The 72,089-nt window shown below is 38.3% G+C and overlaps 4 protein-coding genes across 6 annotated transcripts; 3 read left to right on the top strand and 1 right to left on the bottom strand.

Moving 5' to 3' along the window:
* Positions 1-8,476: 8,476 nt before the first annotated feature.
* LOC104227304 (probable carboxylesterase 16) lies at positions 8,477-12,650 on the top strand. Its single transcript, XM_009779529.2, has 2 exons — positions 8,477-9,678; positions 11,767-12,650. The coding sequence occupies exons 1-2, from the start codon at positions 8,834-8,836 to the stop codon at positions 12,305-12,307; spliced, it is 1,386 nt and encodes a 461-aa protein (XP_009777831.1). The 5' UTR covers positions 8,477-8,833; the 3' UTR covers positions 12,308-12,650.
* A 1,019-nt stretch (positions 12,651-13,669) lies between these two features.
* LOC104215166 (uncharacterized) lies at positions 13,670-36,687 on the top strand. Of its 3 annotated transcripts, none has more exons than XM_070167614.1 (20): positions 13,670-13,928; positions 14,042-14,109; positions 14,530-14,860; positions 15,937-16,182; positions 26,800-26,990; positions 27,075-27,246; positions 27,926-28,063; positions 28,142-28,319; positions 28,468-28,613; positions 28,857-29,033; positions 29,131-29,241; positions 31,084-31,203; positions 31,301-31,457; positions 31,976-32,139; positions 32,253-32,339; positions 33,396-33,724; positions 34,159-34,240; positions 34,433-34,572; positions 35,783-36,053; positions 36,219-36,687. In XM_070167614.1, the coding sequence occupies exons 3-20, from the start codon at positions 14,537-14,539 to the stop codon at positions 36,549-36,551; spliced, it is 3,366 nt and encodes a 1,121-aa protein (XP_070023715.1). In that variant the 5' UTR covers positions 13,670-13,928; positions 14,042-14,109; positions 14,530-14,536; the 3' UTR covers positions 36,552-36,687. The 3 variants fall into 3 exon arrangements, with proteins under 3 accessions (XP_070023715.1, XP_070023716.1, XP_070023717.1); XM_070167615.1 differs by having other exon boundaries at positions 13,670-13,919; XM_070167616.1 differs by having other exon boundaries at positions 13,670-14,109; positions 35,807-36,053.
* Positions 36,688-38,132: 1,445 nt separating this feature from the next.
* On the top strand, positions 38,133-40,410 carry LOC104215165 (putative E3 ubiquitin-protein ligase RING1a). The gene is made up of 6 exons (XM_009764913.2): positions 38,133-38,476; positions 38,972-39,057; positions 39,131-39,372; positions 39,488-39,537; positions 39,621-39,695; positions 39,812-40,410. The coding sequence occupies exons 1-6, from the start codon at positions 38,217-38,219 to the stop codon at positions 40,308-40,310; spliced, it is 1,212 nt and encodes a 403-aa protein (XP_009763215.1). The 5' UTR covers positions 38,133-38,216; the 3' UTR covers positions 40,311-40,410.
* Positions 40,411-41,259: 849 nt separating this feature from the next.
* LOC104215164 (glycosyltransferase family 92 protein RCOM_0530710) lies at positions 41,260-43,777 on the bottom strand. The gene is made up of 2 exons (XM_009764912.2): positions 43,461-43,777; positions 41,260-43,026 (listed from the first exon to the last, which is right to left on the bottom strand). Exons 1-2 carry the CDS (start codon positions 43,588-43,590, stop codon positions 41,510-41,512), a joined length of 1,647 nt encoding a protein of 548 aa, XP_009763214.1. The 5' UTR covers positions 43,591-43,777; the 3' UTR covers positions 41,260-41,509.
* Positions 43,778-72,089: the final 28,312 nt, after the last annotated feature.

Genomic DNA, 72,089 nt, shown 5'->3' on the forward strand with positions numbered 1-72,089 from the left:
TCAGCAGTCGACAGGTCGTGGTAGGGGTAGAGGTGCAGTGCCGAGTTCGAGTGGTGCTCAAAATCGAACCTATGCTCTAGTAGGTCGACAGGATCTCGAGTCGTCTCCAGATGTTGTTACAGGTATTATATCTGTGTTTTCTTATGATGTATATGCGTTGATTGATCCGGGATCTACATTATCATATGTTACACCCTTTGTGGCTAATAAGTTTGGCATTGAACCTGAATTGATAAGTAAACCCCTTGCGGTATCTAATTCGATAGGAGATTCTGTGATTGCTAGAAGGGTATATAGAGGTTTCACTGTGATGATTTGTAGTCGTCAAACCTCGGCAAATTTATTTGAGTTAGAAATGGTTGATTTTGATGTGATAATGGGAATGGACTGATTGGCCTCATGCTATGCAAATGTTGATTGTCGTACGAAGATGGTTAGGTTCCAATTTCCAGGTGAACCCGTCATTGAATGGAAAGGGAACATTGCTACACCGAAAGGTAGGTTTATTTCCTATCTTAAGGCAAGGAAAATGATCTCAAAAGGTTACATTTATCATCTCGTTCGCGTTAGGGATGCGGAGGCGAAACCGCCTACTTTACAATCAATCCCTGTGGTCAACGAATTCCCAGATGTTTTCCCAGATGAACTCCCAGGCCTTCCTCCTGAAAGGGAGATTGAGTTTAGCATTGATGTGTTGCCTGACACTCAACCGATCTCTATTCCTCCATACAGAATGGCCCCGGCAGAGTTGCGAGAGTTGAAGGTGCAGTTGAAGGACTTGCTGGATAAGGGCTTCATTAGGCCTAGCACTTCACCTTGGGGTGTGCCAGTCCTATTCGTGCGGAAGAAAGACAGGTCGTTATGGATGTGTATCGACTATCGACAGTTGAATAAGTTTACTATAAAGAACAAGTATCCACTTCCAAGAATTGATGACCTGTTTGACCAACTCCAGGGTGCCAAGTATTTCTCCAAGATTGATTTACGTTCAGGGTATCATCAGGTGAGGGTTAAGGAGAAGGATATTCCAAAGACGGCCTTCCGGACAAGATACGGGCACTTTGAGTTCTTGGTGATGTCGTTCGGGCTAACAAATGCCCCAGCAGCTTTTATGGATCTCATGAATACTATATTCAGGCCCTATCTTGATGTGTTCGTGATTGTATTCATTGATGACATTCTAGTATATTCTCGTTCGGAGGCGGAACATGCGGGCCACTTGCGGATAGTATTACAGACGCTTCAGGATCGTAAGTTATATGCTAAGCTCTCCAAATGTGAATTTTGGCTGAACTCAGTAGCGTTCCTTGGCCATGTGATATCTGACGAGGGTATTAGTGTCGACACTCAGAAGATCGATGCAGTAAAGAATTGGCCGAGACCTACAACACCATCAGAAGTCCGCAGCTTCCTAGGGCTAGCAGGATATTATAGGCGGTTTGTGGAAGGGTTTTCCTCTATATCATCACCATTGACTAAGTTAACACAGAAAGCTACCAAGTTCCAGTGGTCTGACACTTGTGAACGTAGTTTTCAGGAGCTGAAGAATCGATTGACATCCGCACCAGTGCTCACTCTTCCTGAAGGAACAGAAGGTTATGTGGTATATTGTGATGCCTCAGGTATAGGTTTGGGGTGCGTATTGATGCAGCGTGGGAAGGTGATTGCTTATGCATCAAGACAATTGAAGAAGCATGAAAAGAATTATCCAACCCATGATTTGGAATTGGCTGCAGTAATATATGCTTTGAAGATATGGCGGCACTACTTATACGGCGTCCATGTTGACATCTACACAGATCACAAGAGTTTACAATACATCTTCAAGCAGAAAGAGTTGAATTTGAGGCAGCGTAGGTGGCTTGAATTATTGAAAGACTACGACGTCGAGATATTGTATCATCCCGGTAAAGCCAATGTTGTGGCAGACGCTCTCAGCCGTAAATCAATGGGAAGCTTAGTACATATTGAGGCAGGTAGATGGGGGTTGATTAAAGAGCTTCATCAGCTAGCCAATATGAGAATCAGATTGTTAGACTCTGATGACGGAGGTGTTACTGTACAGAATACATCAGAATCATCTTTGGTAGCCGAGGTAAAAGCACGACAATATGAAGATCCTATCTTAGTACGATTAAGAGAAAGCATTCAACAGTGTAAAAGTATGGCTTTTGGGATCGGAAAAGATGGGGCACTGAGATACCAGAGCCGATTGTGTGTGCCTAATGTGGCAGGGTTGCGAGAGAAGATTATGAATGAGATTCATCAATCCCGATATTCCATCCATCCCGGCTCGACAAAGATGTATCATGATGTCAAGGAGCAGTATTGGTGGGATAATATGAAGAAGTCTATTGCAGAATTTGTAGCCCAGTGTCCCAATTGTCAACAAGTAAAGATAGAACATCAGAAACCCGGTGGATTGCTTCAAAATATAGAGATTCCGACCTGGAAGTGGGAGGTGATTAATATGGACTTCATTATTGGATTACCTCGCTCTTATCATAAGTTTGACTCCATCTGGGTGATAATTGATCGACTTACAAAATGTGCCCATTTTCTGCCAGTGAAGACAACTTACACGGCTGAAGATTATGCGAAGTTGTATATCAAGGAGATTGTTAGGCTTCATGGTGTGCCCATATCTATTATATCAGACCGAGGAGCTCAATTTACGGCTAACTTTTGGAGGTCTTTCCAGAAGGGTTTAGGCACACAAGTAAATCTCAGCACTGCATTTCATCCGCAGACTGACGGACAGGCTGAACGTACCATTCAGACACTGGAAGATATGCTACGAGCATGTGTTCTAGATTTTAAGGGGAATTGGGATGATCATCTTCCACTCATAGAATTCGCCTATAACAATAGCTACCATTCCAGTATTAAAATGGCCCCATACGAGGCACTATACGGGAGGAGATGTAGATCACCAGTTGGATGGTTCGAAGTCGGTGAAACAGAATTATATGGGCCAGATTTGATTCACCAAGCTATTGAGAAGGTGAAAGTGATACAGGAGCGATTGAGGACGGCACAAAGCAGGCAAAAATCTTATTCTGATGTCCGACGTCGTGATCTAGAGTTTGAGGTTGGTGATTGGGTTTTCCTGAGGATCTCACCAATGAAGGGTATTATGCATTTTGGGAAGAAAGGTAAGCTGAGTCCAAGGTATATCGGGCCGTATAAAATTCTTCGACGAATTGGACAAGCAGAAGAGGAGATGAAGTCTAAATACCCTTACTTATTCCAGAATGAAGATAACAAGGATGCTGGTGGAAGACAGGATACATTGGAAGGTGAAACGGCTCTATGAGGTAAGCAATAATTTGAGAATACTCCTCCTTAATACAAAATGGTGATATGTAGATAATGTAAATACGCATAATGCTTTGTGTAGCCTTGTGAAGCCATATGTTGGGCTTAATTACTTGCAAGTTTTGCTAGTGACCATTTTATAGGGGAAAATTGATCGGAAATTTCCATTGGAATCCACGATGATTTAAACTCCCCATAAACCCTTACATTCGAGGACGAATGTTCCTAAGGGGGGGAGGGTGTTACAACCCATATCCACATGTGTTAGTTCATGCCATATATTAGTTAACATAAATCCAAGAAGGAATTATCTTTGAGATGATAAGAAGTCAATCCTATTGGTCTTAAGTGATACAAGAGTGTATAAGGGTGATTAACCAGTATTAGAAGTTAAACGAATCAAGGATGTTGTAACTCGTATTTTCAGGTAATCTAGCGGTGCTTAATACACTCAAGAGGTCATTTATTAAGTTATTTTAATCATATAATATCCGTATCATAAGTCTTGAAGTCAAACGAGTTATGAAACAAAAGTCGACAAAAGTTGTCGCAACTTAGGTTCATAATTTTACTTAAACATTAGGTCAAATGTTTCTAATCTTTTCTCCTAATTTACAAGGAATTACGGGGTGATATACCAACCAAATTAGAGATCTATGAGTCTAGTTTCCAACTCATTAAACCGTTCATCGATACGATCTCGGAGTAGAGAGATATTCGCGTTTTCGCGAGACTGCGCCAAGCACCTCTCTATGGGGCCCACTAAGGCGGTTTAAGATATTTGGACCTATATAGGATGCCTCCAACCCGTTTTAAGTCATTTATTCTCACTATTTTCAGACCTTAGAACCCTAGGAACATCCTCTCAAGGTTCTCTCAAGATTCAAGACCCAAAAAAGGGCAAACAACACAAATCAAGTGTCGGGAATTCCGTGGCGCTAGTAAGTCTCTTGTTCTTCTTGTTGTTGCTCATTTTTGTGTCGTTCCAGCTCGTGTGGGAGGTTGTTTTAAAGGGTTTATGTTCTGTAAATACTCCCTCATGTTCTTAATATCAATCCTAGGTGATTTCAAGCCTTCTAAAGTGATTCTAGTGCCGAAAAACACTAATTGATCGCTAGTTTCGCTTTTTTGTTGTTGTGGCAGCATTGGAGGGATATTTCATGGAAATTTAAGGTCAAATTGGAGTTGTTCTTTCTGTATAAAGGTAAGGAACCTCTTACTCTATATGTATTTAAGATTATCCAAGTTGCGGCTAAGCCATTGAAGCTAGAACTTGTGAAATATATATCGAAAGGCTTGGTAGTAATGTTATTGTTTTGTGGATTGTTTTGCGTTGCTGTTGGGATGCGTATTTTACTACTGTTTTGTGGAGTTTTGGAGGAGTAAGGGTGTGGAGAAACACCCTATATATGTAGGGTTGTGGTATGATAGTTATTCGTAACATTTCCGGGTCGTTTGACACGACTACGGTGGTCGTCGTATGTATGGAGTGATTAGGCTGTGCGTGGACTATTTTGGGAGGCTCAATATGTTTATTATTGATGTTGTTTGGGCTGTTTGGTGATTGTTTTGAATGGTGTGAAGTCATATATATAGGGGAGGTGCTGTCCGTTTCATCGTAAAATAGGTTGTGGTCGATACATAATAGCGATAGTATTGTTTCTCTTATTGTAGACTAAGGAGTTTTGACAATTGCATAGCTTGAGATTGGGGCAGTATTTACAAGGTATGTAAGGCTATCCCTTTCCTTCTTTTGCACAACTCCGATTGTACATAATGTAATGAACGAGCTTCCAAGATACTCTACTCTTAGAAGCTAGCAGTACTTACATTGTTTTCCCTCTTATGGAGCGATTGATGTTAATTTTGCTTCTCTTATTCTTATGTTATCAATGTTGTTGGTACTTCCTGATTCTTATAAGGTTCATAGTGAAAGTTAGTCCTAATAACGTGTACAGAGGATACCGACCTTACGTCACTCCGAAAGGTTTAGAATGTGATTCCATGAGTCGAACATGCATTATATATATGTATCTATTTTACTCTACCGAACCACGCTATAGTTGGTCGGGTACGACACCTATTGTGCAACCACTGATCAGTTGGGTTTTACCGAGCTCCACGTGGCCGGGTACGATTCTACCGAGCCTTACGTGGCCGGGTACGATTCTACCGAGCCTATTATGGCCGGGTACGATATGATGATGATGATGCCCATAGAGGCGAATGCTTTAAAGGTTTATGTATTTATACATATGTATCATGCATTTCATGTAAGTAGCCCTCAGAGGTACTAAGATGTTACAGGTTGTATATTCTCTATCCTTGCTTACATTACTGATCGTATTTATGGTTCCTTGCCTTACATACTCAGTACTTTATTCGTACTGACGTCCTTTTATTTGTGGACGCTGCATGTCGTGCTGCAGGTCCTGATAGACAGGCAGGTGCAGCTCCCCCACCACAGTAGGCTGTCCAGTTCAGCGGTGATTGGCGAGATCCCTTCTCCGGACTTGCCTTGGTCTTGGTATGCATTTTTGTTATAGACATTATGGGTATGTCGGGGCCCTGTTCCGGCTATGTTGCAGCACTTATGTTCATTTAGAGGCTCATAGACAGGTGTCGACTCATGTATAGTTTGGTATACCTTGTCGGCTAGTTTTTGTTGTATAGTCTTTCATGGTAGCGTGGTAGCTCATACCTTATATATAGTTTCTTAATTGTCTGGTCATCCCATATTATATATGTTCATGCCATCAGTTTTTATTGTTGGTTGTCCATGATCCATGTCTACCATTTATATTGATCTCGTCAACCGTAAAAGATAATAAAGAAGGTTAAATAAAATGTACGTTGGTGCTCGGCAAGTATGGTCGGGTGCTAGTCATGGCCCTCCAGTTTGGGTTGTGACAAAATATTTCTAAGTTAAAAATATCCTAAAGTTGTAAGTTGAACAGTCCTAATTTATGCCTTTTCAACTTGTGAATACGTTTAGTTTGATATAGAGCTTATCAATTTATCTCTCTCATATATATATATTTGTAATCCTTGCAATACACCCCCCACCCCCACCCCAATCAAAACCAAGAGTTAGGGTCATATTCTATAATTACGATTTTATTATATCTTTTTCATTCCGTAGAAAAGTAATTTTACCATGTAAACATTTATGACCTTTACCATTATTATCCGTTTTGTTTTACCTTTAATGAAAAGCTTTTATAACCACACAAATATCATAGCCATACAAAACTTTTACCCCATAAACTTTTAAGGAGTCGTTTGGTATGAGGTATAAGAAGGCATAAGGGTGATATAAAAATTTAATACCACATTAATACTCTGTTCTAGCAAACCAGGTATAAGTTATCCCGATGTTAATTTTAACACCGGAATAACTTATACCTTATAGAAAGTAGGGTAATTAGCACCGGTATAACGTATACATTCTTCTTAGAAATTATGCAATTGTCATTCTTAATACAACATACCAAACAATGAATAAACAACAATCTCATGACCTAGTAAACAACATTCGTATTCCAACCAAACGACCCCTAAGACTACAAGTTTCGAAAGTCTTCTTTTATTTCTTAAATTTCGTGTCGAGTCAAACAACCCAACAACAACAACAACAATAATGACCCAGTAAAATCCCACTAGCGGGGTCTGGGGAGGGTAGTGTATACGCAGACCTGGAGAGGCTGTTTCCAAAAGACCTTCGGCTCAAGAAGACAAAAAGAAGATAAAAATAGGCAATATATCAACATCATCAATAAAAACCATAGAACAAAGAACAGTATCACCAGAACCAGAAAATAAGTGAAAAGCAAAACAATAACCAATAGATAAAGCATAGACTAAGAGGAACGAAAGGTAGTGTGAAATCAACATTAACCACTAACAGTCAAAGACCAAGTCCTAACAGACTAGCCTCACTCTGGAGCGTCGTAGAGATATTCCCAACTACTTCCTAACCTACAACCTTAATGCTCGATCTCCACAACTTCCTGTCTAGGGTCATGTCCTCAGTAATCTGAAGTCTCGCCATGTCCTGCCTGATTACCTTTCCCCAATGCTTCTTAAGTCACCCTCTACCTCTCCTCATGCCTACCAAAGCCAGCTGCTCACACCTCCTCACCGGCACATCTGGGCTTCTCCTCTAAACGCGCCCGAACCATCTGAGCCTTGCTTCCCGCAACTTATCATCCATAGGGGCGACACCCACCTTTTCCCGAATATCTCCATTTCTAATCTTATCCATCTTAGTGTGCCCGCACATCCACCTCAACATACTCATTTCAGCTACTTTCATCTTCTGGATATGTGAGCTCTTAACTAGCCAGCACTCAGCCCCATACAAAGTGGCCGGTCTAACCACCGCTATATAAAATTTACCTTTGAGAATCAGAGGCACTTCCTTGTCACACAGGACTCCAGACGCTAACCTCCACTTCATCCACCCAACCCTCATACGGTGTGTGACATCCTCGTCGATCTCCCCATCCCATGAATAACCGACCCAAGGTACTTGAAACTGCCCTTCTTGGGGATGACTTGTGAATCAAGCCTCACGTCCAACCCCGCTTCCGTTGGCTTAGCACTAAACTTGCACTCTAGATACTCCGTTTTAGTCCTGCTCAACCTGAAACCCTTAGACTCAAGGGTCTGTCTCCAAACCTCCAGCCTCTTGTTGATGCCACCTCGCGTCTCATCAATCAGCACCATGTCATCAGCAAATAACATACATTATGGCACCCCTCCTTGAATATGGTGTGTTAGTGCATCCATTACTGGGACAAAAAGGAATGGGCTGAGCGCAAACCCTTGGTGTAACCCCATAATAACCGGAAAATGCTCTGAGTCGCCTTCCACTGTCCTAACCCGAGTCTTAGCTACATTATACATATCCTTAATCACCCTTAGTAAGCGGAGGGAGTATTTCTTTGGAGAAAAAAATAATAATTTTGACTTTCGAGAAGCTTGGCCAAACAAGCTCTTATAAAAAAAAAAAAAAAAAAACCACGGAGAAAATAAAATTAAAATTAGTAGGCTATGGCCTATGATACAAATCTACTGTAGGCTGGTAGGCGCCACAATTGATTTGTCCCAATTTTCTAGAAATGCCATTAACTCTATCTAATCAAACCGTACATCCAGCATATTTGCTGCTCCCCTTCTCCTTCTCCTCTTTCATTTTCCAACATATTTACTGACTACTACAGTATTTCAAAATCAGGCATTTTGCTCTTTTTTCACCTCTCCCCCTTCCTCTACTTCAAGCAATCTAATCTCCGTCTACCTTTTCCTCGTTCTCAATCCATCCCCCCCAAAAACCCTAAATCCATTTAGTTCCCTTCACAATTCAAATCTCAGCTGAATATCGACATAGTTTTGTGACTTCAAATCAGTTTTAATTAAATCAACAAATTGTCACTAAACAAAAGGGCGGAGGTGGCGGAGGTAGACGGAACCCTAGAAATCGACGAGCGAGGGGGAGGGAGTTAGGGGGGAAATGCCAAGCGTGGCTGTGAAATTATACAGTGTGTTCTTCAAATTCATGTTAAAGCATCGGTTGCAAAACCGAACCAATGCCGGCGGAAGTTCTTACGGCGTCACATCGCGGCCCGATGAGGAATCAATTGCAGCTCCAAATCCTGTTTTCACCGACGGCGTTGCCACCAAGGACCTACATATAGATCCCACCACCGCCGTTTCTATCCGAATCTTCCTTCCCGAGACTTGTCTCGGCTCGCCCGATTCCGATTTAAGGGCACAATCTAAATCTAGGGTTAAGCCTTCCACTAGATTACCTGATTCAGGATCTGATCCACGTCGAAACAGCTATGGTGCTGCTACCACTGATAATGTAACCGATACGCATTATAAAAATGGCCATAGTTTCAATCATAGGAGGAATAGCTATGGATGTAATGCGGATGATCTTGCTTTGAAATCTGAAAATGGGGTTTATAGAGGATATTCTCCAGCTAGTAAAAAGTGTAGAAAGTTGCCTGTGATGTTACAGTTTCACGGTGGGGGATTTGTGAGTGGGAGTAATGACTCGACTTCGAATGATTTCTTCTGTAGAAGAATCGCGAAGCTCTGTGATGTTATTGTAATAGCAGTTGGATACAGGCTAGCGCCTGAGGATCGGTACCCAGCAGCGTTTGAGGATGGGTTGAAGGTGCTACATTGGCTGGCGAAGCAGGCTAATTTGGCTGAATGTAGTAAGTCGTTGGGGAACAGACGTGGTGGAGGTGGGGATATGAAGAAATCTGATAGTCACGGGCACATAGCGGATGCCTTTGGAGCATCAATGGCGGAGCCTTGGTTGGCTGCTCATGGAGATCCGTCGAGGTTGGTTTTGGTCTTATTGTCTTATTCAATAGTTGTTGCCTTAGTTTTAGTTTTAGATGTGGATAATTACCCGTTTCAGTAATTGGTTGATCTGTCTTGAAGTGTGGGAGCACCTCATCTAAAAGCTTAAGCTATCAAAGATAACACATTTTGTTATTAAGTGAATTATATCTTCAACAATCTGAAATGTGGTCACAAGTGTAGTTGTGAAGAATGAAAAGTTAATATAGCAGAATCTGATTTTGAATAATGGAGTGGGAATCCATATTATTAGGTTAGGACGTTGAGATACTATCTGTCCAAAGTAGGTGCAGTGACTAGGAAGGGCCAAACAGTACTGCTAAAAAAAATAATACAAATGCTTAATTTTGGGTCTCATGACTAGTGGGATTTTTACGTGGTAAATTTCTTGCATTTTCTTATGATGTAATTTGGTTACAAGTTGAATTCCATAGATAGACAGGTGGAATGTGTCTTATAAATTGGTCATTTTTCCGATAGTCCTTAGGGAAATATCACGAGATACAATGCTAAATAGCTATATCCTTTCCTGGCAGGGAAAACACTTTATTAGAGGGTTTTCCATGTGCTAATTTTTCCTATGATCGTCTGATTGTGTTGGATACGACTGCCAAATTTAGTTTGTGAATAGAAGTATTTTTGATGTTGGTTTGGGTTTGTGTCTTTCAGACTTGTTTTGAATGCTTTGTGAACGTTTTTCGTTTTGTTGCATGATTTGATGATTTATTTAAAAATGTTGCCTGATTTTGTTATTTCTGAATCTATAACATTGATGAAATAAGCTTATTATGGTCTTATTCTTTGGTCATACGATCTTGAGTCCCAATATAAATGACCTATATTCTTTAGCTCATCCTAGAATGATAAATTTTGATTGAATTAAGCTAATACTGTATACTTTATTGAATTCGATGTAAAATCTTTTTGTGAAAGAACTTAGTATCCAATTTAAGATTTAATGAGTGGAGTACCCAGAAACTTATATAATCTAGATATAATCCCCTTTAGAATCCTTACACAATCCCTGTGGGGCAATTATATTACTCAACACCTTCTAGCACATGTAACTAGATCTTTTGGCTCACAGGTGGACTTGAAAGTAGAGTTTCTAATCTGAGAAATGGGCTTACCAAATGTTGGCTCTATTACTGTGTAATAAAGAATTTGAGCATCCAAATCCAAAGCCCAAAGCAATGGGTGGAGTAGTACAAGAACTTTCTAGACTGTTTTGAAAGCCCTTAAGCAACTCATGTGAGACAATTGTATAACTGAACACGTTCCAACTCTATTAATTGAAGGTTAAATATGTTCAATAGGATATCACAATTCACAGGTACTAAAACTAGAATTTGCCAATAATTAAGGGACCAGACTAGCAATATTCCATGCATTTTACTATTCTTATTACAACTTATTATAGTCTAACTGTATTGGAGAGTATCAGTTTGACCACTATAGTCTAAAGTAAGACACTATATGTGGATGGTATTTCTTGTGCTCCCAAACTTCTAGATTTATCTCTTCATGTTTGCAATCTTGCTATTTAAGGCAGATCTGCCTGCTCTTCCTCCTTTTTCTGTTTCTATTTTTAATAATGATGAGGCTAGTGTCTGTCCTTAAGCCTGCAAGTGGTCTAGTTAGAGAAACCCTGTTTTCCAATAAGATCAAATGACATAGCACCTTGGAGGGTAATGTAGCATGCCTAATGGGGTGCAAATGGAGCAGGAGTCTGCGAGGAGCCAAGAGCTAATTCTCTGGGGTGGGACGAGGCTATAAGTCACATGGTTATTAAGTTCCTTGTGTCACAGAATGAGGTGGGTACAGCTGGTAGATTTGCGTTTGCTTGATGAGTAACTTGTGCTGGCGTCTTGACATCTGTAGTTGAATGAAGTCGCTTTCTCATGTTCTGGTTCTCTATAGTTACCCTACACGCCTAAATACTACTTTCTTATGCTTTTATCATGACAGGCTAGATCTCCTACGCCTCCTTGTTTCTCTGCGATGTTAGATATAATTAATAACTTTCTTTTTTTAAAATTTTTTGTTTGTTTTTATATGTTCAACTAGGTGTGTTCTCCTTGGAGTGAGTTGTGGAGGAAATATAGCTGATTATGTAGCCCGGAAGGCAGTAGAAGCAGGTAAGCTTTTGGATCCAGTGAAGGTGGTGGCACAGGTCTTGATGTATCCTTTTTTCATTGGAAATGTTCCAACTCATTCCGAGATAAAGCTAGCAAATTCCTATTTCTATGACAAGGCTATGTGCATACTTGCCTGGAAATTATTTTTACCTGAAGGAGAGTTTGACTTGGATCACCCTGCTGCTAACCCACTAGTTCCTGGGAGAGGAGGACCTCCATTAAAGCGAATGCCCCCAACTTTAACAATTGTAGCAGAGCATGACTGGATGAGAGATCGGGCTATTGCTTATTCAGAAGAACTCCGGAAAGTAAATGTTGATGCTCCTGTTCTTGAGTACAAGGATGCTGTTCATGAGTTTGCTACTCTTGACATGCTTCTCAAGACCCCTCAGTCTCAGGCTTGTGCTGAGGACACTGCTATCTGGGTTAAGAAGTACATTTCACTTCGAGGTCATGAGTTTTCGTATTGAGTTGGACAGATGGTCTTGTATAGCAGCATCTTTGTGACAAATGATCCTTGCGGTTTGAGGTTCACCATATATGGCCTTTAAGTTTCATCGCACATTCTTTTTTCCTCTGGATGTTTCTTTTGTAAAATAGATGTCACTTGCCAGAAACTAGGGTTTAGCTGAGTTTTGAGCCACGAATTCCTTTTATTTGAGTTAAGCATGTATGTTATCCTTGTAAACATTTTTCCTTGTATTAAAGGAAGAGATGTATTCTGCTTAGCATTACCTTTATATTGTATGGTTGGATTCCAGCAGTACTTCTCTTTAAATAACTTTTGACAGTGTATTTACAAGTTCTTGATTAGTCTGTATTGTCAAGGAGATAATTCTGAAAGCAGGAGTTCAATTGGAGGTAATGTTTTTTTTTTTTTTGGTAAGAGGGGAAACCCGCAGCCGTTACAACCTCTGCCTTTGGGGTGAGTACTTTGTGATAGCTTGCAAACCACACAGTGACACAGGGGATGTAAACTGCACTAGGCAAGCGTGCGACAGGCTCAACACAGAAGACATTGAGGGGTAATTCGATCCCGGGTCATCTATCCAAACCAACTGGGCAACCCCGAAAGATTATGTTATTTTCTTTTTAATCTTCGTATTTTAGGATATTTTTACGTTGTCTTTGACCTGTGGCCTTTAAGAGATTGTTTCCCAAAGCTTGAGTAGCTGGATTTGGTATAATATAACCTTTGTCAACGAGGTAAAACCATTATATGTAATAAAATAGAATTCAAATTGGAGCTCCCAATTTTCATTTAAACTATGAAGCTTGACATAGCATTCGTCTACTTAATTGGTTTCTGTTGGAGTGAACAACGGAGATCGATGATCCCGATGATGTCTTTATCAAATCGCCACATGCGTAACTCCTGGTTTTGAGTTATTTTCACTGTCATTGAATTTGATTTAACATTCCAACCAATTAACAAAAACTAAAGAAATGAATGTTTGCATTCATTGGGGGAAATAACGCACACTAACTACTCTTTTCTAAAAATATTTATATATTTTTTATTTATTTTTCGAGATTCAACCTAAATAAATTTGTACTAAAATTTGAAAATATGTTTTTTCGCCAATTTGATATGACTAATGGACACGGTACTTCTTAGTCTAAGCATCTTTTTAACCTAGAAAAATAAACTTATCCAGTGTAATTTAACTGCAAAAATTAGTAAAGTTATATTCAATAAATGACAAGTGTCAAGCAAATCAAGTGAAGGAGTAATTAAGATAACATAAATAATATTCCAGGACAGGACGAAAATGGTAAAACATCACAAAATAATGATGTGAAATGCTCCAATATGCAAAAGAGCTAGTAGTACAAAAAATACCCGTAGTATCTGAAATTACAATCATTAAATTCTTTCCTTTTTAAACCCTTTCCAATTAACTCCACTTCCTTTTCTACCCCCTTTCCATTTTATTTCTGGGTTTTAAAATCTTTTTCCCTCTCTCCCGATCTGGTTCTTGTTATGGCAAGATCCAATCGGATGAGCTGATTTTCCTGTACATGAAATAAATGGACATAAGGAAGTTCAAGTCAAGACTCCAGTAGTTTCATCCAGTTACAGTGAGACCAGTACACACGCCTTTCCTAAAATTGGATTTTATCCCCTTTTCTGGGAAGTAGAGTAAATAAAGCAGACTTTTCTATTACTTTACACTCATTCTGTACCCTGTGTGTTGATTCAGAATCAATGATTCTTGGTCGCTCGAGTTTGTGAAGAGTCCAACGCTTGAAACTGTAGATCTCCAATCAGGTACCTCTTAGTACTTGTTTTGTTCTTTGCATAGTAGAAAGCTTCAATGCACATATCCTGTTTGTAAGTTGTTCTCAACGACTAAAACCCCCAAGAACTCAATTCAAACCATTTATTTTCTTGGGTGAAACATCTGTGTAATGGAGTAAGTTGTTATATCTTGTGCAATTTGAGAATGGATTTAAGTTATGTACCGTGTAAGGATTTTTACGCCATAGTGTAACTCAACCTGTTATAATAGCTATTGTCCATTTATTCTAGCTTACCAATCAATGCTATTAACTAGACTTACCTGTAATTAACTTTTAAGTGACCTGATTGAGTAAGTTTTTTTTATAATGTTAGCACATAGAGCTTAATCTCTCTAAGAATACTAAGTTTTCTGGTCAATGTGCTAATTTATTTGGTGGGATATTGAAGGATTAAGATGAAGTGGATGGGGGGCAGTGTGAGCCAAAGCATGGAAGGTTTTAGGGCGAAATTCAGAGTGGCTACGATGGTTCTACTTGCATTATGGATAGGTCTAGCTGGTCTTTATGGCATGATAAAGCCCATATCTAATGGTTGTACCATGACATACATGTATCCTACTTACATACCTATACCTACACCGGCAAATGTGTCGTCCACAAAGTACGGATTACATCTGTACCATGAAGGATGGAAAAGGATTGATTTCAACGATCATCTTAAGAAGCTTACTGGGGTTCCTGTTCTTTTTATCCCTGGCAATGGTGGTAGCTACAAACAGGCAAGTTTCTTATTTATGACCTCAAATGTTTCAAAACAGTATTTCCATCATATGCCTGTTTATTGTCTCAAATCTATACCTTGCTTGGACTTTTGGCTAAGATCAAGTGTAGTATCTATTCTTATTAGCTTTTTTTGTGTCAAATCTTCCATCTGGGAATGTTATTAGTACATTACCAATTCCATTTAGATCGAACGAGGTGTCATATGTGTGCATTAGTAATGACTCATGAAAGATGAGCAGATACAGAACATAAAATGTTGAAAGCACAGGAAAAGTCTTATATCCTTGGAACTGTTTTCTCATATGCTTCTGGCACTTTGAAAGCATAACACAAGTGACAAGTCAACTTTGATTCATGGATGCTAAAACTATATACTATAAAAAGTAATTCTACTTGTTTTAAAGACAACAAAAGTTATGTTGAAACGTTATATTCGTTTTCTCTGCAAATTGTGACTGCATCAAATTAAACCAGAAAAAAGTAGTAATTAATGAAGTCTAACTAAATGGTATATATATGTGTGAACCAATTGAACATTCTTGTTTCACATAAAAGTAAAAGATTATAATAGTGGAAATAGCTAACAAGTTATGGATCTTCCCTTTCTGTTGGGGGCTGACATCAATCAGTTGATACCAAGGCAAGCACCTAAAATGCTTATAAGCCAAAATCAGGGTGGCGTTTCAGCGTATAATCACTTTTGGTTTGACCAAGATTCTTATTATTTTATTCCTAATATTGTTTGTAATTTTGAATTACCTTTTTTGAAAGAAAATCCCTAACTTACTCTTCGTTCGTTTCCACCTTTCGTCCTTCTCTCTAATGTTCTTGCTGCGACAACTGCTGATATTGACTTATTCTAGAAAATCTGATGTGGAGGTTGCACCTGTGCTTTTTCACTAGAGTGCGCGCGCGCGTGTGTGGGGTGGTGGCGGCGGGTCCTGTGATTGAATATTAACTGCTTGTTATGTGAATGTATGTGGCATCATAAGATGAGTGCAAGACATGTCAATACATTAGTTGTTCTTGTTTTATTGGCTTTGCTCCTAATCCTTTTCAATTACTTTTACAGGTGAGATCTGTGGCTGCAGAATCTGATAGGGCTTATCAAGGAGGTCCTCTTGAACGTAGTTTTTACCAAGAAGTCTCTCAAAGTCTCGGAGAGGGAGTAGATTTTGATGTCACCAACACTCCTTTGCCCTATCAATATACATCCATGCTTGACTGGTTTGCCGTGGATCTTGAAGGTGAACATTCTGCAATGGATGGCCGAATTCTTGAAGAACACACAGATTATGTTGTATATGCCATTCACAGGGTATAGCTTTTCTTGCTCAAGTAGAATGTCTCTTTATTGGCATTAATCTGAGGGAATGCGTTGACAATCTTTATTGCGTGATTCCATAGTTTATCCAATGTAACACAGAGATGAATACAGGATGCTTTCCCGGAAAAGGGTGAAGATAAAAAATAAAAGTTGAATGTAAATACCAATTTGCTTAAGTTAATATGATTCACCTTTTCCTTTTTGTGCATTTTACTATGGTTTTCTTTCTGTAGGAAATAGACTGGATTATTTGATACTATGACAGTGACAATCTTAAAGAACTTTTTAAAGGATATCTGCAAGTCTGTGGGTTCTGATAGATTGATGATGCATGGTTAGATTTCCCATAGAACGAGAGAACTAGAATCTACGTGCTTATTCTTATCTTCTGGTTGCTTATCAACAATGTTAGTTTGATAGTTAAATAGTAGTAAATAACCCTAATCCCATATGTATTAGGAGTAGGACATGTATTATATATATAGGGCTCATTGTATCATTGTTAATAATTAATTAATAATATTTTCTCCCGTGCATTCTCACATTGTATCAGAGCGTCGGTGAGAAAATTATCGCCGTGCATCATTCCAGCGGCCTCGGGGAAGAAAGACCTTGTTGCCGTGCAATTTTCCGGCGACTTAAGAGGCTGTCTGTAACAAAAAGCCACTTTTCGTCAGTGTTGTGCAAACACCAACACCACCACGAAGTAGAATCGGACTCCGGCGATCAACCCATAAAAAATTCTCCGTCAAAAGACCCCCCACGCGCCGCCGGAAGAAATTTTCCGGCGAAGCTCCGACGCCCACGCGCCGGAGCGTGACAGTGTTTCCGGCCACTTTTTCGCGAAATTCCTTCAGGACAGCTTGCTCTCCTCACAATTCCGAGCCTACCCATCTAGTTCAAATCAAATTCCGACCACTTTGAGTTTTTTCCGGCGAGCTACAATGATTTTTCCGGCGTGAACAGTGATCCCCAACAAATTTCTGCTTTTTCCGGCACGATATTATAATGGAATTCGTATCGGAAGCCTTTAACTCACAATCCGTTGGATCCAATGCATTGAATCCCATCCAGATGGTTTCTTTACCGGAGTATATTGAGTTCCTTCTGTACAAAGCACGTAAACAGACATCTTCAGGATTAGCCTCCGTTGTTCCAACAAATAGTAGCATGACTTGTGTCTCGCAATCTTCACCTTCTGAGTCTTGGGTCATTGATTCAGGATTTCAGGTGCATCTGATCATATTTCTGGTAACAAATCTCTTTTCACTAGTATTTCATATTCTCAATCTCTTCCAACAGTCACAATGGCCAATGGGTCTCAAGCCATGGCAATTGCTATAGGTCAAGCAAGTCCACTTCCTTCCTTACCTTTAGACTCCGTTCTTTATGTTCCTAGTAGTCCTTTTAATCTTATAGCCGTTAGTCGCTTAGCCAAATCCCTTAAATCTGCTGTTTTATTTCTTGATGATCTTGTTTTTATATAGGAACGCAGTACAGGGCGGATCATTGGTACCGGACGTGAATCAGGTGGACTTTATTACCTTATCCTTGCAAAATCACATGGACTCGCATCTTGTCTTCCTCCAATAACTTGTCCCGTTACTTATTCACCAGATTTATTACATAAACGGTTAGGACATCCCAGTTTGTCAAAACTTCAGAAAATGATACCTGACTTATCTTACTTGTACACTCTAGAGTGTGAGTCATGTCAGCTCGGTAAGCATACCCGCTCCCATTTCCCGCGGCGTCTTGATAATCGAGCAGAGTCACCTTTTGCTTTAGTCCATTCAGATGTTTGGGGTCCTAGTCGGGTCAGTTCTACCTTGGGATTCCGCTACTTTGTCAGTTTCATTGGTGATTATTCCAGGTGCACTTGGATATTTTTGATGAAAAATCGATCTGAGTTGTTTTCTATTTTACAGACCTTTCACGCTGAAATTCAAAATCAATTTGGGGTTTCTATCCACACATTTCGTAGTGATAATGCCCTAGAGTATTTGTCTTCCCCATTTCAGCAATTTATGAACTCCCATGGGATTATTCATCAAATATTTTGTCCGTACACATCCTAACAAAATGGGGTAGCTGAAAGAAAGAATAGACATCTTATTGAAACTGCTCGTACCCTACTTATACAATCTCATGTTCCGCTGCGTTTTTGGGGGATGCAGTTCTTACATCTTGTTATCTTATTAATCGTATGTCATCTTCAGCTATCCAAAATCAAGTTCCATTCTTTGTCCTGTTTCCCCATGTTAGCGGAAACGTAAAAGAAAGAACACAAGATTTAACGTGGTTCGGATCAAAATAATCCTACGTCCACCGGAGAACAATTGCCCTTTTAATATTAACAAAGGAAGGGGAGATTTCCCAATTACGCTTAAGAGAATTTCTCTCTTAACTCTCTACTCACTACAATGTATTGTATTATTTTGGGATGATTTCTACAAGTGAAGGAGTGCATCTATTTATAGAGGTAAAGACCTCCTCTTGATGTCATTGGTGACATCAAACTACCTCCTCTTGATGTCATGGGTGACATCAAAGGAGGAAGCTTCCTCCTAGCATCCACACCAACTCTTTCCACCAACTCTTCCAATTGGCATGCCATTGTTGACTAAACATAAACCAACATTTTCAATCTCCACCTTGGTTTGCGTTTCGAGCGTGTGAACAACTCTGGCCAAAACTTCTAAGCTTACTGGGCAACCCCGTTGTAAGAAACAAGAAGAATCAAACCATTGTTGAACATACCACCTCCACCTAGCAACTGTTCTCTTCGGAGTTGCATCAGTTGATGCACACCCCCGCCAAGTCCTTGCAGTGTGCAAACTTAGCGAGCGGGACTATCTTGGTCAACATGTCTGCAGCATTATCGTCTGTGATAACCTTCACGACCTTGATAGTTCCCTCATCAATAACATCTCGAATAAAATGAAATCTGACATCAATGTGTTTAGTGCGCTCATGAAATCTCTGATTTTTCATTAGATGAATAGCACTCTGACTATCACATCTAAGAGTTGATTCCAGCTGAACCAAACTCAATTCCGCTACTAAACTTTTCAACCAGATAGCTTCCTTTACCGCCTCCGCTGCTGCCATGTATTCTGCTTCTGTCGTAGACAAAGCGACAATCGACTGCAAAGTCGACTTCCAACTGACGGCACTGCCAACGAGGGTAAAGATGTATCCAGTTGTGGACCTTCTTCTGTCAAGATCTCCTGCATAGTCAGAATCCACATAACCGAGAATTGAAATACCTGTACCACTTTTTCGAAAGGTAAGACCAACACCAGAAGCTCCTTTGAGATATCTCAATATCCACTTGACAGCTTCCCAATGCCTCTTTCCTGGGTTGGACATGTATCTACTTACCACACTTACAGATTGAGCAATATCTGGACGTGTGCATACCATAGCATACATAATACTACCAACTGCACTGGCATAAGGAATCTTTGACATATGCTCCACCTCATCCTCGGACTGAGGCATTTGTGACTCTGAAAGTTTAAAATGAGGAGCTAATGGTGTACTTACAGGCTTGCACGTTTGCATATTGAATCTCTCGAGAACCCTTTCAATATACCTCTTCTGAGAAAGATGTACAACATCGTCTTCTCTTGAAATCTCCATACCAAGGATTTTCTTTGCAGCTCCTAAATCCTTCATGTCAAATTCCTTACTCAATAGTTTCTTCAAAGCATTTATCTCTGTAATGTTGTTAGCAGCAATAAGCATATCATCAACATACAACAGTAAATAAATCATTGAGTTACCAGACATCTTCTTGTGATACACACAACTATCAAATGCACTCCTTGAGAATTCATGTGTAGTCATGAATGCATCAAACCTCTTGTACCACTGTCTAGGGGATTGCTTCAAACCATACAAAGACTTCTTTAGTTGGCATACGTGATCTTCTTTTCCCTCAGCTAGGAAACCTTCAGGTTGATCCATATAGATTGTCTCTTCTAGATCACCGTGTAAGAAAGCAGTTTTGACATCAAGCTGTTGAAGCTCCAAGTCAAATTGTGCAACCAATGCTAGTAGCACGCGAATTGAGCTATGCTTCACGACCGGAGAGAAAATCTCATTGTAGTCAATTCCCTCCTTTTGGCTGAAACCTTTTGCAACCAATCTCGCCTTGAACCTAGCATCTTCCACTTCAGGAATTCCCTCTTTCTTTCGGTAGACCCACTTGCATCCAACTGTCCTCTTCCCCTTTTGTCTTTTCACTAAGACCCATGTCTGATTCTTGTGAAGAGACTCCATCTCTTCAGTCATGGCTAACCGCCATTGTGCGGCATCCTTGCAAGAAGTTGCTTCAATATACGAGGAGGGCTCCAGATCTTTAATCTCTTCTTGTGCAGCTACGAACGCATATGCAATCAAGTTTGCTTGATTTATAAGGCGTTCCGGTTCTCGTGTCTGCCTCTTCTCCCTCCCCTTCGCAATTGTGTATGGTTCATTGACAGCAAGTTCTTCAACGCCTACATCTTCTGACTCATCTTTAACCTGAGTCTCTTGATCCTTTTCCTTGGCAAGCTCCACCGGAAGCTCCACCTGCTCGTTGTTCTTGTTTCCTGAAAACTCCACGGAAACTTTACGGGGATCAAGTATAGAGGATTCATCGAAGGTGACATCTCTACTAACTATAAATTTGAGTAAAGACAAACACCAAAGTTTGTACCCTTTTACTCCATCCACATACCCTACGAATATGGCCTTCTTAGCCCTTGGTTCAAGCTTTCCTTCATTAACGTGATAATAAGCTGGACACCCAAATACTCGTAAGTATGAATAGTTAGAGGGTTCACCTGACCATACCTCATTCGGAGTCTTAAAGTCAATTGCCGATGCTGGAGATCGATTGACAATATGAGCAGCAGTGTGAACTGCTTCAGCCCAAAATACTTTGGACATTTTGGCTTGTAGGAGCATACAACGAGCCTTTTCAAGAAGAGTTCTTGTTCATTCTCTCGGCAACTCCATTCTGCTGTGGGGTATGCCTGACAGTCCTATGTCTTGAGATCCCATGAACCTTGCAGAATTCATTAAACTCTTCATTGCAAAACTCCAAGCCATTGTCTGTGCGAAGATACTTGATTTTCCGCTCCATTTGATTTTCAACCAAAATCTTCCACTCTTTAAATGCTTCAAAAGCATCACTTTTTGCCTTCAAAAAATACACCCAAACCTTTCGTGAGAAATCATCAATAAAAATGAGAAGATACCTCTTTCCGCCCTTCGATGGAAGTTTAGAAGGACCCCATAAATCTGAATGGATGTAGTCTAGCACTCCTCTTGTCTTGTGTTTGCCAGTGCTGAAGCTGACCTTCTTCTGCTTCCCTAGAACGCAGTGCTCACAGAAGTCAAGCGTGCTGATCTTCTCACCTTCCAAAAGTTTACGATTGCTCAACATCTCCAGTCCACGTGCGCTCATATGACCCAGTCTCATGTGCCATAGTCTTGCCTTGTCATCATTAGATAACTGCACTGTAGATGCATTTGCAGAGCCAACAATGGTGCTTCCGGCCAATGTGTAAAGGCCGTTCTCCAGCTTGCCTTTCAGCATGACTAAAGAACCTTTAGTCACCTTCATAGTTCCTGCTTCGCTCATGTACCTGTAGCCTTGTTCATCCAGAGTACCCAAGGAGATCAAATTCTTCTTCAGATCAGGAACATGACGGACTTGTGTAATAGTCCTCACGATTCCATCATGGCAGCGAACCCGAACTGAGCCAATGCCAACTATTGCACAAGTTGCATTATTGCCCATTACTACGGTTCCTCCACTTTTCTCGTAGCTGCTAAACCAGTCTTTTCGGAACGTCATATGCAGAGTACAAGCAGAGTCTAACACCCATTTGTTTTCATAACTACTATTATTATTACACGATGTTGTTAGTACATAATCATTATCAAAATTATGTACCTGTTCAACTGTAGATGCACTCGCCTTTTCCTTGGACTTTGACATTGGGCAATCTCGTTCAAAGTGCCCCTTCTTGCCACAACCCCAACACTCTGTATTCTTCTTGTTCACACGAGACTTTGATCTGTGCTTTGATTTGGTCTTTCCCTGTTGGCTAGTCCGGCCTCTTACAAAGAGGCCACTTGCCTGGTCATCTCTATCTCCTTCAATGTGCCTCCGCACATCACTAGAGTTAAGTGCCTGCCGCACTTGCTCAAGCTTGATAGGCTCCTTGCTATACATCATTGAATTCTCAATATCACGATATCCTGAAGTCAATGAAAATAGCAAAGCACATGCAAGCGTCTCCTCCTCCCTTTTAATTCCTGCAATCTGTAAGTCCATGACAAGTTTATTAAACGCATCTAAATGATCTTGTAACGAAGTACCTGGCCCCATCTTAAATGTGTGAAGACGCCGTTGTAACAACATTCTTGTTGTCACTGATCGGTCTTGGTATAGCCCTTCTAGCTTTTCCCACAACTGTTTGGCCGTCTCTTCGGTACCCGTACTCACTTCACAAAGCACGTTAGGTGCAAGGGATAGTTGGATTGCACTCAATGCATCCCCTTCAATCTTCTCCTTGTCGGGAGCTGATATATCCGTAGGATACTTTCCGTCAATAGCATGGATTGAACCTTCCCTCCGCAGTAACGCCATCATCTGGATCTTCCAGATATTGAAGTTGTTGCGTCCATTGAATCTATCAATTTCAAACTTCATGGAACTCATATTTGCTTGTTCTTTCTCCTTGGATCGTTAAAGAATCCTGTCGCTCTGATACCAATTGTTAGCGGAAACGTAAAAGAAAGAACACAAGATTTAACGTGGTTCGGATCAAAATAATCCTACGTCCACCAGAGAACAATTGCCCTTTTAATATTAACAAAGGAAGGGGAGATTTCCCAATTACACTTAAGAGAATTTCTCTCTTAACTCTCTACTCACTACAATGTATTGTATTATTTTGGGATGATTTCTACAAGTGAAGGAGTGCATCTATTTATAGAGGTAAAGACCTCCTCTTGATGTCATTGGTGACATCAAACTACCTCCTCTTGATGTCATGGGTGACATCAAAGGAGGAAGCTTCCTCCTAGCATCCACACCAACTCTTTCCACCAACTCTTCCAATTGGCATGCCATTGTTGACTAAACATAAACCAACATTTTCAATCTCCACCTTGGTTTGCGTTTCGAGCGTGTGAACAACTCTGGCCAAAACTTCTAAGCTTACTGGGCAACCCCGTTGTAAGAAACAAGAAGAATCAAACCATTGTTGAACATGCCACCTCCACCTAGCAACTGTTCTCTTCGGAGTTGCATCAGTTGATGCACACCCCCGCCAAGTCCTTGCAGTGTGCAAACTTAGCGAGCGGGACTATCTTGGTCAACATGTCTGCAGCATTATCGTCTGTGATAACCTTCACGACCTTGATAGTTCCCTCATCAATAACATCTCGAATAAAATGAAATCTGACATCAATGTGTTTAGTGCGCTCATGAAATCTCTGATTTTTCATTAGATGAATAGCACTCTGACTATCACATCTAAGAGTTGATTCCAGCTGAACCAAACTCAATTCCGCTACTAAACTTTTCAACCAGATAGCTTCCTTTACCGCCTCCGCTGCTGCCATGTATTCTGCTTCTGTCGTAGACAAAGCGACAATCGACTGCAAAGTCGACTTCCAACTGACGGCACTGCCAACGAGGGTAAAGATGTATCCAGTTGTGGACCTTCTTCTGTCAAGATCTCCTGCATAGTCAGAATCCACATAACCGAGAATTGAAATACCTGTACCACTTTTTCGAAAGGTCATCTTTGTCCTCTGTTTCCATCCCTAAGTCTACAGGTGAAGCACTGTCTCATCCCGGATGGCGACATGCTATGATTGACGAGATGTCTGCTTTATATACGAGTGGTACTTGGGAGCTTGTTCCTCTTCCTTCGGGTAAGTTGAATGTTGGCTGTCATTGGGTGTATGCAGTCAAAGTTGGTCCAGATGGCCAGGTTGATCGACTTAAGGCTCGTCTTGTTGCCAAAGGATATACTCAGATATTTGGACTCGATTACAGTGATTCTTTCTCTCCCGTGGCTAAAATTGCATCAGTCCGCCTTTTTCTATCCATGGCTGTTATCCGCCATTGGCCTCTCTATCAGTTGGACATTAAGAATGCTTTTCTTCACGGTGACCTTGAGGATGAGGTTTATATGGAGCAACCACCTGGTTTTGTTGCTTGGGGGGAGTCTAGTGGCCTTGTTGTCGGTTGCGCCGGTCCCTCTATGGTCTAAAGCAGTCTCCTTGAGCCTGGTTTGGTAAGTTCAGCACAGTTATTCAGGAGTTTGGCATGACTCGTAGTGAAGCTGATCACTCTGTATTTTATCGACATTCTGCTTCAAATCTCTGTATTTATCTGGTCGTTTATGTTGACGATATTGTTATTATCGGCACTGATCAGGATGATATTAGTAAGTTGAAGCAACATCTCTTTCAGCACTTTCAGACTAAGGATCTGGGCAGATTAAAGTATTTTCTGGGTATTGAGGTCACTCAGTCTAGCTCAGGTATTGTGATCTCAACGGAAGTATGCCTTAGATATTCTTGAGGAGACAGGAATGACAGGTTGTAGACCTGTTGACACTCTGATGGATCCAAATTCTAAACTTCTGCCAGGACAGGGGAGCCTCTTAGCGATCCTACAAGATATAGGCGGTTGGTTGGTAAATTAAATTACCTCACAGTGACTAGACCTGACATTTCCTTTCTTGTGAGTGTGTTTATGGATTCTCCCTGTAATAGTCACTGGGATGCAGTTGTCCGCATTCTTCGGTATATAAAATCAGCTCCAGGCAAAGGCTTATTGTTTGAGGATCGAGACCATGAGCAGATCGTTGGATACTCAGATGCTGATTGGGCAGGATCACCTTCTGATAGACGTTCTACGTCTGGATATTGTGTCTTAGTAGGAGGAAATTTGGTGTCTTAGAAGAGCAAGAAACATAATGTGGTTGCTCGGTCTAGTGCAAAAGCAGAATATCGAGCAATGGCTATGGCCACATGTGAGCTAATTTGGATAAAACAGTTGCTCAAGGAGTTGAAATTTGGTGAGATTAGTCAGATGAGACTTGTGTGTGATAATCAAGCTGCTCTTCATATTGCGTCAAATCCAGTGTTCCATGAGAGAACTAAACACATCGAGATTGACTGTCACTTTGTTAGAGAAAAGATACTCTCGGGAGATATTGCTACAAAATTTGTAAAGTCGAATGATCAGCTTGCTTATATTTTCACCAAGTCCCTCACTGGTCCTCGTATTAGTTATATATGTAACAAGCTCGGTACATATGATTTATATGCACCAGCTTGAGGGGGAGTGTCTTGAGGGGGAGTGTTAGTTTGATAGTTAAATAGTAGTAAATAACCCTAATCCCATATGTATTAGGAGTAGGACATGTATTATATATATAGCGCTCATTATATCATTATTAATAATTAATCAATAATATTTTCTCCCGTGCATTCTCACAAACAGTAACACTAACCAGTAAGCATGGATGACGATACTTACATTTGCTAATAAGTAATAAGCAAGTCTGGAGAATAAGGACATAACTTACTGGGAATACATTAATGAAAAAAAATGCTGTCCTTTCAGATTGGAAGAGGTGAGACAGTTTTCTTAGAGTTGCAAGTCCATAAGTTATTCTTCAAGTGCTTCCATTGAGAAAGAGAAACCATTATTTTTGTGGGTCTGTATAACTATTTAGCAGGGAAAAAGAAAGAAAAAGAACTAATATAAGAATCTAGAAATGCCGTCTAGGATTTCACGAATCCTTGCTAAGGTAAAGCTGCATAAAGCATCAAAAGTGAAAATTGAGGAATATATCAATATGATAATACCTATGAAGTTTATGCTTTTTCTATCCTCATTGGAACAATGACTAGATGATAAGCAAAGACAGATTACTTAGCTCATATGACCAGACAGATCCAATGTTAAACATATATGTTTACAACTTTAATGCCTCAGACAATGGAAACCCCAGTAATAGCATATAGTGCAAACTTGATACTGATAAACATGCTTGGAAGTGCTGTCCAGATGGAAGTTATTTTTGGAAAATATTTTGTGTCAGGTAACTTGACTTGGTTTTATCGTCATTTACTAATTCCTTTGCCAGTAATGTAGATTAATCTAGTCTTGGACTGTTTGATACCTCTGGTACTCTAGTATTAGGCAGGGGCTTCCGTTACACATACACGACCGGTGGGTGAGGCAAGAGATCAAAAAAGAATTTTTAAGTGATGGGAGCTTGATTTGAGTTTGTTCCTTAATAATTGAAGTTTTAGAACTTCCTCATTTGAATTGATTTTGCCATCTATTGGAAAGGGTTCGTCATTTTCTACCCTTTTGGGTGCATTCTACTAGTCTAGATCTTTTATGTGCATGGTTATTGTTATTTAATAAATTCATTTCCTGGTGAAGATTGAAGACTTACAGTTCTACGTTTTATATTTCTCTCTACTTCCTTCCTGCTCCTCTTTTGCTCTGTCCCCTTTTATCGCCTTGAATTTTTCATGTCTGTGTTTCTATTTACATCTTCCTGCTTGTAGATTTTGGATCACTATAAAGAGTCCCACGATGCACGAGTTAAGGAAGGTGCTGCTGCATCTAGGAGTCCTCCGAGAAGTGTAATATTGGTTGGTCATTCCATGGGTGGTTTTGTTGCTAGAGCTGCGATTGTCCACCCACATTTGAGGAAATTTGCTGTTGAAACTGTTCTGACACTTTCTTCTCCGCACCAGTAAATTGCTCTACTCTTGGAAGGCTATTATATGGTTACACTTCTATGCTATAAATGACTAATTCTTTTTTGTGCCTTATCCAGGTCGCCTCCTCTGGCTTTGCAGCCATCACTTGGTCAGTATTATGCACGTGTAAATTACGCATGGAGGAAAGGCTACGAGGTCCAAACTTCTCGATCAGGACATTATCTCTCTGATCCAGCACTCTCTCATGTTGTTGTTGTCTCAGTTTCTGGTGGTTATCATGATTACCAGGTACTTCTTCTATTTGATTTTTTACGTTTCAAGTACATGAAGGTGAAAATCTGAATTATAATTGGCAAATAAAATTGTAAGGCTTACAACGGGTATAATTTCATTTCCCTTCTTTCCGTTCCATGCAATTCCAGTAGGAAACCGCAGTTATTAATCTTCAATCAAATATCTTTGAAGTGAATGGTTGCTGGTTACTTTTAGAGGCAACTGACTAAACGTAAAATTCTTTTTGATTGGTATATAAAATCTTTTTATGTTCAGGGGTTTAACTTAGTAACTGCCATGCTATTGCTGTTGAATGCACTGCTCTATTAGCTTGTAAAGAGAAGTAGCTCTAGAACTTATTCTCCATCTTGGACTAATGTTAACTTATAGTAGAGTCTTATTCTTTCTAGTGGTTCTATGTTTGCTAACTTTCACTTTTGACTTATCCTTAACCTTTGTCTCCATATGACGATTAAAGCATACTTTATTTAAACGGACAGACCCTTATATAATGATTTAAGTATACTTCATTTCAATGAGCCAGATAGTATCTCCGGCTGATATTTGTGTATTTTGGTCTTTGGAATTTGTACTTTCTCTTGCCCCACCAATGCCCCTTATGTGAGCTGAGCTAACAGTTACGTATTGCTTGACTAAATATTTACCATTAGCTTCAATAACTTTTCATTTTTAGGTCCGGTCAAAGTTACAATCACTTGATGGTATTGTGCCTCCTACCCATGGCCTTATGATTAGTAGCACGGGCATGAAAAATGTGTGGTTATCAATGGAACACCAGGTTATTTTGTGGTGTAATCAGCTCGTGGTCCAAGTAAGTGAAAATTTTCCCAAGAGTCCCCAATTAAATTTGTAATAGAATAGCTTTAAATTTCAACATCAACTTTTTCAGGTATCACATACTCTTCTTAGCCTGATAGACCAGGAGACTGGTCAGCCTATATCTGATGTTCGGACGAGGCGGGGAATCTTCACAAAAATGCTTCACAGTGGAATACCTCCAAATTTTAATTGGTTAAAGCAACCGCAGCTGCCCCATATACCAATCGAAAATGGAGAAGCTGAATCTGGTATTCTCAGACCAACTCTCTATATCTACTTTATTCAGAGGCACAGACACTTATAGTGTTAAAATATATAAAGATGCATTTACATGCTTACACGTGTTCTTGTATCTGGGAAACAATTTGTTGTTCTAAAAGGTGGATTGTGGTGCAGGATCTCAGCCGCACAGCATGTATGCTTGCCCCCGTAGCATTCATTGGAGTGATGATGCACTTGAAAGAGATTTATACATCGAGACAACCACTGTTACAGTTTTAGCAATGGACGGGAGGAGGCGCTGGTTGGACATTGAGAAGTTGGTCAGCTTCCTTTTATCATTTATAAAAAGTTCACATTGTGCATATCTTTCATAGGGTGCTTGCTTATGTTGTGTTTCCTATCTTCAAGACAAATGCTTGCACTCTTCTGGGAAAAGGTCATACGTAATTATTATCTGAGAGACTCCTTAACTGCTTTGATAGCTTGGATGCAGCAACCTAGAATGTGTAGCATAAAATTTGATGCTTCTTCCAGTTTATAACATATCTTACTTGCATACTCAGGGATCTAATGGCAAAAACCACTTTGTTTTTGTCACAAATCTTTCTCCATGTTCCGGTGTACGACTGCACCTTTGGCCCGAGAAAGGAACTTCAGTTTCCATGTTACCGACTAATAAACGGGTTTTAGAAGTTACATCAAAGATGGTACAAATTCCATCTGGACCAGCTCCAAGGCAGGTACTTGGTTATGTACACTGTCTTCCAAATGCTCTGTGATGTTAGTATGAGTTAGTTTGATTGAAATTTTTCCTAAAGGGTGGTGTCTTTGCAATAGGTTGAACCAGGTACTCAGACTGAGCAGGCACCTCCTTCTGCTGTATTTTGGCTGCATTCAAGGGATATGCGTGGCTTCAGATTTCTGACCATCTCAGTGGCATCTCGCCTGGTACTTGTTCACAGGGTTTCAAATATGCTTTAGATTCTGTTTAGTCATGAGACCTGCCATCTTGGGAAATCTTTGTAGGAGTTCGTACCTGTTAGAGGTTATATCCCGTCACATCTTTATAATGTGAGATAGAACTTTAATTTCTGTACTTTACCAATAAAAGTGAAAGGAACTTCACTTTCTAGCGCCAAGTTATGCAGCCTAAGATTTCAGTTCCCAATGTCCTCTGCAGAAATGCTTTATACATTTAACTTTAGTCTTTCCTTTCCAGAAGTGTCTTATTCAGCATTTCTTCCTGACCACATTCATACATCCAATTTGTCCACTGTATACAGCATGGAATTCTCTCCTTACACCAAAATATACTAATGAAACTAAGGAAGATCTTTAATGTTTTCTACTTGTTCTCACTATTCTAAAACAAATTTCTATTTCGTTCATTCCATATGCTAAAGAGACACAATGGTAATGTATACCAGTTACCTTTTTTTTTTCCACTTCCAATCTCTGCATTCTCCACCTCATGGTTGGTTCCTTCACTGTTCTTGATAGCACACATGAGAAAACAAGGGCCTAGATCTGTGAAGCAAACTTGCAACACAATAAGAGATGATTAGTATTCTCTAAATCTTTGTGCATGCAACACCAACTAACAGATATCCTCCTCTTTCTTAAATTATATGCCTTTGGAGATAGCATTCCGCACTGCCCACGAAGCGAAAAAGCTACTTCTAGAGGCTTGTTGTGCTAAACCTTTTTCAGACCTCCCTCTTTTCTTCTCTTCGTGATAACTGCTCCATGTAGTAGGTTTTTACTATTAAAAAATCGGCAAAAAAAGTCAGTATCTTCTTAAGATGCAGGTTTTGTCGTCGACGAGTGAGCTTATGCATGATTTCAGGTTGCCTTACCACTTACATGAGAGGCTTTTACTGAAAACCATAAAGATTTTAGTATTTTATTATATGGCGGTGTGCATTGTAAAAGCAAAATTGATGCGTGAGAGAATCAATGGTGTTGAAGTTCATGCCTTTCCTTCTTCCTGTTTGTTGTTTAGCCCCTGGAACTGATTACTGAGTAATACAAGGAGTTTCGAATCTCTGTTGTTTTCGGGTCTTTAAACAAGTCTTCAAGTTTTCGATGCTAGTTACATCACTTGTAAAGGTAAAAAGAAACTAGAAGGTTCTGTTGCAAATACAGAGTTCAAATTGTCATTAACCATATTAAACAATTTTTTTGGTGTATAATCTTCTGCGACTGGTTTGACGAAGCATTAACTTTCAGAACTGTATAGCTTCACCCTTTAAGTTGTTTGAATGATTGCTTTTTTTAACTGGAGATACTAAGTGAAATAGTTGCTTGTACTTCCATTTTTAATCACTTTTCTGAATAAAATATTTTCTGTACAAATGCATTGGCTATTGCAGTCATGAGTCACTACTCTTGTTTTCTTCTTAATAGTCTATCCACTTCTAGTTTTTTAAAGGATTTTTGCTAATCAAATTGTTAACAGGGGAAACACTGCAGAGAGACGCATACTAAAATGTTGAAAAAGATGTAGAATACAGGGAGAGAACCGTCTTTTTCTCTCAATGTGTTTTAAACAGAAAATTACACTTGTCTTCTTCCTTTTATGGTATAGTTGCCGACAGATCCTTTTTGCAGTACTTTATATATATTCATGAGCTTTTGCAGTGCAATGTGCAAATTTGGTCTTGGAATAAAAGTTTCAGATGGAAAGTTCTGTTTCTCTTTCCGTTGACTGTTAATTGTGCTTAGCTCCTGGGTTGCTAATTTGACTGATTAGTTCGAGCAACAATATCATGATGACTTTATGATTTTCAGGCTGTTTCAGGAAGGCCTCCACCGGCCACTTCCATGGGAGTTGGGCAATTTTTCAATCCAGAGGATGGGGACACAATCTTATCTTCTCAGTCCTTGATTCAGGCTATGTATTTTTCAAAGGTTTGTATGGGTGCATCTTACTTACTAAAAAGGGTCAAGGAAACTTTGAATTATATTTACCTTTGAATACATTATTTTTTGGGTTCAAAATTTGCAGGAGATGATGTTGAAGGAGGATCACCCTCTTGCACTTAATCTGTCTTTCTCTGTTAGCTTGGGCCTCATGCCTGTGACGTTGTCTGTCAAAACAACTGGTTGTGGAATAAGAAAGTCAGAGTTCACTTCTGATGAATCTGGAGAGATGGAAATTGACAGTAAGATTTTCTTCCTTTTAGCAAAACGCATCTTGTACTGTTTCTTTTAATCAGTAAAGCATTTTATACTCTTTTACTTGGTGTTCTGTTACTTCCCAGTCTTCCACCAGTCCCTCCTAATTCCTGTAATTATTAGTGGAATTGATGTTTGAGGAATTTCTAGGAGGGAATTTTATGTTTGAGTTCCACACCTTTTGCTAAGTAAATGCAATACCAATGTAAGAAGGTTTATGTTTTCTCACTTCCCTTTAACTGCTATTCATTCTTCCCCATTTAAGAGATCTTTGAATAGAAATTGTTGTATAATAGCAATAACTGGTAAATCACATGTATCCGGCACACTTTCAAGTTGCCACCTTCTTATATAATTGCAGACGAAGTAACCAAGTCAAAAGTAATCCCTTTAGTTTATTCAGCTGAGTTTTAATCCAACCCAATGAGTTTCTTATAGAAGATTTAATGTCTCAGTTACTGTTATTTATTTGTGCTGCTAATGTAACTTATTCTTTTGGATGTAGGGCTGTGTAAACTTCGCTGTTTCCCTCCTGTAGCACTTGCTTGGGATGTCACATCTGGTCTCCATGTTTTTCCTAATCTATTCTCAGAAACGATTCTTGTGGATTCCTCTCCAGCACTCTGGAGTTCCAGCCTAGGTTCAGAAAAGACCAACGTTTTGTTGCTGGTATTATACCAAACCCGTTAGTTTCTTGTTCCCTCAGAAAGTTGATATAGACTGCTGCTCTGTTCTTAACTCTTTCATGACTTTATTTTAATATTTTTCCATCTTATGTACAGATTGATCCACATTGTTCGTACAAAACAAGTATTGGTGTTAATGTCACTGCTGCAGCTAAAAGATTTTTGCTTCTATATTTCTCAGAGGTGAATGCAAATTTAATCCCATCTCATTGGGTCTGACAGTTTTTTATACCATGCAGCCAGAGACTTTGCTTTTCATGCGCATAATTCTTGCATTTCACTGGCGACTTTGCTTTAATACCATTTGAGGATACTGATGGGGCCGCAGAATCTCCCATTTGATTGTCACACCCAACAATTTAAATATTTCATGTTTAAGAGAATCTTCTATGTTCCATTCAGTTAGGCTACGTTCTACGTTAATCGTTATACCTCAGAAGACTAGTCCTCAATAGTCCTCCTTCCTTGCTGTTTGAGCTATTTATAACTCTTTATCTGTCTGGATTTAAGTTAAAACGTTCTTCGGCACTTACAAGTGAAGCTGATCTGTATACCTTTCACAAGTTTCAAGGTTTCAGATTTAGGCTGTGGCATGGCCTTCCTCTATAAAACCAAAATTTACCTGCAGACTCCAGTGATAAATTTCATATATACTCCACTGCAATTCATTCTTGTGGCTACTCACTCTCAGGACAATTAAAACGCCGAGGTATAATATACTTTAAATTACTCATTTACATACATAATGCCAAACTTGGAAAAGGAAACAGTAAAGCTTCATGGGTTTAGGATGCCTTTGATTTCTCATTCAATAGTGGTTTGTTTCCCAAACTCGTAAGCACTTTGTTACACAATTCATTTATGAAGAAAGAATGAAGTATGGTGTCGTCTACGATCCTTCGTCAAATAGTCAAGCGTGTAGAGCAGAACTTATTTGCACTGAGTAAATGGAATAACGAATCATATATACCTTTTCTTCATATAAATATGATTCTATGTTCATCCGAAGTCTGATCCATGCATGTTTCCTGACTGATATATCAAAACATTATCAGTGGTTCAGTTACTCCGTGCCCCTTCTTTTGTAGTGTGAATCAGGTTTGTTTGTTCGCTGGATGTCTATGTAGTTCTTACAATTGGTGTTGATCTTTTCAGCATGGTCTTCTGTCTAGGTATTGCTTCTTTGTGCATTTTCTGATTATTGGGCTCATTGTTATTTGCTGTCATGGGCCTGTGCAGATTACTGGTTTTGCAATTGCTGTTGTCCTTTTTGCTTTAATGCGGCAAGCACGGCAATGGGAGCTCGACCAGCCTATACCTTCTCTCATTTCAGCTGTGGAATCAAATTTGAGGATGCCATTGCCCTTTCTCTGTTTGGCTCTGCTACCTATCTTATTTGCTCTAGTACTTTCCTGCCTCATTTCTCTACCCCTTCCTCCAGCCATAAGCTTCATCATTGTCTCAACAATCTGTTACTTCTGTGCAAATGGAGTGGTGGTTGTGGTGATATCAGCCTCCCAATTGTTATTCTATGTTAGTGCTTCGTTACATGTATTCATCAAGAAACGGTTAGATCCTCTCTTTAATATATATACCGCATTTATGTTATTAAAGACTCCATATAAATGGTTACCTAAAATTTCAAGAAACGGTTAGTTCCGCATTTGATGAAAGTGTTGCATACCTAAAATAAATGAATTAAACAGTTACCTCTCGAACAAGGTCCTGGATTTGAGTCTGGCCACCATCCATAAACAACAAATATATTTCTATGTACTTGCAACCCTCCTACAACCCACCCCCCCCCCACCCCACCCCGGTAAAGGGAAGAAGAGAAGTAGGTCTTCACGTGAGAACTTGCGGACCTTAATAAATAAGTAAAAGTGACTACTCTCTAACATCTTAAGCTTTTTCATAAGGTAGTCACATAATTCAGCAGAAACCTTTATGACTGTAAGAAATTCATTACCAGCTGAGCTAACGGCAATATAATGTTTTGCAGGTCGCAAACTCGGGGACATAATTTCTCTTTTCTATTTGTCCCTTGGTTTCTTAATCTTTCCACTGCCTTCCTATCATCCAAGGTAAGTTTAGTTGTTACTTGCAAAAGCACAAGTTTGTACAAGGCTGGATTTGGACTTAAATTTCGGAAATGAAATTGAATGTATTCTGCATTCCTTGTTCTCTAATCTTAGTGGTTGTCGAAATTTCAATATTTAATTAAATTTTCTGCATTGTGCTTGTTTTCTTAATGTAAGTTTTCACTATTGAAACAGGTTGTCAGGATCATAAGATTCAATCCATTATTTGTTATGACACTGGTCTCTTTCACCCTAATGTGCTTCGCTCATCCAGCATTGGGTCTTCTTTTGTTGCTCCTTTCTCATGTTGTGTGTTGCCACAATGCTCTGTCGAGGTACAGTGCGAACTATATCACCCTTTCTCCACTTTTCTGTGGTGGTCTTATACTGTGTATTAATTTGGCTGGATTCTCCAGAAATTAAAACTCTGTTCAGTTGGAGCTGTAGAACTAGTGACCATTTCTTGACTATTGATATCATGGCCCTCCTGTCCAGCCGAAAGCTTTTCTCCATATCCAATATTGTGTGCTGACTCCTAACTGAATTCTGACCTATTCAGAACTTTTGAATAGATAAACATCTGACCACAAGTCATTGAAGAAAATAAATAACAAATTGAAAAGAAAATACTTCTTCCTTTTCATGGGAAAGCGTTGTGGGGAGAAGTGACTTTATTAGAGCCAAAAGCGTAAACGTCCTTCTACTATATTAGAATTTTGCCCATCAAAATTGATAGTGGGAGCAAATGTGGTGAGGAAATTGTCCAAAGCTGAAGGCTACCAGACAAAAAGCCATGAAGTCTGCTAGTTGGTTGGGTAAAAAGATGATAAAGTGAAAGAAGAAAAAGTCAATTACTTTGACCTCTTAAGTTTAGCAAAACTTAACAGACCTCCCTTCTAGTTTTAGAATTATCATAGACCCTCCCGTTGTTAATGATAGAAGTTCGTTGCATTAATTTCTGACGTACTTTTACCAAAATGGCTCTATTGTATAATGAATCTTTTAGCAACTTTAGCAAATTGGTATGATACAACAAAACCAATGCCTCAGTCTCTACTCAGTATTCACTTTCAGTAATTAAACTTATCCAAATATCTCTTTTTATCTTCCCGTAAGTTTTAGGTAAATACAATAATATTCGTGGCAAGATGTTGGGTAGACAAGTTATCATTGCTTATGAGGCCCTGTGTAATACGAAAAAAGAGGGTGGTGTGGGGAAGTTGAAATACAAAAGCAGAGGGGAGGTTTAAGATATTTCACAAACTAAAGGTAGGTGCAATAAGTTCCACTAGACCACATCACCCTGGAAAGAAAAGTATAAGGAAAGAAATAAATTAGGAAAAGTGAGATGTATATTCAAAAAGAAATCAGAAACCATAATTCTATGCTTGTACTGCATTTCTAAGTACATTTATCTTCATAAATGAAAGATGCAGCATTACTCATCAATTTTCACAATTGCTCTACATTTACTTGCCTGCTAATATTTTGATATTTTGTTATGACAAAGGTAGTCTAAAACCAACTCTTCTTGTCTGTAAACAGTTTTTTGATGGCTTCATTTCGCAGCCATACCCAGACTAAGGAGTTAATAGAATCTGGGAACAGAAGTCAGAGTGGATCTGAGCAATTCATACCCCGATATGATGGTGAAATCAACAAGCATTTCACTCAGGAGAATAATTCCAATAGTCTGGACTCGGTAAAAAGCTATGGTGAAACCCAACTAGAGATCTTCAACCATCGGCATGGCTTGCTTGTATTACACTTTCTTGCGACACTTATGTTTGTCCCTTCACTTATAGCATGGCTCCAGGTATTTTTTATCTTTCTTTAGGAGCAAGAGGTTTTTGCTACCTTACATCCATTTTTTTTTGTCATTGTCGAACCTCATTTCTTATCTCTGTGGCTCAAAAATGTTGGTTGCTCGAAATAATTGGAAGTACCATAACATTCTTTTTTGGTGTATGCGTGCACACAGAGAATGGGAATCAGTCAGAGCTTGCCATGGTTTGTGGATTCTATACTTTGCGTTGGTGTTTTGCTGCATGGTATATGTGATTCAAAGCCCGAGTTCAACTTCTTCTTGTTTCCTTTGCCGGGCATCCGAGGATGGGAGATAAACCTGAGCTTTGCCTATCTTCTAGCTGGATACTTTTCCTTTATTTCTGGCTTAGCCTTGGCTCCTTACAGAACATTTTATCCCATGGCTGCCATTGGGTTTATTTCATGTGCTTTTAGGATCATAGAGAAGAAAAGTAGGGAAAAGGGGGAAATGTACCATCGCCATAGAAAACACTCTCACAAACACTGAAAAAAATTCTCATGTAAGCAATGATTTTTCAAACAGAATCCATTGTTGTACAATGTTGCCACGTGCAGGATGTTCAGTGAGATTGTACTAATTGAACATGGCTTTGGTGCCACAATTTTGAGGATTTCTTTTATCACTTGCTGAATGTGTAATATGCCACAATTTTGAGGATTTCAGGTTGTGTTGATAGTTTGGTCTGGCTTTTATGCAATTTAATCATCATATCTATTGCAGATATCTAACGGATTAATTAAAAAAGTTTTTAAAAATAATACAAGTTTTTGAACAGACTTTTGGTTCGAGTCTCACTGTTATCTATCAACACGCTACAACAGGCTTTAACTTCTCTTCAAAAATTTTCCGTTATAATATGGGGTGTGAAATTAAAAAATAGCAAGATTTAGAAGTGGTAATTGAAAAATAGTTACAGTTTTAAAAGTAATTGAAGTTCTAACCACTTTTCATGTAAAGATAAATCTGAACGAAAATACTGTTCAAAATCCAGAAAATATTCCAGCATAATATATTAGAGTTCGAATTTTTTTACATGTGAGCTTCCAGCATAATATACTAGGTTTTCCAGTATAGTATAATATGCTGGAAATTCATACACACGTGCTTCAATCTCCAGTATATTATGTTGGAACTTTACGTGTGCTGGAATTCCAGCATAATATGCTGGAAGTTTATACATAGGTGCACCAATCTCCAGTATATTATGCTGGAACTTTCCATGTTGTGGCAAAATAGTGGCTATTTTTAAATTACTTTGCAAACGCCGTGAAAACTTGGCTAGCCTGTGCTATTTTCACTATAATATGTTATTACTATTTAACTACAAAAGCATTTTAATGCTGCGGTACCGTATACCATTTTACTAAGGGGTTGTTTGGTAGGGGTGTATAAGAATAGTGCGGAATAAGGTGTATTAGTAATGCATGGATTAGTAATGCATGTGTTAGTAATGCAAGCATTAGTTATGCATATATTATTTCTTATCTACTGTTTGGTGTGGTGTATTAAAAATTATAATGCATTGCATAATTTTTAAAAAAAGTAGTTGTTTACAAAAATGCCCTCTAATTTCTCTAGCTTTAAGGGACTTTAAGCACAATTTATCTTTAACCATACTAATACATGCATTAATAGCCTTGGTATTACTAATGTCATGGTTTTTTATGCATTACTTATACATAGGATAATACCAAGTATGATATATAACTAATACAAGTATTATTTCACAGGTTGAAAGAATATACCAAACAAGGTATTAATAATGCACAGAGCTAATTCTTGCATTATTTTTTCTAATACCTCCTATCAATCGACCCCTAAGATAATATCTATGCGTTTTTGGAGGTGTGCACAATAAATTCGGTATATTGCAACAATCGAGGGACCTAAGTAGATATTTTCCATTTTCAAAGGAGCCAAAAGAAACAGCAATAAGCAATAGCGTCCTTGAAAAATAAATAAAGAAAATAAAAGGAAGAGTGCAGCATACTAAACTGTACCACAACACACCTGATCGGCTCAAATATAGCCGTTACCCAAACGAAATCCAGAAGAATCTCATTCAAAAGAAAAATGACCGTTAAACCCTAGAGCTTTTTCTCATTCTTTCTCGGAACTTCATCACAAGAACAGAGGGAGAGAAAAAATAGGATGGTGAACGAAGATTCAATCAAGAGTCCCCTTAACACAAAAAGCAACCCTACTAAACAACCTGAAGAACCCAAAAATGGAGAAAGAGTTGATTCTTTGTTCAGCCCAAATTTCAGATCAGTGGCTGCTATGGCTGGTTGGGACGAAGAAGCTCTTCTTATTGCCAGTCTTGTTGTTGAAGACACTCCCGATCGCCTTCCTAAACAAAAGAAACGTTCCGATTTGCTGCATTTCAAGACTCCCCCAACAAATTCCAGAAGGTACTTTGCACTATTTATATGTCTTAGACATATCTTTAAATTTTTAAAATAAATTTATATATGTATATAGTGCATAGTATTGGCTGATTTGAATAAAGTAAACATGGTCAGTGAGAATTTACATAGCCGACCTCCTGGGGCGGAACCAGCGTAATCAATCCCCTTCGCCAAAAAATTACACTATATACACAAGACCAAAATTATCTTTTATTATATGCGGCAGATGTTGAATGCCCTTGATTTGTCCATGTATTTACTTTTTTATATTTTGAATCCCATTGATAAAAATTCTGGCTCCGCCACTGCTCGACCACAACTTGTTTGGAACTGAGGCAATGTTGTTGTAATTTATATGTATATAGTCCGAGCCTAAATAGTGCAATCACTGCTCATATGTCGGATCCAGATTTGGATCAAACCTTGTCTGATTATATTATTAGTCACTTTTCTTTGATGGGGTATTGGGAAATGTTAAAAATTTGTGATATTTTTCAGGAAAAGAAGGGTTCAGAAGAGGAGCCCTGAGTCCATACCTGTGACTGTTCTTGATCTGGATGAAGAGGATGACACTGCAAAACAAGGTAAATTATGAGTCCCTGATTGAATTAGAGTTATAACTATTGGATAGTTTCCTGATGTTGGTGTTCTCTGTAGAAAGCGAGAAAAAGGAGGCAGAATCAAAATCCATTGAGAATTTAGACAAGAAACGAGCTGAGGCATCAGAAGAACAGATATGTTCTGCTTCATCTTCTGATAAGAACATAGAATCAAAATCTATTCAGAAAGCAGAGAAGAAAGGAGCTGCAGGATTGCAAGAACAAGGATGTTCTGTTTCAGCCTCTTCTTCATCGGCATTTCCATGCATTGATCGACTTCGTGAAGAGCTTTCTTGCGCTGTAAGAGTCAATCCGTTGTTGAACCTTGATGCGTCTTTTCATTCATCGATAGAGGGGTGTTTTTTTTATTGCATTTTTATTTCATTTTAGAAATAATTTCCTTGAATTTTTGCAGATTTGTTTGGAGATATGTTTTGAACCTAGTACCACTCCTTGTGGTCACAGGTAGAATCTAAATGACATTCTCATCAAGTTACATTCATTCATGAATTAATTGACTGACTATCTTGTTAATTTTATGTCTCTAGTTTTTGCAAGAAGTGTCTGAGATCTGCTGCTGATAAATGTGGAAAGAAATGTCCCAAGTGCAGGCAGCTTATAAGGTACAACTTAGGATGATATTTTATTTAAATGTAATGAGAGAAGCTTAAAAAGGATTTCAGTTGGTGTTTCAATTGTTTCAAGTATGATATATTCCTGTTAAACTTGATATTTGCAGCAATGGAAGATCTTGCACTGTAAACACAGTACTTTGGAATACAATTCAACTTCTGTTTCCTAAAGAAATAGAAGCAAGAAAAGCAGCTGGAGCTTTGAATAGTAGAGAAGCTCGACGCAAAAGTCCAGTAAGAGCTGCTACGGCTCATTCTAACATCTCTAGCAGCAGAATATCAAGAGTGTTCGCGCTTAACAGTCCAGAATCTGGTCCTAGTAGTCAAGAAAGAAGGAATTCTCGCTCCATGAGAAGACAAAGTGTCCGAGCTGCTGTAATGCCAAGCAGAAACAGAGACATTAATTCGAGGAGGGAGTTACCAAGCCAAGACGAGGATGCTGCATTGGCACTGAGAATGCAGAGAGAGGAGTTCATGGAATCCTTTAGGACTAGGAGTTCTGCTGATGAGCAGTACAGGAGCTCGCTCGCTTTAGCCAGAGCAAATTTGAGGGCCATGGCGTCAAGAGCCATTAACATTCGTGTTAGAGGAGGCCGTGGAACATAAATTTTGTATAATATTTTCCTTTGCACTTGGAACACCTGAAGTAAGCCATTGTTAGTTGTAATTTTTTATCAAGTTCTGATAGTTGAATTTTAGAATTTAACACCTCGTTTGCTCCTATTGATGCTTTTTTGTAAGGATGAGGTTAGTTTTAGCCTTCCTTTGTATCCAAAGACTGTTAAAACTCCATACAATGCTTCTATAAAAAGACTTAAGTCAGATAACAGTAGAAAGTACTATTGCAGTCTAAGCAAGTTTATATCAAAAGTGGGGTGAATCCTGTGACTGTGGGTTGTAATCTAATGGAATGTTTTGAAAAACATCTCTGTTGCAAGCTTCTTTGTCAGGCCTTGTTTCTTGACATTTTAAAAAGACTAATCTTTATAACAAGCTTATTGACAATATAGTGTTTGTTTGTAGAGGTGGATGTAGCTCACAAGCTACTGACTTTAATATGTGGCTTAGATTTATATATGTAAAAGACTATCAAAATCTCAATAAATATTACATTTTGAACCCGTAATTTTTAATCTGCAACGGGTTCAGTGCTAAAAACATATAGATGAACCCATAAATTTAAAATTCTAGATCCGTCTCTGTTTATTTGTGTCTGTGTGTTTTGTATTGTTTTGTTATTCCTTCTCCTTTTTAGATTATGATCATACGGATGATAGCTGTTGTCTACGCCATCATCTTGTTGATGAAGTCAAAGGATCGGCAATTAACCGTTACGTTGATGGTGGCCCAAAGAACCATATATTCTACAACTGTTATTAGCAGAGACATGACAGGAATAAGATAATACTATTATAATCTGGGACATGAAGAATTCTTGTAGCTGAGTAATGTTTTGTTTTTTGGTGTCTCCAGAGAGGAATATGAGAGAATGCTGAATGAATGTATAGAAATGCATATAATATGAGGATATATGTCATCTCATGTTACAGAACACATTCTATTGTTGCTCAATTATTGGCTTCATATCAGAATCACAAAGAAATGCACGTCATACGATGCTAAAAATGAGTTTGACTTTCACCAGATACAAGTACAGGTACATAGAACATTCGACTTTCATTTTCAAATTATCTTTTGGTTGTGACGTAAATTCATGTACAAAAAGAATATGTCGACTATTTCATGTACAAATAATACAAAAAGAAATTATCACCCCCTGTATTCACTAAGTCGAAAACTTCAGATCATGTCAGTGATTTTTGCCAGGGTAAATTACCAGTGTTTGGGTCTGTGAACATCTCTGCTACTCGATTTCTTAGGCCAGTGTCAATAACTTCACAGAATCGACTAGACCAATCCAGTGGTTCAACAGCTCGTGTCCCTAAACCTGGGGCACGATCTTTCGACTCAATATTTCTGTGTTGTTGCCAATCAGACACATAAGTAGCTACCCTCCTGTAGAATTTCTCCTTGAACACATCCCACACTTGGTACTTGTAATGGTTAATCACCATCACATTTCTGTCCATATTAGCATACCTAAACCCAGACTTCAAATGAAAATGATGAACTACATTGATTAGTGTTGAATTCAATGCTTCTGGTTTCACTATACTCTTGTGTCTCTCTGGTGCAATCATCCTGCAATTGTAACCCATCGTCACCCCTTGTGTCGGGACATGTTTGAGACCTGACGGTCCAAAATTATGGCATGAGACCCTCAACTCAGCAACATTACTATTAGAATTCTGGGATTGATTTCTCAATATGTCAAGTAATGACAGACCAGTAGGCAAGTGGAAGAACTCGTCCACGTCCATAAAACCAACCCACTCACATACATCCCTTGCTCGTAACGCACAATGAGCAAAACCAGCCTCTTGAGTCTTGATCCAAGGCCAAACATGTCTGGTCACGTTTATATTCTGATCCACTGATAATACCTTAACAACATCTTCAATGTCATCCAAGCTGTTATTATCGTAAATGAACCAACGTTGTACTCCGATTTTGCTATGGTACATGATCCATTCTTGCAAGAAACTGGCCTGGTTCCTTAACATTGTGCACACACACATTTGATGCTGTTTTTGACCTGGCAAGTTGAGCTGAAGACGGCGTTTAGGACTCGCTATGGACTGTAAAGGTTCCTTACCAACCATTCTAACAGAAACCTTAATAGGCTGATCCATGTTACTATCAATAAACCTCTGTGGATTATTCAAAATGCTCAATGGAGTTTCACATCTAACAATTTCTTGAGCAATGGATATGACATCTGAGTGTAACAATAACTTGGGCTTCTTAACATCCCAACCATAAACACACTTGAATTTTGACGGGTCGGATTGTTTTCCGCCCCGGAGATTAAAGCCTTTGACAAAAACTATAGTTGTGTTATCGTGATCAATCATGGCCTCATAGGCCAAAGAATGCCACCGGCGTGTGGGCCCGATTGGGAAAGTATGACCAGTAGGCTTGACGGAAAGTGACGTCAGCATGCCACGTGGCTTAATCAGAGGACAGCGGATTATTTGTTGGCTCAAAAATTCATCATTTTCAACTGAGTGTGGAGATTGAGAAGAATTATTAGGAGTAAGGTAGAGACAGTCGATGTCATGTTTGGTAAATAAGGGAGTTAAAGGAGGGTATTTTAGGAAAACAAGCGTCTCATCTGGGAATTCAACGGTTTCTATAATTGAAAATTCCGGTGAAACACCGGAGATCGCTGTCTTCGCCGCCAGCCGCCATGGATAGAACCCTGTAGTTCGAAAATGGAAAGGTACTAATTATCTAACTTTGATACTATAATCAAATTACCATATTTAGAAAGGTTAATCAATCATCATATTTCAAAACTATTAACCGCTACTATCATAAGAACTAGGTCAAAAAACATACAATTAACAAATAATCAAAATATAGAAACTGAATTTAGGAAAAGAATAGGCAACAAAATACAGGGGCAGATGCAGCATAAACTCAATGGTTACGTGGAATATCACTTAAATTGCAACCAATATTATGTTCTGAAACTATAATTAAGTGCAACTGGTACAGTGACCAAAACATAAAGTTGAACTCGTCAAGTTTAAATTTCGAGAAAAAACTAGGAAAAAGAGCAGTTATTTGAGAATGAAATTAACATAACAGTAGTTTAAAGCACTTGAATTAAATGAGAATTAGCAGTAATACCTCGAAAAAGAAGACGAACAGAGGAAAAAGTGAATCCAGCGAAGCAGACAAGAAGAAGAATACACCAGAACAAAAATCTCCTAGGAATTTGAATGGCTGCCAAAACTGTACGTTTCTTACGATGTTTCATATTAAAGACAAGAATCTGAGGCAAACTCACTATTTTAATGATTCAAAATACTCTGTTTTTGAACAGAGATGACGATGATCTTATGATCATCAGCTTCTTCTTCTTTTTCTGGGAATTTTTGTTTTCTGTGTAGATTCTCTGGCAGCATAATAATAAGTAGCAGACTTTATACTTGGTCAAAAATGTCAAATTTGTTAATTTTCTTTTGCCAAATAAGAAACAAGTTAGTATAAGGTCTCCCACTTTCTTCCAACTTCTTTCTTTTTTTGCTTTATTTTATTTCAACATTGAAAATTCAAATTGCCACGCTAGTTGTTTCTTTCACTGTCTTGTATCAAATTCCATTTTCGTGGGATTTTTTGTGTAATAAAAAATATTGATAATTGAGACACATAATTCTTCATAGACTATTCTTTAATAAAACTTCTCTTTTTCTGTTCAGTTTTTATGCTTTACTATAAGCCTCCCCCGGAAGAGAATGTTAAAGACTTACCAAATGCCGTCAAAGGATATGGTGCAGCGGATGGGGCTGCTCCTCCCTTAATCAGAGGTATCGGATTTGAGCCCTGAGTATGAAAAAGTCTTTGGTAGGGAATATCCCCGAATGGGCCTTACTATCGATATATAATCAGGTTTCAATACGAGTATTGCACGCCGAGTGAAAAACCAAAAAAGAAAAAGAAAAAAAGACTTACCAAATTATAGAGAAGAAAAGAACATGGGATAACGTTGAACGAAAAAGAAAAATGGTCAAATTTACTCCTTCACTAGTCAAAATTGAACAATTTTGTTCTCCTTCATATTTTGGGTCTAATCTTACAGTTTTTTTGGATGGTTTACATGTTATATTGTATTGTATTGTTACTTTAAATATAATATTTATTTTAATTTTTACTTAAATTTTATTGTATCGTATCGTCAAATTCGTCGTTAAAGGTGTCACTTTATACAATGACTGATTTGGCGTGGTCGCATCGCTACCTTATTTTTTCCTCTCATTTTATTGTAATATTACAAGTTTATTCTTCATTTATTGATATATGACATCAAAAAACGACGAAATACAATACAATCTATCCAAACATTATTTATATTAAAACGATATATAACAACCATCCAAATTCAGTATTAGAAAAGTTTCATTTTTTTGCTTTTGACCACTAACGAGCCCCAACTTGAACGGTAAACAAAAGTAGAGGATATACCCAATTTTTTTTTCTCCAAATATTTTGACATGTGAAATTTATATATTATGCTTTTTTTTTGTTGCTAATATATATATGATGCTGGTACTGCATTAATAGTAGAGATATATACGAACCAATTTACTAGCAGTAAGACACAAGTGAACTCAAAGTATAACAAAATGTAAAATTGAACAATTTTTAATGTAGTGATAATTTTCGACCTTTTTTCTAAAATAATTTTTTTTTTTTTAAAAAAAAATATCTAAGAAAGGAACGGCATCAACTACCACTCCAGTTTCTTTCTTTCATTGTCTTAGATCAAATTCCATTTCCATGGGCTCTTTTGTCAATTAAAAAGTATATACAAGTGCGACACATAATTCCTCATTGACCATTCTTTCGTGGTTGAAAAATAACATAATCAAAACCAATAAATTAATATGACGAAAATGACAGGCTTGCTTATTGGACTAGTTTAGCTAGTGGATATTCCAAAATTCTAACCAGCAATAAAAAAACAATAAAGTGGATACCTTAATAAGCTTTATTTATAAAAAAAAAAAAGGATTACAGGGTGCTTTGGCAGAATTTATTTTAATTTCAATTGTATCTTTTGTTTAGAGTAACATAGACTTTCTTTTTCTTTTTTGATTTGAAGCTTGACTTTTTCAAAGCCTGTTTGGTTTGGATTCTAATTCTATTTCTAGTTTCTTAGTTAAGAGATTACAACAACAACAACAACAACAATCCAGTATAATCCTACTTAGTGGGGTCTGGGGAGGGTAGTGTATACGCAGACCTTACCCCTACCCTGAGGTAGAAAGGCTGTTTCCAAATAGACCCCCCGACATCCTTCCCTCCAAGAACTTCCCACCTTGCTCTTGGGGAGACTCGAACTCACAACTTCTTGGTTGGAAGTGAAAGTTGCTTATCATCAGAGCAACCCCTCTTGGTTAGTTAAGAGATTATTAGATTATTAATCGGTATCCTCAATGTTGTACTTTGGTTATTTGGTTAACAGGTCTTTTTCTAAACGTTGATTATGATTATAAAACTGATTTGATCAACTAACTAATAAGGTGGGCAAAAAGAAAATATAAACCAGATACGCCCTATTGATAAGGACTTAGAAATTTATTGGAACGCTTGTCCTAGCTTCATAGGTAGGGATAAATGCGTACGCACTATCCTTCTCAAATTCACTCATAAGATTTTACTTGATTGTTATTGTTGTTGCTGCTTGTCGTAGCTTTCTCCTTTGAATTAATTCGAATTTTGTGTCGGATATATCCATTTAGGAGCGTAAAATACTCCCTATAAAGAAAGGTTTTAGTTTAATGGTCGAATAAAACTTTTGGTTAATGATAGAAAGATTCTAATTATTTCATCACACCTCGCCCTTGGGGTGAAAATTGACTTTTGCCTCTCTTCTTGACTTCTAATTGTACGTGTTATGAGTATTTTCTTTTTAATATTTGTATACTTAGCTGTATGAACCACACGTCATTTATTTTCTGGTTCATATGTTGTTGTCATTATTTCTATTGTTTTCGTTGACAGTACTGATAAATTGTTTCTTCTCGTCTTCTTTGTCTTCTTGAGCCGAGAATCTATCAAAAACAACATATTTACCCCATCGGATAAGGGTAAGGTCTGCGTACGCACTACCCTCCCCAAATCCCGCGTGTGGAATTTTACTGAATCGTTGTTGTTGTTAGCTTGATGAACCGATAAAAATAAAAACATATGGGGGAGCATTGTTGTAGAAATTAATACATATGTGATCTTACGAAACTATTATAAGCTCGATCCATTTCACTGCCAATTTATATTTACATGACTTAAGTAAGACTTTTGACATCAACTACATTTTCTTGAAAATGCTTTCACATGCTGGGGATAATATTTTAGAAATATAATAATCAGAGTAAAAATGTTTGGTTTATTTAAGCTACAAGTTTAGATGTGTCATTATCATAAACTAAATTGATAAGCATTAAGTAATAGTCATTGGGGGAACACGTGTCATGATTATGATTTTGATTAGGTTGTATGGAAGCAACTAAGAAGAAAAAAGAGACAGCCACTTTTGACGGTTTAAGGCTTTCATCCGGTCGAGTTGTAGCCCAAAAAAAAAGCCGGCCGCCGGCCTTTATGACGTGATCAAGGACCACAATGCGTGGCGGCTGATCGATGCAAGTTACTTCTGCTGAGTCACGATTGTTGATAAAGGGGTAGTGAGTAGCACTTTGGGCCTCTCAAGATGGGCCTTGTGATAAAAGCCCAAACTGTTGTTGCCAAACGTATCTTTACACAAATAGCCGGTCAGATTCACTATTTATTTTCTCCAATCAATATATGTAAATTATACATTAATTATATATGATTATATACATAATATACATGAGTCATACATGTATCATATGCTATTTTAGTTAAGGAAAATTTTCGTTCATATGCCATATAAGAAGCTATATTACCAAATATGTTCATAGTTTGCATATTACCCGCCATGCTAATAGTATTTCTACAAAATATAGACAATTCATTAAATAAAGAATCATTATAGCTGTAGGCTTCCTTATTTAGGCGCGCTAAAATTGGGGAATTAAATATTTTTCCAGATCTTTTACAACGCAAATCACGCACATCAATAATTATCGTCAGTTTCGTTTCAAATTTAGCTACTCTATTTTTACGATACACTCTGTTTCAATATTTTTTCTGATTTCACAAGTAAAAAACAACTAAATCTTCTATAATTCTTCTGCAACACAACGCAATTATGTCCAAAATCCCAATTATGCTACAACTGAATGAGAATTGGGATAACTATGGGAGATTTAGAGAATTTCAGGCTGATGGCATTGTAGTCGATGATGATGCGAGTTATAGTCTATTGATTTCTACAAAAGCACAACAATTAATGATTGATACATCCAAAAAAATTATAGAAATCAAATACATTGTTAACGACTATTGTCTTCCAATGGAAATTAGGAACGATATGGGTGTACGTGTATACATGAAGACGAAAAAGGAAAACAAAAACTTAGGATCATATCCGCTATGTATAACTATTCGCGATTTCAATATGGAATTGAGTATCACCAATGAGAACACAACTGCAAGTTTGTATTGTTAATTTTTCTATCAAATTCTGGTTGTATGTCAATATCCTACACTTTATCTACATTTTAACTACAAATAAACTATATGTCAGAGTAAATATATATATATATATATATATATATATATATCAGTATGAATTCTCATAATATCTACAAAATTTCTACATTTATTCTACAATAAAACAACATATCATTTGAAAAATTAATATGAATACAGAATGTCAATGTTTCTACAAATTATCTACAAAATTTCGACAAACTGTTCATAACAATATTTATCTTTATTTTCGTGCAGCTTCGTCTGGAACACTAAAGCTACTTGATATGACAACATCTCCCGTTATAGAGGAATATGAAAGTATAATAATAACAGATAGTACATCAAGTTTTATTGAAGTAGGACAAGTATACCAAGACAAGCAAACAATTGCAACTGCAACGAAGCACTATTTTGTCATGCACAAGTTCCAATTCAGGATTAAAAGATCTAGTGCTAGAAGGTATGAACATATGAATGGTCAAAGATCATTATTTTTTTAATTTTGTAGTTTATTTATAATTTTTTACTTCTTCAGTTTTTTCTTATGATAATGTTTATCTGTATTGTAGATGAATTGTAGTTATTTTATATATAGATTGTATAATGTGACCGTTTAAGCTAAAATAGTCTTTTTTCTTTTTAAATCTACATTTTAAAACAATGTTTAAATAATATTTATTTTGTAGCTACTGGGTGATATGTGTTGGTGAAAACTGTACATGGCACTTCAAGGCAACTAGCATAAATGATTCTGCAATGTTCAAAGTCAGAAATTTCGACAGCCAAGACACATGCTCTTTAATGGACAATACATTTATACAACGCAAACCTACTGCCATGGTAGTTGGTAGCATGGTTATTCCAAATATTCTGATTCTAAGACAATTTACACACCAAAAGACATACAATTTGACATGTTTTTTGAGCACGGCGTGAATCTAACCTACATGCAAGCTTGGAGAGCAAAAGAAAAGGCTTTACAGTTTTTGAGAGGTCCTCCTGCTGACTCCTACAGTAAATTGCCTAGTTATTTGTATATTCTGGAGAAGACTTATCCGGGGTCTGTAGTTAAATTGAAGAAGACGAACGATGACTGCTTCTTGTATGTATTTGTTATGATTTGTACATCAATCAGTGGTAGGGAATATTGTAGGCCAGTTGTAGTAGTTGATGGGACCTTCTTAAAGTTAGCATACATGGGAATAATGCTAACAGCTAGTACAATGGATGCATTAGGTATTGAAGTTTTATTGTAGAAATATTGTAGCTTGTATATTTTTTGTAGTACTTATACATTTATTGTAGATATATTGTAGAAGAGTTGTAGTTTGTATGCATATGTCTTCTTCTGCATTTTTCCTGCAGCCAAGTAATTGCTTTTTGCCACATAATGTAGGTACCATATTACCATTGGTATATGTTGTTGTTGATTCAGAAAATGACGTATCATGGAAGTGGTTTTTTGAGCAATTCAAACATGCATATGGTGAAAGACCAAATATGTGTGTTGTTTCGGATCGGAATGAGAGTATCTTGAAGGCAACATCTATTGTTTATCCTTGCATGCCACATTATTCTTGCATGTGGCATATTTGGACAAATATACGGGAAAAGTCCAAGAGGGACATCTAAAGTTAAGTGAATTGTACTTTGCCAAGCACGGTCATACACGCTTGATGAATTTAATGAAAGGATGTCAAAGATTGAAGAGATTGACCCCCGTATTAAAGCATACTTATACGATTTTGGCTATTATAGATGGTCTCGAGTACATGTTGCGGTGAACATAACTTGGACTACGACATCAAATATTGTAGAGTCGTTGAATGTTTAACAAAATATGCAAGAGAGCTGCCGATAGTAGAACTATTAGAGTATATGAGGACCCTTCTTGAACGTTGGATGAATGAAAAGTTATTGAAAGCAAAGGGTACATTCACATACCTTAGGTTCAAATTCAATAAAGAGTTGGATGACAACAGAACATTGTCGCACAAGCTTAGAGTAAGATCTGATCATTTATTGCATCAAATTAATTTATACAGGAAAATGTAGATAATTTGTAGATATTTCGAGTTTAACCGTATATGAATTGTTTTTTTTTTGTTTGTAAAGTAATCGTAGGTGAGGGATTCAACAGACTACATCCATATAGTACTAGATGGTGTGAGGCGCTATATTGTTTATCTTGAAAACAAGAGATGTACTTGTGGGCAATTCCAGCTTGATGAACTTCCCTGTCCACATGCTTTGGCTGCTTTAAGACACATGGATGAGTCTTTTGAACAATATTTTTCTCCTTATTACACAAGATAGAACCTCTTGCGTACTTATGAAATACCAGTAAATTCCCTGTCTGATGAAAGCAAATGGAATATGCCACAACATATATCTGAAGAAGTAGTAAATCCACCTACAGGAGGGAAAAGGCATCCAGGAAAACCTCAAAAAGAAAGATACAAAACATATGATGAAATAAATTCAAAGAAGTACAAGGTTTCATGTAGCAACTGCGGAGGAGAAGGGCATAACAAAAGATCGTGCAAGAATACACCCAAAAAGAAATAAATTTTATGTAGTTAACAGAATATTTCATAATTTTTTTTTGGTGAGTTTAGGATAACAGATTTTAATGTGTAATTGTTGAGGTTTTTTAAGATCATAATGTAGTTAGTTAGAATTTTTCTGTATTGAGATAATACTTTCATAGAGTGATTTGTTTATGAATAGTTTCTATATATATAACTACTACTTTTTTACTATCTCTAGCATCCTTTACATTGTCGTTAATGTGTTTTTGCAATCTATCTACAATACAACTACAAAAAAATTACATTAACTGGAATTGACAGAGTAACTACATAGTAGAAAGGAGTTATATACTAAAATATTGTAGATCAAGTACTATTTACATTCAACAAATGAATATAAAATCAACAAAACACATTGTTAAATTTTTTCTACAAAAAAACTACAATAGCTGGAGCTTATATAATAGCTAGATTATAATTCAGCTAGAAAGAAGTTATATGCTAAAAATAATGTAGATCGGGTACTTTTTACATTCAACAAATTGAATGTAAAAGCAACAAAATATTTAGTTACTGATTCTTACACTTTATCTACAAAAAAACAACAAAACAACTACATATTTTTGCGTTGACATAATAACTGTATAAAAATTCAGCTGGAAAGGATTTATATGCTAAAATAATGAAGATCAAGTACTGTAAAGATTCAAAAAGTGAATATAAAACCAACAGAATGTTTCTATTTGAACTATTATACTGGATAAGAAAAAAAAAGCAAAGACTACTATAATTGTAACGCAAGTCTGCTACAATTAAAACACAACAATATTATTCAAAAACTTGTCTACCATCTTTCTTCTAAACTAGCATCAACTAAACAATTGTACTACATGTTCAATACAAAACATTACAACTACTTCTTCTTCCTCTGAACTCGTGTTTTCTCATTCAAAGCTGGTGCACCTTTTCTCCTTGTCAATTCACCTGTCACCCCACTTTCACTAATTGCCCCATGCTCCTACTTCTTTCTAGTATAGTCCCAAAGTAGCGCTCCATAGCATCTATGGTGTTGATCAATATCAGAAACGTCTTCTGCCGGAATTGATAACTCTCCAAGACTAACATACTCTGCAAAGACAGCAACAAATACACCACAATCACTGCAAAGATAAAAAATATTAAAATTTACCAAACCATTAGAAAAAAGGGTTAAATTTATAGAAAGAAAGAAGATTTTTGTTACAGTGATCCTTCTTTTTGTTGTGGTATCTCTTCGACGATCCACTGAATGTTAAGAGGGTCGGTAACAACTTTCTCAATGTATGCCTTTGTATTCTTGAAGTTGATGTCTTTACGCTTCCCATAAAAATCGGTGCATGACAAATACAAAGGGATAGTAATAGAAAACTTGTCGACACAAGATTCAACAATTGGGTGATTGCGTGAAGAGACCATGGAATCATACGCATAAAGTTGACTTTCTGCAATGTCAAAAACAACCAACACCCAGTGGAATTTTTCTACAATGTTGACGGGCATGATGACGTAACCAACTTCATCCCATGCAACATTTGCGAGTAGTCTATACCCTAATATATATTCTGCTACAACGTCTTGGGGTTTGACAACAGAAAACTTCTTTTTTTGAGGAGAATTTTGGAACTTTTCATAAATTTGATCAATATGTTGTAGTAAACCTGGTCTTGTTGTGGGGGCCATACTTGCCTCTTTTCCTCAAGTAATACATTATAACATTAATGTGCTGCAACAAAAACAGATTGTATTTGTACTACAAGTTATCTTCAAATATTCTACACAAAACTATAAAATAACTACAATTCATCTACAATCAGAATACAAAACATCTACAATCAGAATACAAATTATCTACAAAATATCTATAAATCAAATACATTGAATCTTACCGAGTCATTGAGGACTTGTCCTGGGTGTGCCATGGAAAAGAACCACTCCTTCTTGTCAACCTTTTCCACTCCAAGATCTAACCATGGCTTAATTTGGTTGTCCTTTATAGAATATAGACCTTCCTCCTATATAAACTAACTTGTGTCGGTACCGTGGTATAACCACTTGTGGAATTGATCCAACAACTCAGGATCTACATTTTGACCAATAACACTAGTAAATGGGTGCTTGAGGTGAAAAATTTGAGGTCCAACCGAGGTGCTGCCACCAAAACTGTATAAAGGGAGAAATGGTGATCGGGCATACTTTCCCGGCTGCCTTGTTCTACCTTGATGCATGGGTGTTGTTTCATCTTGTATAGGCTCGCCGAACTTAACCAACTGGGAGAAGTTATCAGTCAGCTCAAAATCATCAAGTGTAACCTCCTTCTTCTCACTTCCGGAGTCTTTTGAATCACCTACATTCACATAGTTTGCCTCTTCACCTATATTGTCATCTTCCTGATTCTGCTGTTCTGTTTGAGCTGCTACTGTCACTCTGTGAATTGGAGATTGTGCATGCATATCTTTCCTCTCTGTAACAACATGTATATCTAGCTTAATAGAATGGTAAAAATATTGAAACATAAAGAAAATATATCTGAATACAATTTCATACCTGAATTCTCTTCATCAACTGCCCCTTCAAAATGTGTATATAAATCAACATGTGCTGGATGATTTTCTTCACCAAGTGCACCTTCAACATGTTCTGTTTTTTCATTAAAAATGTTAAATCATACTAGATAGTAGTGGCTTGACAGTTTAAGAAGATATGTAGGTGAGTTATAAGATCTACATAAATTTGTAGAGCTGTGCCAAATATGCTGTATTTATCTATATATATTTTGTATATATAATGTAGACAAATTATAGTTATGTTATAGATAACTTGTAGATATTTTGTATATATTCTGTAGATAAAGTAGATTTATTTTGTAGATACCTGTTTTATTGGTGCTGGCATGCACTGGTTCTCCACTATTGAACATAAATTGCTGATTGTTATTGTCTTTTGGTTGGTCAGTATTTTTGGTTGAACTCCCAGCAAACTGAAAGTTTTATATTAGTTAGGACATATATTTTAGAGGTGACATAAATAGTTTTGTTAATTTGAATAAAATTGAAATGTTACTTTTGTATCAACTTGATCATTTCGATTGTTTATCACCTGCAAAACAGTCTTGACTGACTCATTTATTAACACTAGAAGGCTACCTAGTTCTTCAAAGACATCTTTCCTAAAATCTTCAAGCTTTTCATCGACCTACATAATAAAAAAAATACATAGTTAACTTCAGAATATGTCTTAACATACATTAAAGAACAGATGCACTATTATGTATACATCACAATGCTGTTTAGGAATACATGTTACCTTCTCAAGACCACTTTTTAACTTTCTTATTTTACAAAGAATAGACTCCTTGTCCTCTTTTCCAATTGATTCTTTGGGTTCCATTGGAGGAGCATCAACTTTGGGATCCTCAGAAACATGTTCAACCTCTTCAATTATGTACTCAACTTTATCAGACAAAGACATCACTGAAAGCTCTTCATGTGATTCATTTATGTTGGTGAACTGAATGAAGAAAAAAATAAATTAGCTTGATTAAGACAAAATATGTATACAAATTGTACATATTTTGTAGGTAAATTGTATAATCATAAATAAAAACCATTTACCTTCATCCATACAGGCTTGATCATTCTGTCTTCAATTGTAGCTAACCAAATTTGACCCTCACTAGCTGACCAGTTAAGTATGCGAGAGATTGAATTAGAAATCCTTGTAGCTATATCAGTGTTGACGGAGGAGCAACACTCATACAACCATACTTGCATGGCTAGTGGGAATCCTCGAATGAGATAAGAATGAACGAAAGGATTTAGCCTGTACCTAACTGATTCAATCAACTGTCTGTAAGACTGAATACCCTATGAAAATATCTCGTACTGACCGGATTCCACCAAATAAAACCTAAATTGATCTACCAACCCAATATGGTCTCTCTCTGAAGGACAAATGAAGAATTCTATAAGATATAGAATACATAACTTTACTGCATCTTCATCATTTACCCAACTTTTGTTGGTTACAATCTGTTTTAGGTATGTCTTCTTCACTTTTACCTTTTTTGGAAAGTAACTACTCATTATCTTACTGACATAATTCAGAGTGTAACCAAAGTCTGTAACCTCGGTATGACATCTAAGACCAGTTATTAATGCAAACTCTCTCAATCCAAAATTTAACCTCTCACCTTTTAACTCAGCTGAAAAATAGGAAGCATCAGATGAATTCAATTCATACTTCATAAGAAGATGAATAGCTTGATTTTGCATGCGTAAATTGGGAAATGACAGTAAATAACCAAAGCATGTCTTCTTGAATAGCTTCAAACCATTTGGAGACAAAAGCTCTTTAATTTGGCTAGGAATGCTAGGGTCACATAATGTGTGGAATCTAAGTACCCTATAATCAACATTATGAGATGAAAAAAAAATGTCCATTTTGCACAATCAATAAATATAATCTCACATTAATACAGTGCTTAAAAACATAGAAACATTTGCAATCTATCTACAAAATAACTTCAAAAATATACAAAATGTCAACAATTTTAAACAGATCAACAAAGCTACAATTAATCTTCAAAATGAAGACAAATAATCTCACATTAATTCAGTGCTTAAAAAACATAGATACATTTGCAATTTATATACAAAATTACTACAAAAAATCTACAAAGCAGAAACAACACAGATTATGTAGATTTTTAACAACTAAAACAAACGAAATAACTAGTGAAGAAATTACTAAATTCTTACCTTCACCAATGACTGTTTTCGAATATTTTTAGGAGATTTAACACTAAGGTTTTTTTTTTGAATTTTTCTTTTTTTTTGGGAGTTTTTGAACTGGGAGCCACCTTCGCTTTCTTTCCAGGTTTACTGATAGACACATCTTCTATAAAATCTTCATCGAACACTATCTCTTTTCGTTTCCTTTCCGCTTATTTGATTGGCCTCGAAGATTCTCCAGCATCGAATTCATGTTTTTGTTTAGTTCTAGCTTCAGCCCTGGTTTGACGCTGAGAAAGACTATGCTTCATATCTTCAAATGCATGTGTAGATTTTTCTTGCTTTTTGGGTGAATGTGGTGATAATACACCTAAATCGAAAGAAGATATATCAGCTTCTCTAGCTTTTTTAGGGCTGTGCTTTGAAGGTTTGTTTTTCTTCATTGAGAAAATTTAAAGCTGAAGGTAAATGTGTGTATGAACTTTGAAGATTTGACTTTAATTTTGACTGGTTGCAGAAGAAAAAACTTGAAATTGGACGTTAATGGTGGGGGTTACATATGTTTCTCTGGTTTTAGCAGAGGAAATAATGGGTTTGAAACGTGGGTGTGGGGTGATACGTGGGTGAGGGTGTAGGTTTGGGAAAGAGAAACGTGGAGGGGTGGGGATTTGGAGGAATATACAGTACCATTAATTTAGGAGGGATATACGGTACAATTAATGTACCGTTAAAACACATTATGGTATAAAATTGGTAATTAGGTATACTAAATATAATTATATCAAACCTTAAACATTGAGGGTAATATAGTTTCCTATATGACATAGGAATGTCCCTTTAGTTAAAATGGGTAAATGTGCAGCTATTTAGGTTAATTCATCAACAACGTATAGGTTTGTACCCGAATCCTAAATTACTAAAGATCAGGTCAACTACAAAGTAAATATAGACAAATTTCTTTAATAAGCATTAATCTGTAATCAGGTAAATTGTTAAGTGATAACCAATCTATTATTTCAAAGTTAAAATTATTGATAGTGAAAAGCAGCATTACAATATATATATAACTTAAATCATTAAAAACAAGAACAATTTGCTGGACTAGAGCAACATATAGGATATGCTCAAGGCAGCTGCTGGACTCATTAAATGGGCTGAAATTCAAAAATAGCCAGATTTATAATTGGCCGTTCAAAAATAGCTCAATTTTAAAAATAATCGAAATTTTAGCTATTTTTCATGTAAAGATAAATTTGAGCGAAAATACTGTTCAAAACCCGGAAAATACGCCAGTATATTATACTGGAGTTCCAGCATAAATATACTTGAACTCCAGCATATTATACTGGAGTTCCAGGATAAGTATGCTAGAACACCAACATAATATGATGGAGTTCCAGTATAAGTACACTAGAACTCCAGCATAATATACTGGAGTTCCAGCAAGTATACCGGTCCAGCATAATATACGGGAGTTTGGAGCACCGATGCTCCAGTCTCCAGTATATTATACTGGAGCTAGCAAAGTATACCGGTCTAGCATAGTATACTGGAGTTTGGAGCACCGGTGCTCCAGTCTCCAGTATATTATACTGAAGCTAGCAAAGTATACCGGTCCAGCATAATATGCTGGAGTTCATACACAGGTGTACCGAACTCCAGTATATTATGCTGGACTGGTCTCTGTTGCAGTAAAATAGTGGCTATTTTTCATTGACTTGATAAACGCTCGCTATTTTTGAATGACCAGTCCGAAAACTGGCTATATCGTGCTATTTTTAACAAAATCAACTCCACTTGATTAAAAGGTTGACGTTTAAGCAAACACCGAAGCCGCAACGTGTTTTATACTGCAAATTTGAATGGGACTTTTTCATTCTCATATAGTCAATCGTTATTCTAGGCCAGTGTTTCTTTCTCTTTTTTCTTTTGTTCTTTTATTGAGATAGGAAAAAAGTTATTTTTCTCCCTACCAAGAATAAAAAGAAAACATCTTCTCGTAGTCTCATTGTCTCTATTATGTCTTCATTTTACTTTATATATATATATCTTTAATTCCCATATATACCATTTCCTCCCTTCCACATAATATTAATACTATAGTAGAAATAAGTAACCATGCATTTTTAACAAAGAAATTGACTCATAATTCCCATTATTGTTTTCTTAAAGTTGTTGAGAATCAGCTTCATTTATCGAACAGTTCATAAAAAAATTGGCAAAATTTATTGTCTGCAGCTGTACATATAGAATATTTTTACTTATCTTATTTTGACGTTATACTGTATGACATGAATGGATGGAGTATGCACGATTATTCTGAAGACGTGTCGTTTTGACCTGGAAAAGAATATATTGGACAAAACAAGCGACTCGTCAACTGGAACTCCAGTATAATATACTGGAACTTTTCGCGTGTTAGAGTTCCAACATAATATGTTGAAAGTTCATACACATGTGCACCGATCTCCAGTATATTATGCTGGAACTTTCCGTGTTGCAGCAAAATAACGACTATTTTTCAATGACTTTGTAAATGCTGGCTATTTTTGAATGACCAGTCCGAAAACTGGCTAGCCCGTGCTATTTTTACAAAAGAGGATCCATAATCGAGTGTATATTGTAACCGTTGGACTCAACCAACCAAAGATACTTTTAACATGGTGTGATATTGTCCGTTTTGGGCCAAGCCCGCATGGTTTTTTCCACCATTAAAAGAACTCTATACCTTATATGTAGGCTCCTAGTCTTTTCAACTACCAATGTGGGACTTTGTTTGCACACCCGATAACTCCACGGGTCAATGTGTCAATTTTTGAGAATGACTATGTGCCACCCACATTGTTATAGTATTTATGGCAACCGAAACCCGCAACTAGCCATCACTATACTCGTCCTGTTGAACCTGGGTTTTGATACCAGTTGTTGGGCTCAACCAACCCAAAGATACTCTTAACATGGGGGCATTTGCATCTATACTCGCTTTTTGTGTTACGTTTTAACTTGTGTCCGCTTTGAAGAAAAAAATTACAAGCGTACCCACTTTTTCGCATAATTTCAGCATACGGGGCTGAAGTAGCAAAGGCAATCACACAAAACTTCAGCATTCTAGTAGACGGGCCTGAAGTAGCAAGTGTGCTGAAATTTTTGTTTGTAATTGCTGAACTTAAGCATAGTAGCTGAAGTTTTGTTCTCTATTTGCTGAAGTTTTTGTTTGTAATTGCACTAAATAAGCTGAAGTTTTTTTGTCCTAGATTCATTAGTTTTGTCATTAAGCTTTTCCAAAAACTTCAGCAGAAGATGCTGAAATAATTTAGTTCATTTATAAAAACTTTAGCACTAAATAAGCTGAAGTTTTTTTTTGTCCTGGATAAGCTTTTTCAAAAACTTAAGCAGAAGATGCTGAAGTTATTTAGTTCATTTGTAAAAACTTCAGCACTAAAAGCTGAAGTTTTTTTGTCCTGGATTCATTAGTTTTGTCATAAAGCTTTTTTCAAAAACTTCAGCATCAGCAGAAGATGCTGAAGTTATTTAGTTCATTTATAAAAAGTTCAGCGCTATATAAGCTGAAGTTTTTGAAAAAGCTTTATAACATACTAGATAAATAATTAGATTGCCAACAATATCTAAATCATAAATTTTGGAAACAATGAACGTGAAAAGAACAAAATTATCATTGTCTACTAACTTACGTACGTGGAAATATTCACAAATTATTGTCTACTAACTTACGTAATTATTTATAATTTATTTTTAAATAATTTGATAAACATATTTACGGCAATCATCCCATTAATTGAAGTTTCATAGCAGCACCAACAACAGAAGAAGAAAGAAGAAGAAGAAAACGAAGGAGGAGGAGAAAAGGGGCTGAAATTGTTAAAAAATGGGTACAAGTTAAAACTTTTAAAAAAATGGGTATAGGTTAAATGTGGGCGACCAAATAGGGCGCCCTGTGCAATTTTTACCTTAACATGTTGTGATATTGTACGTTTTGAGCCAAGCCCGTACGATTTTTCCCAAAAAGCCTCACGCCATTAAGATATTCTTACACCTTATATATAGGTTCCCAATCTTTTCAGCTACAAATACGGGACTTTGTTCGCACATCCAACAGTAATTATTTTTAATTAACATCATTCATTTCTATATCATTACCAAAATCTCAACATCGGTTTTCACTAGTCAGTACCATCGTTAATCAATCCATGTATAACAAAAAAGGACAATATCCATTGCAAGCAAAGGCAGAGATCTAGAATGAGTTCAAATAAACCCACAATTTTTGACATGAATTAATTATACATATGTAATTAAATTTAAAAATGTCTATATTATAAATTACATTCATCTATTCGTTAACTCTGAATCTCGAATTTGTCAATGAATTTGGAGGTGTAAAACTATTTGCATCGTTCGTTCGCAATAAGGATATTTTGAGGTTTTACTTTTGGAATTATAACTAATTACATGCATGAAATTAATCAAAGACTCGATACATGAACTCAAATTCACTTTATAAAGGGGATGAAAGTTTTTCTCTTGATATTTTGTCTTGAAGTATTATTAGTTTGATTCCTTAAATTTGATTATGATTTTAAGTACATATATTTCTTTCGATTGAAAAAAAAGAGAGTCATTGGACCCTTATGTCAAGCTGTCACAAAAGCAATACATGCAAAACTTTGATCGAAAATTCTGCTCTTTCTTTGCTTTGACGAGCAGCTAACTGGTTCAAAGTTCTAAATGAGATACCTCTTAAATCTTAATAGGTAATTAGGGAAAAGAAGGAAATGAAAATCAAAAGTACGAATTAGGGTTGTACACGGACCGGGTTAGTTCGATTTTTATCAAAATCATACCAACAGTTTGATTTGGTTCGATTTAGTCGGTTTTTTTGTTAGTTAAATATTATTTCAATCTTACTCTATTAAATTTGAAAAATAAAATGTGTTTATTAAAAATTTAAAAAATTGACAAATATATCTATTAAAATATTCTTATGGGAGAATTTACTTAGTAACACATGATAGTTATTTTTTAGTCGTCTGACAATAATTTTTCGTTCATGTATACTTTCAAGGTTAACTCAATTTAGTAATTAATCATAAAAATCAATATGATACCTAAATAATAATAACCACTTCAAATTCGAAAAAGATATAAGACTTTATTAACCTGTCCAGCATTTCCGCATCTGCGGACCCCAAATTGCATTTGTGATACCACTTTTGCGGTAAAATCCACGCTTCTGCGAAGCCAATTAAAATTTCGACCTACCGCTTCTGCGGTCAGATCCCCGCTTCGGCGCATCCACTACTGCAGAACCTTTTCAGCACTGAAGAGCGCAAAATACAATACAAAATTATTGCTCGCTAGTTAAAGATAGTATAGTTAAATTATCGTCTCCACATAGATTGGATTTAAATAATGCTCTACTAATTTTTGGTTTAACTACGATTCAACATGATCAAAACTTGATTTGGAATGAGTACGATTTACGATTAAATACTAAAGTAAAGCAATTGATAATTGACCGCAAAGAACTAGAGATTAGCAGAGTTAGTTTCTTATAAATGTGAGAAATAAGGGTTTGACATGATAGGTGCAAGATTGTTATTCTGAATATGATATTGTTATATTTCACTCTTGAGGTTCTATCGATTCTCACGAATTCAATAGGTGATTAGCTTATACTTCTGATTCAGACTCCTCTCTCGATTAAATCTAAATTTTTCAAATAAATGAATGTGAGGTGCAGTGAAACTTGCAAGAATCTATTGGTAGGACTGATCTAAGAGAAACTTTTCGCAAATATTTCTCAATCTTAATTTAAGCAGTAACTCAAAATGCTCTCTGATTACTTCAAAGAATTACCAAAATAAACTAATGCATACGCTGCAATGATATTCAATAAGATGTTCCTGTGTCAATTAAACACTATACAGGACAAAATCACAACTCTATTAAAGCTCCTCCAGTAATTCAAGCACTTAAATAGTAGTCAAATCCATAAACAACAACCAAGTCACCAAATCATGTCAAACCCTAAGGTAAACTACTCCATAATTATGGAGGAAGTCATCACAAATATAATTAAAGAATGAGAAAACATCAATCTAGCTTTCCAATCCAAACTCCCCTATTGAATTGATGAAAAGATGATGAAATCGTGTGTCTTGTAGCCTCCAATACTCTCCCAAAGCTTCCCGGTCAAAAGTGCTCTAAAAGTTATATTTTTGATGTATTTATACTATGTAGGAAAGGGCCCGGACAAAACTATCCTTTCCAAGCCGAAGTGGAGAAATACTTTGTAAAATTTGCACATGTGTGACGCATGGTGCACCGTCCCACGCGGTGTGCTTGTGGAGAAGTTCAAAGAGTTAATTTTTATACTCTACAGGAATTTTGCACTAGCCTCGCGGCTTAATTTTTTGGGCTTTTACTCAGGCTTCAAAGCTCCAACTTGTTCAAATTAGCTCCAAATTATCTTAATAGCTCAGAATCATTCCTGCAAGGCATAAAATACGTAATAAGTACAAGTCACCATTATTTAAGTTCAACCATAAGTGAAATGCAGTTATTAGAATGCAAAGTATGACTAAAATACGGGTTTCTAGCCTACCATCACGCACCTGCGGTCCCTCGCTTTGCTTGCCCTCTTTCTCTTCTGCGGTCCTTATCCGTATCCGCGGGCTCGCAAATGTGTTCCATCTTCGCACATGCGACCTTCAATAGACCTAGCCCAAACACGCATCTGCTATCAAATGGCCTGTATCTACGAACTTCCTTTGGGCTTTCCTATTTCGTTTCTGCAACTCCATAGCCGCAATTGCGGCTCCGCATCTACGGCCTAGCCCACCACAGATGCGATTACACCCGAAGCCTTACACCTTTTGCAGTGCTTTAAGTCCAAAAATTGATCCGTTAATCATCTGAAACTCACCCAAGGCCCTCAGGATCCCATCCAAACATACAATTGTTTAACCAAAAAATGGGTATTTCGGTTGTAACGACCTGGTCGGTCTTTTCATGATTTACCGCTCTGTTTTCACTATTTATTCTTCTTATAGTCCTGTTCAGTTGTATTATGAGATATCGGGCTGGTTAGTTCGGGTTCGGAGAGGTTTTGGAAAGGAATGAGACACCTAGTCTCTTTTGAGTAAGCTTAGGTTGAAAAAGTCAATCGGATACTGACTTATGTGAAAAAGGGCACGGATGTGAATTTTGATGGTTCGGATAGCTTTGTGAGGTGATTTGGGACTTAGGATCGTGATCGGAATGTGTTTTGGAGGTCCGGAGTAGATTCAGGCGTGAATTGGCGAAATTGGAATTTTCGCATTTTTTCGGTTGATAGGGGAGATTTTGATATAGGGGACCGGAATGGAATTCCGGAAGTTGCAGTAGGTCAGTTTTGTCATTTGTGACGTGTGTACAAAATTTCAGGTCATTCGGACAGGGTTAGATAGACTTTTTGATCAAAAGTGGAGTACAGAAGTTTTTTGGAAACCTTAGGCTTGAATCCGATGTTATCTTGTTGATTTGACGTTGTTTTGGGAGCTTCGAAGATTGGTATAAGTTTGTATAGTGGTACATGACTTGTCCATACTTTTGATTGAGGTCCCGGGGGCCTCGGGATGACTTCGGGTGGTTGACGGGAAGTTTGGAGTTGGAAATTTGCAGCTAAAACTGCTGAAGTTCCTGTCATAACCACACCTGCGGCTTGGGGACCACAGGTGCAGGCCCGCAGAAGCGCAAAGGGGGTCGCAGATGCGGCCAAGGTTGAAGAATATTGGAAACGCAGATGCGTTGGTTCGAGCGCACCTGCGACAACGCAGGTGCGGGATTCCGCAGATGCGCACCTAGGACCGCAGGTGCGGATCTGCAGGCGCGATATTTTTGACCGCAAAAGCGGTTTAGCTGGGTCAGAATATATAAATTAAGCCCTTCGCGAATTTTTGGGTTATTCAACCATTTTTATATACGGGTTTGAGCTTGGGGGAGCAAATTGAAGAGGGAATTCAAGAGGGTTTCGTGGAGGTAAGATATTTGGACCCTAACTTGTTTCTATGATGGTTTTTAACTATTTAAACTTGAAATCTATGGAAATTAGTAACAAAATTGGGGGTTTAAGGCTTGGAAATTGGAGACCTAAATTTAGGGATTTGAGGGGTCATTTGTGGTCGAATTTTGGTATTCTTGGTATGTATGGACTCGTGGGAGCATAAGGGTTCTATTGACGTGATTTTTATTGGATTCCGAGACGTGAGCCCGGGGGTTGGGTTGGACCAATTTTGAATTTGTGTTGTAATTTGATTATTTTCGTATGGGCTTCGTCCTTTAGCATATTTTGACGTCATAATTCTGATTTTGGATAGATTCGACGCGAGTTGAGGCTAAGTCAAGAGGCAAGGGCGTCGCAGAGTAGTATTTCATCCGGTTTGAGGTAAGTAACCATTGTAAATCTGGACCTGAGCGTATGAAACCCCGGTATTTCGTATTGTTTTGACAAATGAGGTGACATACATGCTAGGTGACGAGCGTGTGGGCGTGCACCGGTAGGGATTGTGACTTGGTCCATCCCGTAGCGACTATTCAGCCGCGTATTTGATTTGAAATCTTATGATACCCTGTATTTTTGAGAATGATACTATATGTTGGGTTGTACGCCGTGTTTAGGGTCTTGTACCTACCTATTTAGACCCTTAGGGGTATTTTTACTACTTTTCTCACTCTGTTTTGATTTGAACACATATCCTCAGTTATGTTTTACCTGTTTATTGTTCAAAACCGGTTTCATCACTCTATTTCTTAATATATGAAAACTGTTTGGGCTGAGTTCCCTGATTTTTCACTGATATGCCCGAGCGGCCATGAGTTTAATGACTAAGAGAGGTTTAAGACCTAATAGTGAGGATTATATATCTATTATGGATACGGCTGTGCGCCGCAGCAATATTATATATATGGATCGGGTTGCACACCGCAGCGATATACATATGGATTGGGATGTATACCGCAATGATATATATATTGGATCGGGCTGCGCGCCGCAATGATATGACGCTTGGGCTGTAGAAGCCCCTCAGGAGTCTGTACGCCCCAAGTGAGCATAGTCAACTATAAACTATGGATCGGGCTGCACGCCGCAGCGGTTATTATGATTATTACTATTATGAGATATTATCGAGCCGGAGTGCTGAGTGTGAGTATTGCTTGACGAGAGATGATCACGAGTGATTGAGAGGCTTGCCCGAGAGGCTATATTTATGAGTGATACCTTGCCCGAGGGGCTTGTTTATGACTTTTTGTTGTTTTCACTCTTCTCTTATACTGAGCCTCTGTTTAAAAATTTTGGATAGATGTTTTCAAAGGATTTTTAATCGAAATTGAAGTTTTACGAGAATGACTAGCTTTTAAATTGCGGAATTTGACTTGATATTTCTGTTGAGACTTATTATATGATTTTTAACTGCTCGTCACTGCACTCGGACCTTATTTGCTTTAGTTACTTACTGAGTTGGCGTACTCACATTACTCCCTGCACCTTGTGTGCAGATCCAGGTGCTGAAGCATCAGAGTGAGAGCTCCCAGCACTCTCAGAGCTTTACCGAAGATCGCAAGGTAGCTGCACGGCATTCTCAGCCCTGCCTTCCTCCTTCCTATTTAGTATTTTGGACTTATTTTGTATTATTCATACAGTGTCTTGATTGTACTTAGAGTCTCATGACTAGTGACACTGGATTGTTGGGCTGTGTTGGTATATTTTGTACTGATTTTTGTATATTTCCGTTGATTTATATATTTCATATGAAAATTTGAGACTTAATCGATTTTAGAAAATGGTTTTATAAAAAGAATTTACTGTGGTTAAATGTTGGGTTGGCTTGCCTAGTACTATGATAGGCGCTATCACAACCGGGGTATTTGGGGTCGTGACAGGTTGGTATCAGAGCCTAGGTTACATAGGTCTTACGGGTCATGAGCCGGTTTAGTAGAGTCTCACGGATCGGTACGGAGGCATCTGTATTTATCATCGGGAGGTTGCAGAACCTTTAGGAAAAACTTCATATTCTTGAAATTCCTGTCGTGCGATCTGTTGATCCTAGTACTAAACTTATGTTATTCTATTCTCTCATAGATGGTGAGGACACGTGCTACCGGTCAGGACGGACGACCACCAGTACCACCAGTTGGGGCCACTAGAGGCCGAGGTTGTGGTAGGATTATGGGTATAGCCCGCACAGCAGCTAGGGCAGCACTTGCAGATCCACCAACCGCCCCAGTTCAGGATCAGGTCCCAGTTGTGGATGCCCCCGCAGCACCAGCTCAGGCACCGGCTGTGCCCATTGTGATTCCAGGCCTTTAGGAGGCCCTAGTTCAGATTCTATCAGTGTGCACTGGTCTAGCTCAGGCGGTCTCAGTTACTACGGCCGCAGCCACTTTTCAGGCCGAGAGAGGTACTCAAACTCCCGTTGCTCGCACACCTGAGTAGGTTGTGCAGGGACTTCAAACACCGGGGGCACCTCCAGCCCAGCCGGTTGCACCAGCCCAGGATTTTGTGGTACAAGTTATGCCTAATGACGAGCAGCGTCGATTGGAGAGGTTTGGTAGACTTCAGCCTCTGACTTTCAGTGGTACAAAGGACGAGGATGCCCAGGGTGTCTTGGATAAGTGTTAGAGGATTCTTCGTACGTCGGGTATTCTGGAGACCAACGGTGTAGCATTTACTACCTTTTAGTTTTTTGGGGCTGTCTTTACTTGGTAGGAAGCTTATGAGAGGCATAGACATGTTGATGCAGCGCCCCTTACCTGGTAGCAGTTCTTCATTCTCTTTTTTGGAAAAGTATGTGCCACAGTCTCGCAGAGAGGAGCTGTGCATGTAGTTCGAGTAGTTGCATTAGGGAGATATGACTGTGACGCAGTATGAGATGAGGTTCTCGAAGTTAGCTCGTCATGCTGTTTGGTTGGTTCCTACAGATAGAGAGAGGATTCGGAGGTTCGTTGATGGCCTCATATATCAGCTTCGGATTCTCATGACCAGAGAGAGGGTGTCAGGTGCTACTTTTGAGGAGGTTGTTGACATTGTTCGCGAGATTGAGTTAGTTCGTGGCCAGGAGAGAGATGAGAGGGAGGCCAAGAGGCCTCGAGGATCTGGTAGTTTCGGTGGTGCCCCTTTGAGAGGTCAGTTTCAGCACGACTGAGGCCATCCATTCAGACATGCACGGTCAACTTGCCCAATTCATTGTGGGGCATCATTGGGCCATGGTTCTCATAGATCACATCAGGGCCATTCATCACTCAGTGCCCTACTAGCCCAGAGTTCGTCCCGTGCTCCATCAGTTCAGGGTTCTTCCATGCCAGGTCCTTCTACTGGTTATTCGTTGCTGGGGGCTCACTTCAGTCCCCGTTTCCCGCACCAGGGAGTAGTTACGAGTGTGTAGAGTTTGTACATATGAAGAGGCAATGTCCTTGTCTTCTTGAGGGTTCGTCTCAGCAGAGGGGTCAACCCTCGACTTCAACTCTAGTTACTTCACCACCCGCTCAGGAAGCTAGGGGTGGGGGTCAGTCAGCTAGAGGTCACCCTAGAGGAAGAGGTCGATCAGGTGGCGGTCAGGCCCGTTTCTATGCACTCCCAGCCAGACCAGATGTTATGGTTACAGGTATTGTCTCAGTCTACCATAGAGATGCCTTTGTATTATTTGATCCTGGTTCCACTTTTTCATATGTGCCATCATACTTTGCTCGTTATTTGGATATGCCCCGTGAGTCTCTTGTTTCATCTGTTCATGTATCTACTCTGGTAGGCGATACTATAGTTGTAGACCGTGTATACCGGTCGTGTGTGGTGACTATTAGGGGTCTAGAGACCCGAATGGATCTATTGTTGCTTTGTATGGTGGACTTTGATATGATATTAGGCATGGATTGGTTATCTCCATATTGTGCTAAATTGGACTATCAGACTAAGACAGTGACGTTGGTTATGCCTAGTATGCCACGGAATGAGTGGTGAGGTTCGACTGATTTATTTCCTAGTAGGGTGATTTCATTTCTGAAGGTCTAGCGGATGGTTAGGAAGGGTTGTTTGTCATACTTTTCATTTGTGAGGGATGTAGTGCAAAGACTCCCAATATTGATTCTGTTCCTATTGTGAGGGATTTTCCCTATGTTTTTCCTGCAGACCTACCGGGCATGCCACCGGACAGGGATATTGATTTGGTGCCAGGCACTCAGCCAATTTTCATTCCACCGTATCGTATGGCACTGGCGGAGTTGAAGGAGCAGCTTCAGGAACTCCTTGATAAGGGGTTCATTCGGCCTAGTGTTTCGCCGTGGGGTGCGCCTGTTCTGTTTGTGAGAAAGAAGGATGACACGATGAGGATGTGCATTGATTACAGGCAGTTGAACAAGGTTATAATTAAGAACAATTATCCTTTGCCTCGCATTAATGATTTATTTGACCAGCTTCAGGGAGCGAGAGTGTTCTCCAAGATTGATCTCCGTTCTGGGTATCACCAGTTGAAGATCAGGGACTCAGATATTCTTAAGATAGCGTTCAGGACCCGTTATGGTCATTATAAGTTCCTTGTGATGTCTTTTGGGCTGACCAATGTCCCAGCAGCATTCATGCATTTGATGAACAACGTGTTCCGGCCTTATCTCTACTCGTTTGTCATAGTTTTCATTGATGATATTCTGCTGTACTCGCATAGTTAGGAGGAGCACGCAGAGCATTTGAGAGTTGTGTTGCATAGATTGAGGGAGGAGAAACTTTATACAAAGTTCTCCAAGTGTGAGTTTTGGCTCAGTTTAGTGGCTTTCTTGGGGAACGTGGTGTCCAGTGAGGGTATTCAGGTTGATCCAAAGAAGATAGATGTGGTTCAGAGTTGGCTCAGACCATTCTCAGCAACAGATATTCGCAGCTTTCTTGGTTTGGCAGGTTATTATCATCGATTCGTTCAGGGATTTTCATCTATAGCATCACCCTTGACCAAATTGACTCAAAGGATGCTCCATTCAGGTGATCGGATGAGTGTGAGGCGAGCTTTCAGAAGCTCAAGACTGCCTTGACCACAACTCCAGTGTTAGTTTTGCCATCAGCTTCAGGTTCATATATAGTGTATTGTGATGCTTCGAGAGTGGGCATTGGGTGTGTATTGATGTAGGAGGGTAGAGCTATTGCTTATGTTTTTCGTCAGTTGAATCCCCATGAGAAGAACTACCCCATTCATTATCTAGAGTTGGTTGTCATTGTTCACGCGTTGAAGATTTGGAGACATTATTTGTATGGTGTGCCTTGTGAGGTGTTTACTAATCATCATAGTCTCCAGCACTTTTTCAAGCAGAAGGATCTCAATTTGAGGCAATAAAGATAGTTGGAGCTGCTAAAGGACTATGATATCACTATTTTGTACCATATGAGGAAGACCAATGTAGTGGCCGATGCCTTGAGTAGGAAGGCGGTAAGTATGGGAAGTCTTGTATTTATTCCTGTTGGGGAGAGACCTCTTGCAGTTGATGTTCAGGACTTGGTCAATCGGTTCGTGAGATTGGATATTTCGGAGCCCAGTCGGGTATTGGCTTGTATGGTTTCTCGATATTCCTTATTTGATCGCATTAGAGAGCGCCAGTATGATGATCCTCGTTAGCTTGTCCTTAAGGATAGAGTTCAACAGACGATACTAGATATATGACTATTGGTGGTGATGGGGTGTTGAGGATGTATGGCCGGATATGTCTACCCAATGTGGATGGGCTTCGGGAGCTGATTCTAGCGGTATTCCATTCATCCGGGCATCACGAAGATGTTTCAGGATCTGAGACATCATTATTGGTGGAGGAGAATGAAGAAGGACATTATGGGATATGTAGCTTGGTGTCTCAATTGTCAGCAGGTGAAATATGAGCATCAGAGACCGGGTAGCTTGCTTTAATGGATGGATATTCCAGATTGGAAGTGGGAGCGGATCACCATGGACTTCTTAGTTAGGCTCCCACAGACTTTGAAGAAGTTCGATACTATTTGGGTGATCGTGGATCAGCTGACCAAGTTCGCACACTTCATTCCTGTGTATGCTATCTATTCTTCAAAGCGGTTGGCTGAGATCTATATCCGAGAGATTGTTCATTTGCATGGTGTCCTGGTTTCCATCATTTCAGATAGAGGTACTCAGTTTACTTCGTAGATTTGGAGAGCTATGTAGGGAGAGTTGGGTACTCAGGTTGAGTTGAGCACAGCTTTTCACCCTCAGATGGACGGGTAATCCGAGCGCACTATTCAGATATTGGAGGACATGTTGCGCACTTGTGTCATTGATTTTGGAGGGTCATGGGATCAGTTTCTACCGCTCGTGGAGTTTGCATATAAAAACAATTATCAGTCGAGTATTCATATGGATGCATACGACACTTTATATGGGAGGCGGTGTAGATCTCCAGTTGGTTGGTTTAAGCCTGGCAAGGCTAGACTTTTGGGTACAGACTTGGTGCAGGATGCTTTAGACAAAGTGAAGGTGATTCAAAAGTTGCTTCGTACAACGCAGTCGAGACAAAAGAGTTATGCTGACAGGAAGGTTCGTGGTGTGTCCTACATGGTTGGGGAGAAGGTTCTGTTGAAGGTTTCACCCATTAAGTGTGCTATGAGGTTTGGGAAGAAGGGTAAATTGAATAATCGGTTCATTGGGCCTTTTGAGGTGCTTCGGAGGATTGGGGAGGTAGCTTATGAGCTTGCTTTGCCACCCAGCTTATCGAGTGTGCATCCGGTATTTCATGTTTCTATGCTCCTGCGATCCGTGTCATGTGTTAGATTTCAGCACGGTTTAGTTAGATGATGATTTGATTTATTATGTGGAGCCAATGGCTATTTTGGAGCGTCAGGTTCGAAAGTTGAAATCAAAGGATATAGCTTCAGTGAAAGTGCAGTGGAGTGGTCGACCCATGGAGGAGGCTACCTAGGAGACCGAGCGGAAGATGCAGAGCAGATATCCTTACCTATTTGAGGCTTCAGGTATGTTTCTTGACTCGTTCAAGGATGAACGTTTGTTTAAAAGGGGGAGGATGTAACGACCCTGCTGGTCGTTTCATGAGTTACCATTCTGTTTCCCCCATTTCTGCTTCTTATTGTCTTGTTTAGCTGTATTATGTGATACCTGGTTGGTTGTTTTGGGTTCGGAGAGGTTGTGGAAAGGAATGAGACAATTAGTCTCTTTTGAGTAAGCTTAGGTTGGAAAAGTCAATCGGATATTGACTTATGTGAAAAAGGGCTCGGATGTGAATTTCGATGGCTCAGATAGCTTCGTGAGGTGATTTGGGACTTAGGAGAGTGATTGAAATGTGTTTTAGAGGTCCGGAGTAGATTTAGGCGTGAATTGACAAAATTGGAATTTTAGCATTTTCCGGTTGATATGGGAGATTTTGATATAGGGGTTGGAATGGAATTACGGAAGTTGCAGTAGGTCCGTTGTGTCATTTGTGACGTGTGTGCAAAATTTCAGGTCATTCGGACGGGGTTAGATAGACTTTTTGATCAAAAGCGGAATTCAGAAGTTTTTGGAAAACTTAGGCTTGAATCTGATGTTATCTTGTTGATTTGACGTTGTTTTAGGTGCTTCGAAGATTGGTATAAGTTTGGATAGTGGTATATGACTTGTCCATACTTTTGGTTGAGGTCCCGGGGGCCTCGGGATGACTTTGGGTGGTTGACGGGAAGTTTGGAGTTGGAAATTTGCAGTTGAAGCTGCTGAAGTTCCTGTCATAACCGCACATGCGGCTTGGGGACTGCAGGTGCGCGCCCGCGGAAGCGCAAGGAGGGTCACAGATGCGACCAAGGTTGAAGAAGATTGGAGCCACAGATGCGTTGGTTCGAGCGCACCTGCGATAACGCAGGTGCGGGATTTTGATCGCAGGTGCGATTCTTGAGCGGTTAAGTGGATTCCGCAGATGCGCACCTAGGACCGCAGGTGCGGATCTGCAGGCGCGATATTTTTGACCGCAAAAGCGGTTTAGCTGGGTCAAAATATATAAATTAAGCCCTTCGCGAATTTTTGGGTTATTCAACCATTTTTATATACGGGTTTGAGCTTGGGGGAGCAAATTGAAGAGGGAATTCAAGAGGGTTTCGTGGAGGTAAGATATTTGGACCCTAACTTGTTTCTATGATGGTTTTTAACTATTTAAACTTGAAATCTATGGAAATTAGTAACAAAATTGGGGGTTTAAGGCTTGGAAATTGGAGACCTAAATTTAGGGATTTGAGGGGTCATTTGTGGTCGGATTTTGGTATTCTTGGTATGTATGGACTCGTGGGAGCATAAGGGTTCTATTGACGTGATTTTTATTGGATTCCGAGACGTGAGCCCGGGGGTCGGGTTGGACCAATTTTGAATTTGTGTTGTAATTTGATTATTTTCGCATGGGCTTCGTCCCCTTAGCATATTTTGATGTAATGATTCTAATTTTGGATAGATTCGACGCGAGTTGATGCCGAGTCAAGAGGCAAGGGCGTCGCAAAGTAGTATTTCACCCGGTTTGAGGTAAGTAACCATTGTAAATCTGGACCTATGGGTATGAAACCCTGGTATTTCGTATTGTTTTGACAAATGAGGTGATGTATCGTGACGAGCGTGTGGGCGTGCACCGGTAGGGATTGTGACTTGGTCCGTCCCGTAGCGACTATTCAGCCGCGTATTTGATTTGAAATCTTATGATACCCCGTATTTTTGAGAATGATACTATATGTTGGGCTGTACACCGTGTTTGGGGCCTTGTGCCGACCTGTTTAAACCCTTAGGGGTATTTTTACTACTTTCCTCACTCTGTTTTGATTTGAAAGCATATCC

This window comes from Nicotiana sylvestris, chromosome 2 (assembly GCF_000393655.2).
Source record: "Nicotiana sylvestris chromosome 2, ASM39365v2, whole genome shotgun sequence".
Taxonomy (NCBI): domain Eukaryota; kingdom Viridiplantae; phylum Streptophyta; class Magnoliopsida; order Solanales; family Solanaceae; genus Nicotiana; species Nicotiana sylvestris.

Excerpts from the sequence above, each read along its gene's own strand:
- LOC104227304 (XM_009779529.2), top strand. The coding sequence starts at position 8,834 with ATGCCAAGCGTGGCTGTGAAATTATACAGTGTGTTCTTCAAATTCATG. Across the intron at positions 9,679-11,766 it reads GCTCATGGAGATCCGTCGAG|GTGTGTTCTCCTTGGAGTGA; the intron begins GTTGGTTTTGGT and ends ATGTTCAACTAG.
- LOC104215166 (XM_070167614.1), top strand. The coding sequence starts at position 14,537 with ATGAAGTGGATGGGGGGCAGTGTGAGCCAAAGCATGGAAGGTTTTAGG. Across the intron at positions 28,064-28,141 it reads GTAATCAGCTCGTGGTCCAA|GTATCACATACTCTTCTTAG; the intron begins GTAAGTGAAAAT and ends CAACTTTTTCAG. Across the intron at positions 36,054-36,218 it reads CACTTATAGCATGGCTCCAG|AGAATGGGAATCAGTCAGAG; the intron begins GTATTTTTTATC and ends GCGTGCACACAG.
- LOC104215165 (XM_009764913.2), top strand. The coding sequence starts at position 38,217 with ATGGTGAACGAAGATTCAATCAAGAGTCCCCTTAACACAAAAAGCAAC. Across the intron at positions 38,477-38,971 it reads CCCCCAACAAATTCCAGAAG|GAAAAGAAGGGTTCAGAAGA; the intron begins GTACTTTGCACT and ends GATATTTTTCAG. Across the intron at positions 39,058-39,130 it reads GGATGACACTGCAAAACAAG|AAAGCGAGAAAAAGGAGGCA; the intron begins GTAAATTATGAG and ends TGTTCTCTGTAG.
- LOC104215164 (XM_009764912.2), bottom strand. The coding sequence starts at position 43,590 with ATGAAACATCGTAAGAAACGTACAGTTTTGGCAGCCATTCAAATTCCT. Across the intron at positions 43,027-43,460 it reads TGTTCGTCTTCTTTTTCGAG|GGTTCTATCCATGGCGGCTG; the intron begins GTATTACTGCTA and ends TTCGAACTACAG.